This window comes from Hemicordylus capensis, chromosome 1 (assembly GCF_027244095.1).
Source record: "Hemicordylus capensis ecotype Gifberg chromosome 1, rHemCap1.1.pri, whole genome shotgun sequence".
Lineage (NCBI taxonomy): Eukaryota > Metazoa > Chordata > Lepidosauria > Squamata > Cordylidae > Hemicordylus > Hemicordylus capensis.
In genome coordinates, this window is record NC_069657.1 from 125677325 (window position 1) to 125749413 (window position 72089).

The following is a 72089-nucleotide window of genomic DNA, read 5'->3' on the forward strand; positions in this document are numbered from 1 at the left end:
AATTAGATTGGACTAGTACAACAGTTTTCACCATGCCAGTACCAAACACAATAGCCAGAACTGGAAGAGCTCTTTAAGGTCATAGAATTTACATAAACTAGCCCAGGCAGAATTTTTTATTTTATATTAACAGCTGATCCCATCAAACCACATTTGAAACCCCCTACAGTTTCAAAAGCTGCCTGCAATGTGGCATAAGGTAGGCTCTGCTGTTCATTAAAAATAATAAATCAAAAGCTGCTTGATTGATAACTAGTTTTGAGGTTCTCTAGATCTTGGATGCTATTAACTAAAAATTGCTACCATTGAGCAAAAAACAAAACAAAACAAAACATAAAAACCCTTCCTGCCCTTAAACAGAATATAGAAAAGAGAGTTTAATGCAAATGTTTGTTTTTATCAAATTCAGTTTAAAATCTGAGGTTCTTTTGCCCCCACAGTGTGGTTTAGGGAAGCTATTCCAGAATACCTATTAGGACCATGATCTATCTAGCTTGCTCTGTGCATGCCAGGGACTTCTGATTCTGAAATTCCCTTTTGTGCATCTATCACTAGCCACTTCTCTTTCTGGTTTGTAATTATTCTTTCCAGTAATGCCTTATACAGACTGATATGCTGCTGAAGTTTAACACACTTGTAGTGAACTTAGTCAATTTTAGACTTGTATATATTAGCTATAAGTGATCAGGAACTATATCCTAGTGAATCAATTAAAACTTTTATATTGGAGCCATTCATTCATGACTCAATAGTTTGATCTCTTAAGTGATATGAATATATCCTAAGTACAGTTTGTAATACAGCAAACTCAAGCAGCTTCTGCATAGCTCAGATATTTAATATAGAATAACTCTTGCTCAGAAATAAAAATAAGGGTCAAATATGCTGCAAGGGCTCTGGCAGAAAAGGGCACTATGACATTTAGAATGGCCTACAAATTAAAGCAAACCAGTGGAAAATTTAATACAATGTTTAATATCTTGTAATTATATACATAACTTGCTTCAGACTGCACCCTGAATGTGCAAAAGTACATTCTGACAGCACCAGAAAACAGTTATGCTTTATATTTTTCCCTGATTTGTCACATTGCGTTAAACACAATGAGTTTCACAAGAACAAAACATGGACTCTAGAAGCATCCTCAGTTGTATGCTAACGATTTTATCACTCTGATTCAACAAAATAGAAATTCAACAGTCATCACAATTTATTCACCAGTCTCTTCAAAAATGTATTTTCTTTCCAGTGTGTTTTGGTCTCCTGCTATATATGTAGAAATACATTTCAATTATAGGAAAACTAAGGTTACAGAAACAAAATCCAAATAAAAACTAGTTATGCTGAACAAAAATGAGGGGGTTATATAAAAATAAGGCTTTACACATTTTTTAAAACAGACTTCCTGTAAACTACAGATTATTTATTGAATAGGGCCTCTGTGATACACACTGCCCTGGCCTCATATATACTGATGCAAAAAGTGAGTACAGCCTTAACAAAATATATAGAAGGTAATTTCAAAACGTCTTAGTTAAATACAAAGTGCCCTTAAGTGTCACTTAATATCAGAATATGCTAATTACTTTAGTTGTGCAAAGAAACACCTGAAAGGGTTTTATGAAAACTACCTTATTTCACAAAATCAAGTTTAAATAGAGCATCTTTGATAGCAGAATTAACCCTTTATCTTTTATTCCTACATTCATGGAAATATTTAAATATGTAAAAAAGGCACATTTTCAAACTATTGGACAGAGTCTGAAATCCAAGTTAGTGTTTGTTAATACAATCTGTGAAGTCACCAGTCTAGCATAATGCCCAATACACAAAAAAATAAAACATTTTATCTTCACCTTTTGCACTAATATTTTATGCAGAAATAATTAAGATGAAGGAAAAAGGTATTTTCTTATTGGACACAAAATGCAAACAAATACATGTTAATATAAGGTAAACAGCACATCTGAAAAGAGAATACAGTTATGAGAGACTACTTCTGGAATGCAAGAATATGCTGGTTAATCATGGCAAATTATATGAAATGTAAATTTTAATGATTAAAGAATGAGGGTGGAGAAGACTGGCAGTAAAGATTATGTTCCAGTTATATTCCACAAGACAAGTAACACTGAAGTGCTTCAGAATACAGTCTTGAATTTATCTTGCAAGTAGTAGTTAAAACATGCATGCGAGTTAAAGACTCATGAGAATTCTGGACTGTGCACAATTCTGGTATTAAAAAATTATTCACCAATTTCAAGCCTTGCTGAAGATATTTGGGCAGATTTCTCCCAATAGTATAATTATAAAATGAACAGCAACTAGGTCATATTTCCAACAGTCATCATCTTGAATGAACATACAAACATACAAATTGATACATCTGCTGCTCTAGTATGCATATAAGCTAATACACCAAGACAACGTATTGTTTGTGGTGATGAAGTACAAAATTGGAGTGGGGGGTGGGGAGAGAGAGAACAGCAATCACTGTAAACTTTTGAATGAAGAGTTCCTGTTAAGTAACATGGTAACTGTAGCAATCACCCAAATATTTTATTTCAGAAAAGTATTGCAGAGGGAAATGCCACTGCTATAGAAATTTATGTTATTTTTTAAAGGCCAAATGATTTCATAAATGAAACTTATTATCTCCATTTACCTCGCATTAATTGAACTCCACTTCTTCCCATTTTGATGCTCAAATTAGAAAGCTGGATTCTTCTTTCCCAATATTTACATTTTATATTAACATTCGAACTCTGACACAATAGCCGGCATCTAGACTAGTGCTGTGCTGGTGCTACGAGGAAAGGGTGATTTTCACCAATCTCATCTTCCCTCAAATGCCCAATGGGCCTCCTGGAAATACATCCTTGAGGGTTATACAGCACTCAGGGACAATTCTGAGAGGCATGGGCATTATTTGGATGTCAGCCCATGAGTCTTTATTCTTTGCCAAACACTCCATGTTAGGTTACTATGCCCAACCTTCTAGCCTTAATTTCCATTCTTTGTAGTATGGCTGCTTGAGGCAGTTTTGAGCAACTGTAATGATTTTTTTTTGCTCTGACACTGTCAGACATGTGAAGAATAAAATGTATGAGACATAGGGCTGAAATCTCAGTGCACAATTCTGCAGAACAGAATGGACCTGGCTCCTCATTGCAACACAAACACATTTACTATGGGCAAAGTTAATTCTGTAGTGCACAGCTTGAAGTCAGTGTACAACCAAAGTTTCAAAGACAGACAAAAGTAACCTTCCACAAACTATAAAGATTTGTTTGCTGGAAATCTAATCAGCAGCTTTATTAAGCAAGTATTCACAGTAGCTAAAAAGATGCCTGTAACTAGAATAATATAGATGGAATCATCATGTATGCTGGAGAATGCCTAGTACCAGTTGGCAGGTTTTGGAACTGCTATGCAATATGCACATAGTCTAAAATTGCATACTGAAAAATTGGGGTAAAATATATGTATTTTAGAGTACTGTATTACTAAAACATACTTAAGCCAAAGCCGTAGAAATGATATATGGGACACTGAAAGTTCATATGTTCTAGGATAAACGTTTGCCTCAATATTGTTGGCAATGAAATTTCAGTCCTAAGGGGCAACCCAAACTTTTGGTCCCATTTCTTATTGAAATAATTTCTGAATTACATTAATAGCCCAATTCTGTCTTCTGCACTCTAAGTGCCAGCTCAAGAGAGATTTCAACTCAATGCACATGGGAACAGAAACCCAGCTTTCCAAGGCACCAAGTACCATATGAAAAGTGTAACAGAAACTGCCCTGTACTGCTACCATCAGCAAACAAACATAGTAAGGAGACAGGAGGGATTTACACTGGGAAGTGTGTGGGCGCCAGCACTGACCCTTTGCCACATACTGGATGCTGCTGCCTATTTACTACTCAGCAGATGCTGCAGGAGAGAGGATCGGGCGACACATCTGTGAAGTGAAAGCTGTCAATTTTCACTATCATGTTACTCTTCAGTTGATCTGTTCTCTAAACAGGAATCACAGTACAGGTTACTATTGCTTTCAATGTCAATAACCAACAGCTAAGTTTTAAAATCTGTGCTTTAGCTGAACAGAAAAAGTGGTATTTTAAGAATCTTGTCTCAGGACATAATTTTCTTTTCAAAGAGAAGATAACGTGAACATTCTTCATTTCTGAAGTAAAATGAAGAATGCATACTGGCGTACTGGGCTATGGGTCCACTTGTTGCAAGCCAATGCATAGTCAGCAGTCTGCTGGAATCCTTTGACTTGTTTAGGCAGTAGTAACATTCATTTCCATTATTCCATCTAATCTTCTCCATTAGTGCATTATTTTTGTACAAAAACCATGGTGAGTTTTAAAAATAAGTATTTGGGGGCAACTAAACAAATCATATTTTTGCAGTTCCTTTTTCTACACAGTTTATTACCCTTGCATATGCAAAATAAAACTAAAGCTGAAATTTGGATCAAGCAGAAGACTGAGGGGAAAGAAATGGAAGAGTAACAGAAAACCAGAGCTATGGCAACCAGAACAGCAGCAAATTAACGTGTTCTCAGCTTCTTGGCCTGCCTCTTGCGTTTTAATTCCTCTTCTTCACGTCTAAGCTCTTCTAGATCTTCTTGCATCCCAAGTCTCAAGCTGCAGAACAGACGTTTAGTCACAGTTTAATTCCAACGATATTAAAACCAAAATGCAAATCCACAAAGAACACCAAATAGAATGAAATCCAAATTAATACAACCCACCTCTGTTACCCAACTGCTTGCAGGATTCTGAACCAGGCTTCGACCATATTTATGAAAGAAGCCATCTTAGGAAATGCCTCAAGTTTCCACAGACTGAGCAGCACCAGAATGTAAAACAGTCCATAGGAACATTAAGATAAAGAAGATGGTTTCCATGATGGCAGCTCTTATAACATACCTGGCATGTTCTTTAACAAATCACAAATTTGCCCAGTGCTAAAAGCATGTTATCAAATCTTTCTTAGGAATATGATAACTGAATTGTAGTTGAGACAGGAACAATGCAGGACATAAATACAGTGGGTTTGGCTAACAGAAAATTGTATTCAGATGATGCTTTGAAGATGCTGTGGCCACCTCCAGAGTATCACTTCCCTGTGCCCAGCCAGAGAGGTTGAGTTCTGGAAACTCAACCAACTGCACAGACATTATTTTTTTTAATAAACTCATAGTACCTAACTCTCACCATTCTACTTCCACCCTTCCCATCTTAGGAAACACTCCCTTAAACAAACTACCTTCAAGCTACTAGAAGAACCCAGAGAAAGGTTTCACAGTGCTCCCAAAAAATAATCAAGGCTTAAACTGTGGCAAACCAAAAGAGATAGCACCTGCAATCTAAAGAGCTATTCAAGCTCACACAAGGTGCTTGTGCTATGCCAGTGGAATTTTTGACTATTCTTCTTTGAAAACGTGACCCCCACCCGCATGCCGAAAAAGTGGTTTTGAAATGCTCCTCAAACAGCTAGCCATGCAGTTACAGTTGGAGGAAAAACAAGTCTAGTGTCCCCTCAGGCACACACAACTAGTTCTATAGTTCCTTTGATCCTGGCCAAGAATTTTACAACCATAGAGCAACAATTAAGCACATCTCATCCTCTCTTCATACATTGTCATCTCACACATGCAGAGGCAAATTATTAAGCATTCACCTAACAGGGAGCCTCAGCCAATTACATCTCCCTAATGCACGTACCTATATAAAACAAATGTATCACATTCACACTCTTCATTTTTGGGTGTCCACTTGACATTTATGTGAACACCTAAAAACATCATGTATGAAATGGCCTATAGACTTAGTGCACAGATGGCACAGAAGACAGCATTGTTAGGACTGTTTCACAGATGCATATTTAATCACCTGGTTTCATCAATTACTTGCACTTGAATGTATTAATTGGATCCACTGAATAGCACTGAACGTGAAGTATGGAAGTTCTACCTGTGGTGCTTAATCTACAGTGGCTGTTTCATACATCCAGAGAGTGATGAATATGCATGCACAAATCATTATTTAGTTGATCTGAGGCATCATGATAGGATATAAACAGGTTGCTTACCTGTAACAGGTGATCTGGAAGTGATCTGTTGCATTCGTAAGAGTGGGTTCTGCGCCTGTGCAGGACCATTCAGGCACAATTTGTTAGCTCCTCGATGCACCTAGCCCCACCCCTTGCACATGGTGCTTTTCCATTGGTTTTGGCGGTTAGATGCTTCTCTCAGTTGCTTGAAGTCTGTCTATGATTTTCAGTTGCCATTTCGTAAGGTAATTTTTATTTTATTTTCGACACTACATATTTGCAAACTGTAACGGGGCCGGTGGGAGGGTCGTATAAATGCAATGGATCACATCCAGATCACCTGTTACAGGTAAGCAACCTGTTTATCTGGATCGTGATCCATTGCACTTAAACGAGTGGGTGACTAACTAGCCATCAGTCTGGTGGTGGGTGTAGTATGCTAAGGTAATACCCTCCTTCAGCACACTCCTGCCAATGTTGGCATGAGCTGCAGAGCAATGAGCTAAAGCATAGTGCTTTATGAAGGTATGTTCTGAGGACCATGCTTCTGCCAAGCAAATGTCCTTTAGAGTAATGCCAGCCATGTGTGCAGCTGATTCTGCATATGCTCTGGTAGCATGAGCACAGTTTTGCCAAGACTCTGTTCAGCAGTGGGTAAGGGGAAAATATATAGAGATACCCCTGACTCCAGTTGAACTGGAATGCATCCTCCCTTGAGTCGCAGCCAATGTCCACTCTTGAGCAATACCTCTTACATTTTCTGTTCTGTGATGTTGCAAACAGATCCAAATCCAGGGTTCCCCATGCTTGGAACAGCATTTTGAAGTATGTTGGCTTGAGTTCCCATCCGTGGTGCTTCTGAAAAAGCTGTGTCCTGCTCAGAAGACCCACATGCATGTTGTCTGTGCCCTTTATGTGTATCGCCTGCAAGGTCATCCCTTGAACTATGCTCCAGTTCCATATCTGCAGGCTCAGCTGGCACAGAGGACAAGACACCGTTCCACCCTGGTGATTTATGTATGCTATAGCGGTGGTATTGTCCAGTTGTATTTGGACCACCCTGGCCTTTAAAGTCAGTTGAAATGACTTCAGGGCATAGAGGACTGCTAGTAGCTCTAAGTGTATCATCTGCTGCTGTGGGGACCACAGCCCCTCAGCTCTCAGCTATCCACAATGTGCCCCCCAGCCTCTCAGAGATGCATCGATTGTGACCCAAGCTGTCGGCTGTAGCACTTTGAAAGCTATGCCTGACAACAAATTGGCCGGCCTTGTCCACCACCGTAGGGAGATAAGAGAATACGGTATCATCAACTGCATGTGTGCATTATTCACATTCTGCCTGAACATGGACAGAAACAAGAGTTGCAATTTTATGAGTTTTATTTTCACAAAATGTACGGTTGACGTGCATGACGCCATGAGTCCTAGGAGCCTCTGGACATCCTTTGCAGTTTGCACTGGGTGATTTGTGAAAGCCATCACCTCCCTGATGCGTTGGTAACATGAGTGGGGCAGAAACACTTTCTGCTTCTCTGCATCAATCAGTGCTCCTATGCAGTTTATTTGTTTGACAGGTTCCAGATGTGACTTGCCCCAGTTGACCTGGATGCCCAGATCCACTAGAAGATGGAGTACCATTGAGATATGCGAAGCTAACTTGTTTTTTTCCTCTTCCCACCATGAGCCAGCTGTCCAAATATAAGAATAATGTTACACCTTGTGAACACAGGCAAGCCACTGTTTTGCCATGCATTTGGTAAATACCCACGGTGCTGTTGCCAATCCAAATGGGAGAATGCTGTATTGGTACACTCTGCTCCTTAATGTGAATCTCAAGTACTTCCTGTAGCTGTTCTGGATGCCAATGAGGAAATACGCATCTTTCAGATCCAACGTTGCAAACCATTCCTCCCCACGTTGGAGAGGAAAGATGCCTTGCAACATTATCATGCAAAGTTTGCACACATCTATGTAAAGATTCATCCATTGCAAAGCCATTATTGGTCGAATGTCCCCATCCTGCTTGGGTATCTAGAAATAGTGGGAGTAGAAGCCCATTCATTGATCTGTCCATCAGTTGAAAAGAGTCTTGACCTCTTCCTCCAGCACTGGAGTTGCTGGTGTGTATTTTATGCTGCTGAATAACAGCAGATCTCAAACTCGATCACATATCCCATATGAACTATGTGAAGCACCCAGTGATCCAATGTTATGTTGCGCCATGCAAAGGCATGACTTGCCAGCTTGATGGTGGAAGCAGCTAAGATCGAATGACCTTGTGTCTGGATGGAATTGCCGCTGAGACAAGGTTTGTTGGTGGACTGACAGTGCATTCAAAGGTGCTGCTTGTTGGCTTCCATAGCCTTTGCACATGCACCTTGTCCCATCTTGGATTTCTGGTTGTACGGTCTCCTATTGAAGCTTTGGAAACGCTTTCTGTATTCCTTTCATTTAGTCTGTAAGTTCCCTGCCTCTTGTTGAATGAGCAGTACTTGGATGTTGAATATGTTTGTGATGGTGCTGTGAACATTTTTACTGTATATTTTGATTTCTTTAATGACACAATTGTCGAGCAAAACAATCCCTTACTATTCACATGGTAGGTTTTCAATCTCTTTCCTATCCTGTTGTAATGATGCTGATCGTAGCCAAACATGTCTACAAAGTTATTGCAGCTGCAAGTGTCCCTGACTCTTTTTCTGCCAGATGCTTGGCATTACTCAGTTGCTGTCTGGTCAGCAAGTTTACTTTTGTGTGTATGTCATTAAATTTTCCCAGGAATTCTTCCGGTGAAAGATTTGCCTGTTCTTCTGAAAGGGTTTCCCAAAGGGAATGAGAGTACTGGGCAAAGCATTCCGTGTAGTTAGCTATCTTTAGGGCAAGGCATGCTGTGGAATACATCTTCCGACCAATCACATCCAGTTTGCGGCCTTCCTTATCACCCAGTATTGTATGTCTTCTTCCTGTCTTAGAAGTTGAGGCACAATCACTAGTGAGTTGGGTATAAAATGCTTCACTAGGTAATCATTGTACTCCTCTTGGATCCTATGTAAGTTTTCAAGCTGCTTTGAGGTCGGAGTTGAAGTTTGAAGAACTTCCCATGCGGCTTTGCTACCTTGGATATTACTGGAAGCATGGGTAAATTTATTGGTTGGGTTGTGGACATAGTATTTAGAAAATTATATATTGGATCATCCAGGACTTGGGTCTGTTTCTTCGGTTCTAAGCCCAGAAGATGGCAACAGAAGAATAATTCTGTTGCCATCTCACCAATCTGTTGATTGTACGATCACATTTCTTCGTTTGGTGATATATTTGTTACAGGTATTATCTTTGTTGGTGGATCCTCAGCGTTAGCTGAAGATTCCAAGCTGGCTGTTGAAGAATCAGAGTTGTAGTCATCTGTTAGAACGACCATTCTAGGATGCGAGGCAGTGGACATGTTTGTTTTCAGTAATGGTTGAGTTTGCGTAGTCGTAGTGGAGGTACGTTATGGTACCTCTTGGGCAGTCTGAGTCTGCACAGATACAGTAGATGTAAGCTCCACAGCCCGCAGTGCAGTTTGTGTAGTCGTGGAAGCTGTACTTTGGACGGCTGTCTGCGTTAGTTGACTGTGGACCAATGGCCGATTCAGTAACTCCTCTGAGAGGCTGCAGAAACGCCTACCGTAGTATGCATCATCATTCCTTGTTGGTATGGAGCTGGTTCAGTTTTAGGAGGTGTGACTTGTGTCAACATTGGTACCATCACCAAAGGCACCTGGCATCTTCCCTTCCAAACTCTATACTCATTGTAATCATATGGAAGACCTGGGGACCGTTGGTGTGCCGGAGGTGTATCACCCCAACCACCAGTGTAGCAGGCTTTGAGTCAATGTGAATTATCTTGGAGATCTCCAGGAAGCGCAGTACAGAGTCCTGTGTTGTTGAAGCCCATACGGTGGACATATGTACTTGAGGCTGAAAGGCAGATGTAGTTGGAATCACTGAAATCTGTGTTCTGGGTGAAGTACCTGGTGTCTTCTGTATTATAAAGCCCTCGATATTATCACCATCACCACCCAGCCCCTGGCTAAGAAAGCCATGGAAAGTGAACGCAGAAGGAGTGCTTTCTGTGGAATCTAACAAACACATTAGCCACTGGGCATTGCTCAATCCTCGACCGGTGTCGATATGTCCTCTTCCTCCAGCTTGAACGTGAATGGGGATCACACTAACCACAATCCCTGTTGAGTGGACAACATCGCTGGAGAGGGGGATTGTGCTGGTGTTCGAGCAGGAGACAAGGACTAGTCCCAGCGTTGACGCCAAGCCCAAGGTCGATTCTGGATGCTCTTGCATCCACGCTGTGACTTCAACCTTCATGAGTTCTGGCATCTCTGGATTTCGAGGCGATTCTTCAGTTCGACTGGAGCCCTGTTGGAGATGGAGTTGCTCGTGAGCCCAACTCCAGTTGAACTTGCTTCGGCTTTCCACTCTTATCCCAATGCTTCTTCAGGGACAGTCCCTGTTCGAGATCAGAATCCTTATGTTTAGATCTGTGACATTTCTGATGAGCACACTTTGATGGAGGGCTTTTCTCTTTTTCTTCAGAAAATGTTCCGTAATCAAGGAGCCACAAAGCCGAGGTGCCGACACAATGGCAGTCAGAAAGAAACTGAGGAGAGAAGCGCCCAACTGCCAAAACCAACAGAAAAGCACCACATGCAAGGGGCGAGGCTAGGCACATCAAGGAACTAACGAATTCAGCCTGAATAGTCCTGAATAGGTGCAGAACCCACTCTTATGAGTGCAACAGATCAAAATCCAGATCAGACAGAAACTGGGCTCTTCAAACATTTAAAGTTTTAATCAATGTGAACAGAAAGGTATATATTAATTTTGTAGCCATCTTGAATCCAGAATTTGCTCAGACCAAAGGTTCAGCTTTCTACGGTGCTATTCTTTAATTCTGAAGTGTATAATGAAACATCACACCTATTTTGGACTTTCCACTTGCTGGTTTTTGCTGCCAAATGTTTTTTGGTGGAAATTGACAATGCTAATGAGTTTTAGGATAAATTTCCTTCCCTTTCAGCCCTCAATATTTAATAACCTAATTTTCATTTAAAATATTAGAGACAGTTCAGACTAGATTGTGAAGTCACGACCTCAAAAAGCTCCTTTTCTTGGTAAGGAATAGGTTTGTTCTAACAGAGGGTCAACACTCCTGTTTTGTGCAGATGTCCAAGTTTGCATAGAACGAGACTCAAGAGACCGCCTTTTTTTTAAAAAAAGCTTGGTTATCTTATGAGTATTTTATGTAACTTAAAAAACAAATACACAAGGGGAGCAGGGCCATTTTGGAAGTAATTATCAATATATTGTATAACTGCTCCATCCTAAGAGCTCAGGATGGGTAACAGTATAATAATTATTCTACCCTATCTCTTGCCACCAATGGCCAGTTTTAATAAAAAATTCTTAAATTCTTTCTGGAAAAATTAAGTGGACGTGGCTGTCTGAATCACATTACTCTTGATATAACTAAAGGAGATGAGATGTGGAAATAATTTTAAATTAAACCAGAAAAGGATGCAAACAACATCAGCTGACTGATTTCGGATCTCCAGAAATCTCTACTGGTATGGATACATGAGAAAGGAGTTGAATGGGGGCAGCTGCCCAAGATGGGCATCTGTGTGAAATGTAGTTTTCTTAATCAAACCTGTGAGTGTTTCAGTCATCCTAGTGCAAGTCAGCGGTGACATTTCTCTATATAACACAATCTATGTTGAACCAGGATTGAAGATCCAGGATTCAACTGCAGCTTGGTCTGGGAAAATTCCTTGTTAATCAACTGTAAAAAGAGAAATAACCAAGCACCACACATAGCTGTTGATGACTGCTAAGGCACTATAGAAATATTATATAAATACTACAATAAATTTATTAAAGAGATGTGGGAAGTGCTAGAAACAACCTGATCTGTTTTTAGAATCACATTAAGCATTCCTTTTTACTCCTTCAGAGTAAGCTCAATAAATTTTATGTTAATGCTTACCTCTTGGCTTCCTCTTTTTGTTGCTCTTTCCAACTGCTTTCCATGTAACGCAAGGCATAATCACTTTCATCTTTATACCTGAAAGCAAAAAGTTAAATATATTCAAAATTGCAAAAATATAAATGCATGTTTCAGAAAATTTACATATATTTTAAAACACAATTTTAAGTAATGTTATAAAGACAGGGTTAAGCCAAGCCACTATTATTTACGGGAGAAAAACTTTTTAGAAATTATAATATTTTAATATTTTATGCTTTGACAAATACTATCAAATTAATGTCCTGTATCTTCGAAAAGTACTACATGAACCCTTTGCTTGCCAACAAAAGTAATTCAAGCTACTGTATGTAACATTTCTACAACAGCTTGACAAGCCATATTCAGGCATTATGTAACTATGTACATCGTACAGTTACAACAGCCCCTGCAGCATGCTAGCAAGCCCTATTCCCTGTGTCAGCAAGCTCTGTAGCCTTGCCCACACTGACCATGACTACAGCTTTTGCCTGCATAAATGCTGTATCTGGAGAGCAAGTACCTCCTCATGATCAGGAATGCTGGATGCCTCAGTGATTCCAATCAGGGGCAAGATCTCTCCCTGGGTACAGTATTTGTTGCTGCAAACAAAAGCTATATTTATGGTTGGTCAGTAAGGAGGAAGGGTTAGGACACAGGTCTGTTCAGGCTTCCTGCTAGAGTCTAGGGGTGCTGTAATCATGTTAAGTGTACATAGTTACAGAACGTCTGAATAGAACTTACTGAATAGAACTACATTTCTTGGGACTAAAAGGCGCCAACTCTGCTTCAAGATTATCACAAACCTGTCAATCTGGACAGAAACAAGAATGTTTTGAGAACATCAAAAGGGAAACAACTCCATCTGATTCAGTAAACAAGTGTCAGATATGAACCCCAAGAATGGTAGACTCCTTCACCAAATATGGTAAGAGAGTTCCGGGGGGAGTTCTGGAGCTGCTGATATCAGACTGGAGACACAGAGAGAAAGGATATGACTGTTTCTGATATGAGATATGGATAACGGGCCTGGAAAAGGTATAAAGAGGACCGACGGACGGACACACACATGACTGGACAGGTAGGAAGAGACGAAGTAGTCGTCTCTCCCCCCAACCCACCTGCCAACACCTGGTAAGGGAGAACAAGAGAAGGCATGCTCTCACTCCATGGGAGGAGCAGCATGTAGCCCCTATCATGTGAAGGCAACTCATGCCTAACAGATTACTGAAGTTGCTCTGGTCTCTAAGATTGAAGGGACTTCCTTTCCTGCATATCCGATTACTCTGCCAAGCCACCTGGACAGGTGGAAGCCTCTCTGCACATTCAAGATCTCCATTCCTGAATCTCATCGCCAACGCTGGCCTACAGGATCCAGTAAATATACTTGCAGACATTGCCTTCAACCCAGAATCTTTTAAACTAACATCCCTGCCCAACTTCTCCCCACCTTGTCCTATGGATCTCATTCTCTCCCCCTTCTGCTTCCCAGAAAAATCTCTGTCTCTTAGCCTGTGCCTGTCAGCTTTCAGTGAGTCAGCTTACTCACTTCAGCCCACTATCCCCCATCCCTCCTCCCCTTTCTCTGTTCTCAGCTCATTCACTCTGGGCTGCCGGCCTGAGGCCAGAATGAACACCTCCTCCATTCTCTGGTCTTTCCTCCTTACTCATTTCCCCCCTCCCTTTTCTCACACCTGGATTTTTGCTCTCTTTTCTCCCTCTCTGCTTAAGATCGAAACTGTAAATGTTGTGTCTTAGCTAAAAAAGGAGCTGCAAGATATCACACTCACAGGGTTCAATGCTAGTGTGAGAGAAAATGATTTCAACTGCTATTCATTTCTAGTGAGGGAAAATGATTTTAACTGCTATTGAAAACACTACAGTACATTTGGGAAGAAAACCATTTTTTTTGCTTCTGTGCTTAATTGCTTAGATGTAACCATTTGCCTTAATAAAATTTATAAAACTACAATTGTGTGTGACGTGTCTTCTCCTCACTCCTGATTGCTCATTGGCCTCATAGCCGAACCAGGGGTAGCCTCTGTTGGCTAACCTGGGAGGGGCTGTGTGCTCCCTCTCTCCCTTGCAGGGAGGGCGTTGCAGCCTGCTTGCAACACCATTGACTATTGTCTTCTCCCACTCAGATTCTGAACTTGCAGACACGGACAGTGATATGGACATCTATCCATGTCAGGCCATACCAGGAGGACACAATAGTGTAGCTGCTAATGCCATAACCAACTCCCAGGTACCAACAACCAGGAGTATAACTCCATGTGCCTCTCGTTGGGCACCAACCCAAGTGCCAAGGCTACAATTCCTCCTAGACAAAGGAGGAAACTCTCAGTTCATTTTTGCAACTCTGACTCAAAGGCCGTTGACAACAAAAAAAGACATCACCAGGGCTCTCCCCTCAATGCCAGTCAACTCAAGGAGTGGGGCTACACCAAAGCTTGACCAGTCACAGCTTATAACACCTCTATGTACATCTCTTCTTGATGCTGATGAGCCCCAGGTCATCATTAAACAGACACAGCAATCCCAAAGCAAGGGGCTCCGATATTACCAACACCATCCCAAGAGCTGCAGCTACCACATGCAATTCCCAAGGAGTAATATGTATCAGAAACATCCCATATTGAACTCACAGCAAAACTAAATAATGGGGATGAATGCCCATCATCACTCTCATTGTTACAAGAGCAGCAGCGGCGCAATGCTTCCCATGGAGCCAATTGCATCAGAAACTATTTAAGAGACTTCTTACTTTGACCCTGTGGCTTTGTGCACTCAACTCACCAATTCCCAGGGAACCTCTACACTTGCCCCTGCCAATAAAATACAGACTGATGAGAAGACGACCAGCATAAGGTCTTCCTTCTGACCAGGAATGCGGCAGGTTGGCATTCCAGCTGAAGGAATGCCTCCTTCATAGACTCCATCTCTAGATACAATACCATAATGATGCAGGAAACCCGGACAGCTGAAGATCTAGTACTCAACGGTTTCAGCTCATACTCACTGAGAACAGAAAATAGTGCGAGAAGGGGCAGACCTAAAGATGGACTGGGAGTGTTAGTCTCCACTACTGTCTGTGATGTTAGTAAGAACATAAGAACAGCCCTGCTGGATCAGGCCCAAGGTCCATCTAGTCCAGCATCCTGTTTTGCACAGTGGCCTACCAGATGCCGCTGAAAGCCACGGGCATGCCCTCTCTACTGCTGTTACTCCCCTGCAACTAGTACTCAGAGGCTGGATGGCTTTGAGGCTGGAGGTGGCCCACAGCCCTCCGACTAGAAGCCGTTGATAGACCTCTCCTCCATGAAGTTATCCAAACCCTTATTAAAGCCATCCAGGTTGTTGACTGTCACCAAATCTTGTGGCAGAGAATTCCACAAGTGGATTATGCGTTGCGTGAAAAAGTACTTCCGTGTGTTGGTCCTAGATTTCCTGGCAATCAATTTCATGGGATGACCCCTGGTTCTAGTGTTATGTGAGAGGGAGAAAAATTTCTCTCTATCCACTTTCTCCACACCATGAATGATTTTATAGACCTCTATCATGTCTCCCCACAGTCATATTTTTTCTAAACTAAAAAGCCCCAGGTGTTGTAGTCTTGCCTCATAAGAAAGGTGCTCTAGGCCCATGATCATCTTGGTTGCCCGCTTCTGCACCTTTCCCAGTTCTACAATGTCCTTTTTTAGATGTGGTGACCAGAATTGTACACAGTACTCCAAGTGTGGTCGCACCATAGTTTTGTATAAGGACATTATAATATTAGCTGTTTTATTTTCAATCCCCTTCCTAATGATCCCTAGCATGGAATTGGCCTTTTTCACAGCTGCCGCACATTGAGTCGACACTTTCAATGAGCTGTCCACCATGACCCCAAGATCCCTCTCCTGGTCAGTCACCGACAGCTCAGATTCCATCAGCGTATACTTGAAGTTGGGGTTTTTCGTTCCAATGTGCATCACTTTACACATGCCAACACTGAACTGCATTTGCCACTTTGTTGCCCACTCCCCCAGTTTGGAGAGATCCTTTTGGAGCTCCTCACAATCCGTTTTGGATTTCACTACCTGGAAGAGTTTGGTATCATCTGCAAATTTGGCCACCTCACTGCTTACTCCTGCTTCTAGATCATTTATGAATAAATTAAAAAGCACCATTCCCAGTACAGATCCCTGGGCGACCACACTTCTTACTTCCCTCCATTGTGAAAACTCTCCATTTATACCTACCCTCTGTTTCTTGACTTTCAACCAGTTACCAATCCACACATGTACTTGTCCCCTTATCCCATGACTGCTAAGTTTTCTCAGGAGTCTTTGATGAGAAACTCTGTCGAAAGCTTTTTGGAAGTCCAGGTATACTATGTCAACTGGATCACCTTGATCCACACACTTGTTGACACTCTCAAAGAACTCCAAAAGGTTGGTGAGGCAATTTCCCTTTGCGGAAGCCATGCTCGTTCTCTCCCAGCAGGGCCTGTTCTTCTATGTGCTTTACAATTTTATTCTTGAGGATGCTTTCCATCAATTTGCCTGGAACGGACATTAAGCTAACCGGCCTGTAATTTCCCAGATCGCCCCTGGATCCCTTTTTGAAAATTGGTGTTGCATTTGCTACTCTCCAATCCTCTGGTACAGAGCCCGATTTCAGGGATAAGTCATATATTTTAGCAAGGAGGTCGGCAATTTCACATTTGTGTTCTTTGAGGACTCTTGGATGGATGCCATCCGGCCCTGGTGATTTGTTAGTTTTCAGTTTTTCCTGACAGTTTAGAACATCGTCTCTTGTCACTTCTATCTGACTCAGTTCTTTAGCTGCCATCCCTGAAAAGCCTGGTTCAGGAACAGGTATATGCTCAGTATCCTGTGCTGTGAAGACGGACGCAAAGAACTCATTTAGCTTCTCTGCAACCTCCATATCCTCCTTAACAATCCCTTTCACACCCTCATTGTCTAATGGTCCAACCACCTCTCTGGCAAGTTTCCTGCTTCTGATGTGTTTAAAGAAGTTTTTGTTATTCTCCTTGATACTTTTGGCTAAATGTTCCTCAAACTCTCTTTTTGCCTCCCTTATTGTCACCTTGCATTTCTTTTGCCAGAGTTTGTGTTCCTTTCTGTTCTCTTCATTTGGACAGGCCTTCCAATTTTGGAAGGAAGTCTTCTTCCTTTTTATGGCTTCCTTGACGGTACCCATTAGCCATGCTGGCATCCTCTTGGACTTAGTGGTACCTTTCCTCCTTTTGGGTATACAATCTAACTGGGCTTCTAGTATTGTGGTTTTGAGTAAACTCCATGCACTCTGGAGCAAAGTGAGTCTCCTGATTTTCCCTTCCAGCTTTCTTTTCACCATACTCCTCATTTTGGAGAAGTTTCCTCTTCTGAAATTCAAAATGTCTGTGTTAGAACTCCTTGGTGATTCTCTCCCTGCATGTATGCTGAATTTGATGGCACTATGGTCACTGTTCCCTAAAGGGTTGATGACACTGACATCACGCACCAGGTCCTGGGTGCCACTCAGAATTAAGTCCAAGGTCGCCTTCTCTCAGGTTGGTTCCAAGACCAACTGTTCTAGGGCACAGTCATTTAGTGTATCTAGAAATCTGACCTCTTTGTTATGACCTGACTGTGAATTTACCCAGTCTATTTGTGGGTAATTGAAGTCACTCATTATTACAGCCCTGCCTCTCCTTGAAGCCTCCCTGATTTCCTGCTGCAACTCCCAGTCACTGTCAGTGTTTTGATCCGGAGGGCGATAGCATATCCCCAGTAGCACGTTCCCTTTCAGGCCTTGTATTGTCACCCACAGGGTTTCTGTGGAGGACTCCAGTCCAGCTAGGTTTTCTACCTTGTTAGATTCTATGCCTTCTTCAATATACAGTGCTACTCCACCTCCAAGGTGCCCCTCCCTGTACTTTCTATAGAGTTTATATCCAGAGATAACAGTGTCCCACTGGTTCTCATGGTTCCACCATGTTTCTGTTATACAATCAGTCTTATAGTAAGACTTCACCCATTTAAGCTACATGCTATGGTCCTGACAATCCACTTCAGACACTGTACCCTAGTAGTACAAATTGGACAAAGCAACAATAGAACAATTTACCTCAGAACACTTCCAACAAATCTGCCTCTCCCTCCTCTCAGCAGAGTCCCCTAAACTCAATTCTAGAGAGCTGTAGCAACCTAGTGCAGGAATTACAAAAGCACCCAACCCATAAAAATACTGCTCACCTTAAAGAGCACCTGTACCATTCCGAATAATGGTTTTACTCGAAATGCAATGAAGCAAAAAACAAAAACAACTCATCGCCAACTACAATGCTTATAAAGCCAATATAAGACCAATGTCTGTGCAGGATCTCCTTAAGCAGAAGATACAAACAATTACCCAAACACAAGAAAAGAGACACTATGAAAGTCACCTGGTCATATCTCATCCAGGTAGTCAGAACCAACGATTCAGCCCTATTTTGAAGTATTACTGTGGATCATCCCAGTAATGGCCTGATGCACTTGGATAGTATTACTCCATCGGAGGTCTGGGAAAGGCATTTTAGTGAACTGTACAGAGATGAAGAAGTGGACCATGGATGCCCCTGGCATGATGTAGAGGACCTGCCTGCTTGGCCACTGGTGATGCCTGCTGAGGCTATGGATTTGATTTCTCAATTAAGACCTGGGAAGGTTTCTGGTGATGATTTAATCTCCCCTGAATTAATAAATAACTCAGCATGGTGGGCTCCCATTCTGGTCTCGCTGATTACATTCATCGACAAACATAGTTTTATCCCCAGGGATTGGGGCCTAGCAGTTATTGTTCCCATCGTCAAAAAAGGCAGGAGGGATGACCCAGCAAACTACATACCCATCAGCCTGCTCAACACAATCAGCAAGCTTTATGCCAAACACTTATACTGGAAACTAAGGAAAGCTGGGACAAGAAAGTCCCTATACACGGCCTTCATAGATCCCAAGTCTGCATTTGATTCCATCTTCCAAGTGAAACTGTGGGAAAAACTGGAAGCCTCTTCAATCAACCAGCACTTGCTATCTCTCATTCGCACCCTCCATGATGGCATGTCCTTGAAAGTCAGATGCAATCCTCAAGGTCACTTATCAAATGTTGTCCCAACCCGCAAGGGCGTCAAACAAGGCTGCACATTTGCCCCACTCCTGTTTAATTTTTATATAAACAACATGGTGGGCCACCTAAATAATTTGGACTTTCACCTCGCTAAGTTGTTAGAGAAACACATCTCCATTTTGCTCTACGCAGATGACACGGCAATTCTTTCAAGGAGAGCATTTCAAGAAGAGCATTGAGGGGCCTTTCCCAGTATTGTAAGGAGGCTCAACGGGAAATAAATTACCATAAAACTAAGATCATGGTCTTTGCTAAGAGACCAAATGTATACTGCTAGCATATAAATGGGAATACAATCGAAGGTCTCATTCTTTGAATACCTGGGAGTGGTCTTTCAAGCTTCCAGTACTAGAAAGACTCATCGCACTATGTTGCCCAAAATGCTCAGAGGAGCACTGCTGCCATCCTAAAATTCTTTTGAACAAGGAGGCTGCCAATATATTCATGCAGCCCTTAAACTACTTCTCTACAGTGCTCAGCTGGACCCTTTTCCCAACTTTGACCCTCTGGAGCTCTTCCAGTCCAAATTTCTTAAGAGCAGCATTCCAGGTACCCCACTGTGTCTCTAATGCTGATCTTCAATTAGTAGCAGGCCTGGTGAAAGTGGAGGCCAGAGTATGGCTGACTATACTCAACGACAGGCTAAGACTATCCCTCACAGCCTAACCCCACCTAACGGTGGAGGATGGCCATCAAACTACTTGAATGCAAACCCCCTGGTGAAACTATCATTAATTTGGACTCTCCCCTTCCTGATTACTTTCCCTGGGCTATGAGCTTATTATAGCTTATAGTTTTTCTAATTTTATAGCTTTTTGTAGATTTTCAGAGATTCAAGTTTTAGGGCAATTTTATAGTTCTTATGCTACCGCCATTTAACTTTAAAGTTATTTCCACAGCCTTAGGTATAGATTGTACTGTTACTAATATCATAGTAGTAAACTTTATAGCTTCCCTATGTTCCTTCTAACGCGTATATATATATATATATATAAATAAAAAAATTTGTACAACACCCCAAACTTTTGTCTCTGGGCAATTAACAATAGCATAAAACAAGTTTTAAAAAAATTAAAAAAAATTAACAATTTAAAAATAAACCAGAGATTAAAACCTAAAAAAATTTAGGAAGCTGAGAAAGCTTGGGCGAAAAGATGGGTTTTCAGGTGTTTTTTGAAAATTGCCAGAGATGGGGAGGAGCGCATCTCAGCAGGGAGTGCATTCCACAATCTCGGGACAGTGACCAAGAAGGCCCTTCTATGTGTAGCCACCCAACGAGTTGGTGGCAACTGGAAATGGACCTCCTCAGATGACCTCAATGGGCAGTGGGGCTCGTAGTGAAGAAGATGCTCTCTTAAATACCCAGGGCCTAAGCCGTTTAGGGCTTTATAAGTTATAACTAGCACTTTGTATTTTGTCCAGAAACCTATTGACAGCCAGTGTAGCTCCATCAGTAAAGGAGTAACATGGTCTCTCCGAGATGACCCAGAGACCAACCTGGCTGCTACATTCTGAACCAGCTGAAATTTCCCGACTATGTACAAAGGCAGCCCCATGTAGAGCACATTACAGAAGTCGAGTCTGGAGGTAACCAACAGATATACCACTGTTTTGAGGTCATTGATCTCAGGAAACAGGCGCAGCTGGCTATCAACAGGAGCTGACAGAAAGCACCCCGGCCACCGCCTCAACCTGAGAAACCAGGGAGAGGTGTGAATCTAGAAATATTCCCAGACTGCAAACCTGTTCCTTTTGGGGAAGTGTGACCCCATCTAGAACAGGTAGATCAAAATTGTCTCTAGAGTTCTGAGCCCACACAATAAGTACCTCTGTCTTATCTGGATTCAGCTTCAGTTTATTGTCCCTCACCCAGCCCATTACTGCTTCTAGGCAGGCATTTAGGGAAGATATGCCAGCTCCTGAAGACGTTGACATGGAGAAGTAGATCAGCGTACTGGTAACACCCCGCTCCAAATCCCCTGATGATCTCTCCCAGCAGTTTCATGTAGATGTTAAAAAGCATTGGAGAAAGTACAGAGCCTTGAGGGACACCATACTAAAGCTCAGATTTCAAAGAGCAACAATCTCCAATTGACACAATCTGGAATTTGTCTGAGAGGTCAGAGCGGAACCACTGTAAAACCTCCCACCCCCAACCCCCTCAGACGTTCCAGAAGGATACTATGGTTGATAGTATTGAAAGCCGCTGAGAGATCCAAAAGGACCAACAGAGTCACACTTCCTCTGTCAATTCCCAATTGGAGATCATCCATCAGGCTGACCAAGGCAGTCTGCACCCCATAGCCTGCCCGAAAACCAGGTTGAAATAGGTCTAGATAATCAGTTTCCTCCAAGACTGCCTGGAGCTGAGAGGCCACCACCATCTCAATTACCTTGCCCAGCCATGGGAGGTTGGAAACAGGCCTATAATTGCTCAACTGAGGGATCTAATGCAGGCTTCTTTAGAAGAGGTCTTATGATTGCCTCCTTAAGACAAGGAGGCATCCTGCCCTCCCTCAGAGAAGCATTTATGATTTCCACCAGGCTGTCTACAATAGCCTCCCTGCTAGATAGAACAAGCCATGTTGGACAAGGATCAAGAGAACAAGTGGTAGGCCTCACCTCTCCAAGCAGCTTGTCCACATCCTCAGGAGTCACAAACTGAAACCGATCCAGTCGAATAACATAAGAGGAGTTGTTGGGCACCTCCAGTTGAGACATCAAATTAACTGTGTGGTCTCCATCTAGGTTGGCCTGAATCCGAGAGATTTTATCAGTTTATCTGCGAAAAACTCTTTAAACACATCACAGGGGGTAACTGATGACTCCAAATTGTGGTTCAACGGAGGGGGAGCAGATACTAGTCCCCTCACAACCCTGAACAACCCCGCTGGATGTGAACTCACAGAGGCAATACGGGCAGAAAAGAACCACCTCTTTGCCGCATGTATTGCCCAAGCATAGATCTTTAGATGTGCTCTATGTCACAATCTGTCGGATTCGAGTCTAGTCTTTCTCCACTTGCGCTCTAGTCGCCTACCTTGCTTGCCGCTTGAGCCCCTGTAGATCTTCCGTATACCAAGGGGCCAATTTTGAAGTGGGTCAGAGGGAACACTTGGGAGCAATCATTCTACTGCCCTGGTGAGCAAGTTGTTCCAATTCTCAACCAGGGCATCAACAGGATCACCAGCAAAGCCAACACTGAATTCCTCCAGGACTTCTTGGAATCTTACTGGATCCAATAACCTCTTCGGGGGGACCATTCTAATAGGTCCCTCGCCCCTGTGGAGGTGGGAAGTGGCTGTAAGTCCAACCTTAACCAGATGGTGGTCTGTCCATGACAATGGGGAAATCACGGGGTCCCCACCAGGGTGGATTTGATTTAAATCAAACTGATTTAAATCACGATTTAAATCACGATTTAAATCACGATTTAAATCACTAGCAGGGTGGATTAAAAAAAAATCCGATTTAAATTTAAAAAATCGGATTTCTTTTATTTAAATCGGATTTCTTTTATTTAAATCGGATTTCTTTTATTTAAATCGGATTTCTTTTATTTAAATCGGATTTCTTTTATTTAAATCGGATTTCTGATTTAAATCGGATTTCTGATTTAAATCGGATTTTTTTGATTTTTATCCACCCTGCTAATGATTTAAATCGTGATTTAAATCGTGATTTAAATCAGTTTGATTTAAATCAAATCCACCCTGGTCCCCACCCATGGAACACCACCCTTATCAGAGTAAAAGACCAAATCAAGCGTGTGACCTGCAATATGTATCAGTCCAGAGACCACTTGAGATAAGCCCATAGTTGTCATGGCCGCTATGAACTCCTGAGCTACCCCGGACAGATTGGTCCCAAAATGAACACTGAAGTCCCCCAGCACCAAGAGTCTGGGAGACTCCAACACAAGTTCCGCAACCAAGTCCGTTAGCTCAGTAAGGGATTCCGTTGGGCATCGGGGTGATCGGTACACCAACAGAAGTCCCAATCTATCCCTGGTCCCCATACTCAAGTACACACATTCAATATGGTCTGATACCCTAACAAAAACCGTGGCTGTACCTCCTGACTTCAAAGGCTCTAGGTGGTTCACAAATAGAAACACACAAGAAAAATTAAAACAAGCTGTTAATATAATTTAAAAACAAAGATTACTAAAAGCCTGGCTTAAATTAACGTTTCTTACGGGCTCTTTTAAAAGTGGGTAAAAATGTTAAACTATGAACATCTATAGGGAGAGCATTCCACAGCCCAGGAGTGACTACAGAGAAGACCCGTTCCCGTGTCACTGCCAGATAAGCTGGCAGCATATAGAGACGGACCTCTCTTGTTGACCTTAATGTGTGGTGGGGATCATTCCTTCTAACCTAAGCTGGAAACAGAATTCCTGGGAGACTCTCACACACAAGTGAGAGAGGAGTATCCACTTCTAAGGCTTTCCAATGTCATGTGGAACCAGGCTTTAACCACAGTATGAAAATGATGTTAATTCTTGTTTTCCTTACCTATTCCGATCATATCCAAATATTTCTTTAATATGTTTAGAGATTTCTTCTTGGGGCTCCCCTTCATCATCAATGAAGTCATCCATTTCAGAATCATATTCGTCATCTTCATATTGCCTTTTATAAGTAATAGGTGGGAGATTTGGTCTTGGAAAACCTAAGGAGGAAGATTCAGAAGTGTAAAAAACATCTGCAAACTACTTGCCACCAAACTTAGTGCGGCACTAATTTTTCATTAGATAAATTGGCTTTTATGAGGCGTCACATGGGCAACTTGTGTATAGGAAAGGTCATAAAATAGTCAAACAGCAAAAGAGTATGTCACTGTAAAGGCCTTAACAAGAATAAATGTTTTTCAATCCAAGTGTTAAAAAATGGAACTATTGTATCACTACTACTGCAAGGAAATACAAATTAGATTTCTTCCGATTTGTTTCCAAAACCCACCCATAATAAGCATAGCAAATGAGGTGCATGTGTCATATTGTGCCTAAAGTATTATTTATGAACTATCAGATACAGTTCTCATACGCTCACAAATCCATTCTGCATTTAACTCCATCTTACTGACAAGTTACACTGTGGAATGCCAGACATATGAAGATTGCTTTGTACTTAAGAGGAAATGTATCTTTGTGCACCTACAGTAGACCCACAAAAGACGGGGCACCACAAAGGCAAAAGATGCAAAAACAAGTCCCTATGCATTTCGAGGAATATTCTTTTTCAGGGAATAGTCTCTATCCTGGAGAGTACAAAACGTATTTCTTACCAGACTTGTTTTTCATCAATAAACAGTTCTGCACCACTTGTTTTTGCATCTTCCACCTGCAGTAGTCCACCATCTGCTTTCTCTCCAAGATGCTGAGCATCCCTTCCTCTCAGAAGGGCACAGAGAATGGAGTTAAAGTCAATCCAGAGGATAAGTTTTTGCAACTGGATATTAAGGGCCCACCATGTCCCTGCTGATCATTGAAAAAAGTAAAGATGAAACCCTGTCTGTCTTGGGGTTGCAAAAGCCAAAGATTTCTCCAATATCTTCTCCCCACAACTGAACTGATTCTTATAGTTTAGACCAGTGGTTCCCAAAGGGGATCCTATTAACCCTAGGGATACTTGAAGAGTACCTGGGGAGGGGTGGTGGTACTCAGAGCCCTCCTGCTTCCCCATGCTGCAGTCAAACTATTTTCTCCCCATCTGAGGACCAACAGTTTGAAGCTGATGCACTCTCAGCAATGTGTCCACTGCAGGGGGTGGTGGTGGAGATCCTTCTCTGCTCCTGATTGGCTGGCTATGTGCTGAAGTCCTCCCCTCTGCCTGAATGACAGGCTTCAGAAAATTAGCACTGAGTACTCATGAAATTAATGGAATAAGTAAACTTATTCCACGAGTTTAAGTGGGAGTACTCATGAGCAACTTCATCTGGATGTAAACCTGTGTGTGGAGTAGCCTGTCTCATAACTAACATTTGAGTGAGAGAATGAATGAGGGGGAGGGAGGGAGAGAGAGTGTATACATACACACACACACACACACACACACACATACACACACACACACACACACACACACACACAGAGTTCTATGGGGTACGTGAGCTGAAAGTTTGTTATAGAAGGGGTACACTTGGCCTCTGACTGAAATCATCAGTCAGGGAATGATTTTTCAACTACCTAGTACTCTTTGTTATAGCCCCCTTGGTGTTCTCACATGGTGTGTTATAGCCCCCTTGGTGTTCTCCAATGTATGGGTACTATATAACTTGTAAGTGAACCTGCAATTCTATTAACACAAGCATAACTTGCCAAGATCTCACAAAAATGGTTTTCTACTTTACACCATGTTTGTGAAAACCATCACATTAACAGCAGAATAAGGATCTTTGCTTTCTATCCTTCCTTTACAAGCTTAGTGAACTCAGTGGAACTTGCTTCCAAATAAGCCTGCATTGATCAGGCTCCCCAGTGAGTGAGTGAGAGAGAGAGAGAGAGAGAGAGAGAGAGAGCGCGCGTGAAGGAAATTTGTGTTTGACAATACTGTGCAACTGTACATCTGAGAATACAAGTTCAAGAAGTTGCATGAGACAACTAGAGATGTGCAAATCATTTCAACTGGAAATGGGCCATTTTGAGTGTTTCAAGCTCAAAACCAAACACAAAAGCCATTTCATGCACATCCCTAGAAACAACAAATGTATGAACAAAACATGGATAACACAATGCAGACGACAAAGATACCTTGTGAGGGGAATCCAGATCTTTGAGGTGGAAATGGTCTCATTCCATTCATCTGGCCACTAGCTTGTCTTGGAACTAGATTTTTAGATGAGATTGTTTCAGATACAACAGTGCACTTTGGTTTCAGAGTTCCAACTGAAGTGCTGCTCGGCCGGCCTGGTCCAGATCCAGAGCTGCTACCTCTTCCCAGTCCAGTGTTTAGGCTGCTATTAGGCCGGCCAGGTCCTACGCTTTGACTACTATTACGCATTGGTCCTGAACTGCTGCCTGGCCGACCAGGTCCCACGCTTAAGCTGCTGCTTCGTTGTCCTGATCCTAAGCTGCTTCCTGATCGCCCAGGTCCCTTGCCTGTAGTAACTTGCAACCCATGTCCAGTATGGGAACTGCTGCCTGGCCGCCCTGGTCCTATACTCAAGCTATTCTTTGCTCGTGGAAGAGGCCCTCCTGTGCTTGAACTGCTGCTTGCTTGCCTGCTGGAATTTTTAACACTTTCATGCTGAGCAGTTGGTTTCGAATGACTAGTAGCTTTTTTCAGATTAAGTTCTTTAGTAGGTGCCTGTTTCTGAATCCCATTAGAAGCTGTCTTCAAGATTGGGGTATGAGAGCTTGACCCAGATTTTCCTCCTCCATTGACTGGATGTTTAATATGATTACTGCTTGATGTACTTTTTAAAGGTCCTTTGTGTACAGGTTTTGCTTTTTCAGAGTGATTGGGTTTGCTGGAAGATAACAGTCTTGGTGGCTTTTCACTTAATGCTGGCCCTTTGTGTTTCTTCTCAATACCACTTTGTAAGGAAAGGTTTCCTTTTGAGATGGAATGCTTATCTGTTGAATGCTTGCTGAGTTTAGTATTTATGAATTCCTTCTGTGAATGTTTTTTGGAAGAATTTGATGCTGTTACAGGTTTCATTTCTTTTTCCACTTTCTTCTCTTTTAGTATGATCCCTTTTCTATTTTTCCGTTCCAAGTATTCTCGCTCTTTCAGTTCTTCTGCTGTCAGGGGTCTTTCTTCTGTCTTTTTGACAACTTTTATCTCAACTGGTTCATATTGTTTCTTTTCAGCCAGCTTTAGAAGATCTGTAAAATTCAGTGGTGGAGGTGCACCTTTAGGAGTTGCCTTTGGTTTCACTGATGTTTTGGATGGCCTTTCTTCATACTCTTCAGACTCATGCTCGGATTCTGTCTGACTATATTCAAATTGCTCTGATTCATCACCTGATGTGCATTTCTCTCCTTCTGTGATTCTGTCAGAGCTGCTTGCACGACCTCGCCTCTTTTTAGGTTTCTCTTCAATAGGAATGCCATTATAACCACGGAAGTTGTCCTTTGTCCGGGAAGCCATAGCTCTTGCTTTTCGGTCATGTTTCAGTTCCACACGCTTAGCTAAAAGATCTTCTTTTCTTCTTTTTTCCTCAAGAACTGTAAAAAGAAATGAATTTGTTTAAAAATGGCTCTTTTATACTTGAAAAATATTATTTTGAAAAATATAAATTCTGTAAGAGATAGTGAATACCAAAATGATGACACAAGTTTACACTCTGACTGTTTGTTACTTAAGAAATAAAAAAGCAGATTACGTTTACACGTTACATTTGGGAACATCACACAACAGAATTTTAATTAAAAGACGTTCAGAACTCTAAGGACAGGATCCAGAGAATGACAGAACTAAGAAATTGAATAAATGAATGAATAAATAAATAAATTCAATATGCCCAAAGGAGCCATGAGCTAGTTTTAGCTCAAGCAAGAATTACCATTCCACATGGAGAAAGCTTTTGAAACTGAGGCCACTTTCAAAGAGTAGTTTTGCTGCTCGAAGGCAAAAAGGCAAAATATGCACTGGGAACAGCTATGTGCCTTTTGGTGCATCTAAAGTAGCTCTCTGCAATGTGGTCAGAAATAGTGGCTTTAGGAATAAAAACAAATATAGCTTTTTAAAAAGCGTAAAAGTTGTCAGAACTGTTCAGTCTCTGTGAGGCTCAGGTTTCTAACCAGTTGCATAGTGAACATAGAACTGAGACTACCAAAACAAAACTGCCAATACAGTTTTGTCACAGCTTTCATATGATTCTAGAAGCCCAAGCATATGTAAATAGCAAAATGTCATCTCAAAGAATAACCAATAATGATCTTCAAGGAGAAAGAACAATACCTTTTTTTCTACGTTCCTCCTCTTGCCTCTTGAGGAAAGCTTGCACTGCTGCTGAGTGGACACCCTTAACTTTTGGATCCTTTTTAGGAGGGCCTACTGCCAAACTATATCTTTTCTGCAACAAGAAGACAAACCTCAGGTAAATATTAACCCTAATAGTGATCTATTTTTACATTTATATCCCACTCTTCCTCCAAGGAGCCCAGAGTGATGTACATGATTTTTATCTTCACAACAATCCTGTGAGGGAGGGTTAGGCTGAGAGTTAAGTGATTGGCCCAGAGTCACCCAGTGAGTTCCATAACTGAATGAGGATTTGAAATCATGTCTCCCCAGTCCTACAAATCCCAGGCGCCCAGGAGTCATGGCACCTAGAAATAGGGTTATTATTTAATAAAACCTTTATATGCCGCAGGCAGCCCTGTTTCTGTTCTAAGTATGTTACTTGTAAAGAGGATAAAGAGAAGCCCATTTTCTCTCCACCTCCACGATGACCGTCACTTAGTCTGGTAATTTAGCCAAGAATCCACTGTCTGGCTCCTAAATCCATAGAAAAGTTGTCAAGGTCTGCCCTAATACATAAATGAAAGCTTTATTACGCAAATTATTTTTGTGGAAATCAAGGTGCCTAAGCACTGTGCAGGAAGTTCTATTATGTGCAAAAGAAACATTGGTAGACTTACCGTGAAGGGTTCTTTTTCTGGGTATGGGGAGGACATCCTAACGTGACGGGTTATCAAGCTCTGCATGCTCCGAGACAGGACCAATCAAAATTCAGGTCAATCATATCTATCCAGGCAGCTGTAACTTATCCCCAGTTCCAGGACTGTAGAGCATAGAAAAACAGAGAACAAGAAGGAAATAAGAGACCACAAAGGCTCAAGAGGAGAGGTAAGCAAGTGAAAGCTGGAACTAAACAACCCTGGGAGTCGCCCCACCTCCCTGAAAAAACATCCTAAACATTCGCGGGAGGGCCAGATGCCCTCCCCATACCCAGAAAAAGAACCCTTCACGGTAAGTCTACCAATGTTTCTTTTTCCTTGGTATGGGGAGGGCATCCTAACGTGACGGGACGTACAAAAGCAATCCCAAGGGTGGGAGCGGATGATTAGACAACTTGTTGCAAGACCGTCCTTCCTATAGCTGCTTGAGCAGCGTGAAAGGATGGAATCTTATAATGTCTGATAAAAGGAGACACTGAAGCCCATGTCGCTGCCTTGCAAATCTCTTCTAAGGGGGCATGAGCAGAAAAGGCTGCAGAAGTGGAAGCACTTCTCGTTGAATGGGCGGTAATGGCCCAAGGAATAGGCAGATGAAGAGACTCATAAGCCAATGTGATGGCCACTCTGATCCATCTACTTAAGGAGACTTTGGACGCCTTAGCCCCTAAGGACATAGGCTGGAAAGATACAAACAGTGAGTCAGTCTTCCTAAAGGTCTTGGAACGCTTAATGTAGAGTTTAAGAGCTCTGCAAACATCAAGGGTATGCCAAGACCGCTCCTTCGGATGAGCCGGACTAGGACAGAAGGAGGGTAACACCAAATCCTGACTCCTATGAAAAATGGAATTAATCTTAGGCAAAAAGGTAGGATCTAATGTTAAAACAACACAGTCCTTTTGAACAATGCACAACTCATCACGCACTGAGAGGGCAGCTAGTTCAGATACCCTCCACGCAGAAGTAATAGCCACTAAAAACAATACTTTAAAAGACAAGATCCTCAAAGGAGCTAAACGCAGCAGCTCAAACAGAGCTTTAGTAAGTGCATTTAAAACTAGGTTTAAATCCCAAGAGGGAAACCTATGAACAGGAGGAGGAGCCAAGTTGGTGGCTCCCCTCAGGAAACATCTGATATGGGGATGCAGGGCAGAAGAACCTGGCATCACTAAGTCCAGTACTGAAGATAAGGCAGAAGTCTGTCTTCTCAGAGTGTTAGGGCGAAGACCCTTGCCGAGGCCTGCTTGGAGAAATCCCAGTACTTCTGGAACCCCTGCCACAGAAGGAACGAAATTTTGCTTTCACCCCCAGGTACAGAAGGCCAACCAGGTGACCTGATAAATGCGAGAAGTGGACAACCGTCTTGAGGCCAAAATGGTGTCTTGCACCTGGCGGAAATATCCCTTGGATATTAGCTTCTCACGCTCAACCTCCAGGCGTGGAGGCGCAACCAGGCGAGCTCCGGATGATAGAGAGGACCTTGTGACAGAAGATCCCTCCTTAAGGGAAGAGACCATGGCGGTCGAACTGAGAGACTCAGGAGGTCGGAAAACCAAGGCCTCCGAAGCCAATAAGGAGCTATCAAGATGACATCCGCTTCCTCTAGTAAAAACTTCCTCAGAAAGGAGCCTAAAATCGGAGTCAGGGAAAATGCATATAGTAACCCCCGTGGCCAAGGAGATGTAAGAGCATCCACGTCCTCCGCATGAGGAGTGAGATATCTGGCGAAAAACCTCAGCAGCTGCGTGTTCTCCTGCGAGGCGAAAAGATCCAGCTGTGGACGACCCCACGTGCCTGCAATTTCCTTGAAGACTGCAGGATGTAGGCTCCACTCTGCCGGATCCACCCACTGGCGACTCAGCCAATCTGCCTGAAGATTCTCTGTGCCACTCAGATGCTCCGCTGTCACAGAACCCAGGTAAATCTCCACCCATGCGAATAGTAAGTTCGATTCCTGCATGAGGGCCCTTGACCTTGTTCCGCCCTGACGATTTACATCAGCCTTGGCGGTCATATTGTCCGTCCTTATCAGAACATGTCTCCCCTTCAAAAGATCGCAGAATTGAAGAAGAGCCAACCGAATGGCTTTTAACTCTAGCCAATTGATGTCGTTCTCCAGATCCTTCTGGTTCCACAATCCCTGCGCATGCCGTGTAAGACAGTGGGCCCCCCAACTGGAGAGACTGGCATCCGTTGTCACCACGATCTTCTGGGGAGTTTCCAGAGGTATTCCCTTCTCTAACGCTGGAGAAAGTCACCACAGCAGGGATTTCTTGACCTTCCATGGGAGGCGAAGTTTCATTTGTTTTTTCTCCATAATGGCCACTTGATGAGGAAGTAGGAACCATTGGAGTGTTCTTGAATGCCACCTGGTCCAGGGAGTACAGTCCAGGCAGGCGATCATGGAGCCCATGAGTTGGGCCAGAGACATGAGAGAATCCCGCCTTCTGGACATCCATGGTCTGATGTGTTCGACAATTTTCCGTTGCCGGTCTGGTGGGAAGGAAACTGTCCCCGATCTTGTGTTGAAAACCACTCCCAAGTGTTGGAGCATATATGATGGTACTAGGTGACTCTTGGAACGGTTTATAACGAATCCGTGAATCTCTAGTATCTGAACTACCTGAGCTATGTCCCTTGACGCTTGATGGAACGAGAGGGACCGGACCAGTAGGTCGTCCAATACGGGTACACGTGAAGTCCCTGCAGGCGCATGTGGGCAATCACTGCCACCATCAGCTTGGTGAATACCCAAGGGGCAGATGACAAGCCGAAGGGAAGGGCCCTGTATTGAAACTGCCTGTGATTGTAGACAAACCTCAGGTATTTGCGAGAGGTAGGATGAATGGGCACATGTAGATACGCTTCTGATAAGTCGATTGATGAAAGCAAATTGCCCGGGTGTACAGCAGCCTTTATCAATCTTAAGGACTCCATCCAAAATGTGCGTTTCCGCACAAATCGATTCAATCTTTTCAGATCCAGGATTGCTCGCCAGGAGTCGTCCTTTTTTGGCACCAAAAAGAGAAGAGAACACACGCCTGCACCTAACTCCATCAACGGAACTGGTTCTATCGCTTGTATGTCTAACAAATGTTGTATGCTTTTCTTTTGGATCTCAGCTTGGAAACAGGCGTTATGAAAAGAAAATCGGGAGGAGTTCTATAACGTACCCCTGACGCACTGTGCTCAACACCCATTGATCTGTGGTGCTGTGTACCCAGGCCTCTGCAAACTCCAGAAGCCTGCCCCCCACTGGTATTACGCCATTGCTTACGGTTTTGATTATTGGTATAGCCTCCGGCACGTGCTCTACCTGATCCTCTGCCCTTGTTGTTCCAAGGCTGTCGCCAGGTGGCTCTGAAGGAAGATCCACGATCATCTCTCCCTCTGTAGCTGTCTCTAAAGCCTGTGTTGGCAGACCTATTGAAACTTCTGAAGGGACGAAAGGAATTCTGAAAGGCGTTATTACCCCTGAAATTCCTCCTTGAATCCCCACGCCCAACAGGCATGGCTTTCTTTTTGTCTTTTGTGTCCTCTAAAATTGGATCTAAAGCTTCGCCAAATAACTTACCCCGCAGAAAGGGAGAAGCAGCCAAGGTGACCTTGGACTTGGCATCTACCTGCCAATTTTTTAACCATAAACCTCTGCGGAGTGAAACCCCAGCTGCCATGGCACGAGAGGCATGCTGGATGCAGTCCAGGCCTGAGTCTGCCATAAGGGCAGACGCTCTGGCCAACTTATTCAAACCCTGGCGGAGTTTAAGATTATCTGGAGGTATCAGTTTAACAAGCTCCTTAATCCACAAAATGGAGGCTCTTGCAAAGATAGAATTTGTGGCAGCTGCCCTAATGACAGTTGCAGAAGCCTCATGGGCCTTGCGTAGCAGGTGATCCGCTTTTTCCCCCTCTGGTGTTTTGAGGAAATCATCTCCCTCCTTATTCATCAGAGCCCCAGTGACCAGTTGGGCCACAGACCCATCCACCACGGGAACAGCCAGGAGAACCATAATGTCAGAGGGTAAGGCGTACAATTTTCTAGGAAAGGATAAGACAGGCTTGGTAGCCACCAGTACGCCCCATTCTGCCAGCATAACATCTTTAAACAATGAAGGAAAAGGTACAGTGGCTGCTGAAATGGAAGTGGATGGGGAAACTTCCTGATCTAAGCCAGAGACCAGGGGAGTGCCAGTCTCCAGTGAGACATCCTTGATGGCCCTTTTGGCCTTGGCTAGCAAAACCTCAAATTTGGCTACCGAGAAAAGAAGAGCGGAATTGGGCTTTTCTATAGGAGTCTGTTCATCAGAAAGTTCCCCTTCCTCCTTTTCAGACTCTGAAGTCTGAGTATCATCAGAGGGAATCACTGGATGTGGTAACACCGTCTGGAAATGCCCTGGATTAAGTAAAGCCCCTTGAATATTCTGGGATCCCTGTGCAGGAATAAGAGAAACATTAGGCTGAAATGTCAAAGGGGCAGATGGAATGCTAGGAGCGGCACGCCTGGGGTTCTAGCCCCCTCCTCAGATGAAGAAGGCGGCTTGTAAACAGTCTTCCTCTTCCTATGTCATCGCCTAGTGGGCTCAATTGCATTGAGGCGCTCCACCTGCGGAATAGCCCATCTGGCCAGGCTTGAGTCTGGTGAGGAAGAGAAGGAAGGGCGCCTAGCTCTGCGGGACACATCCAATCTAACCTGTGCCTGAGTACTGGCTGGTACCATGACCGATTCAATGGTCCCAGACCCCAAACTGTTCTTCTGTAGGGCCAGAGGATTCGTGGCAGCAGGAGAATCAAGCTGACCTGACTGACCAACCAGGGGAGAAACCAATGCCAGAAAGTGCCTCTTGACAAATTCCCCCAACCAAAGCAACTCACCCAGAGACGGCTGATCACCATCTGGTAGGGGGAACATACCGGACAGGTCTAATCCTGCCCTGTCCATCGTAACGGCAGACTTCAGAGCAACAGCTGCCAGCATACTAGGACCCTGAGGAGGGTCGAGGGCGGTTTGGGCGGTCAGCGCTCTAAACGGACCCTGAGGAGGGTTGTGGGCGGTATGCGCCATTGGTGCGATAAACGGACCCTGAGGAGGGTCGGAAGCCAAAAATGCTGCCAGTGCGCTAATCGGACCCCGCGGGGGGTCGTTGGTAGACAAGGAACCCGAGAAGGGTTTGTAACTTGGCGCCATTCCTGACAGAAGCGGCGGAGCGAGAAAGGAGCGCTAAAATGGTCGCCGCTCCCTCAGCAGTTAGATCGGGCAGGAAGGCAGAAGATTGCTGCGTCCGAACTGCCTTCAGTTGTAGCCTTTCACTCAGCGGCGTGCTGCCTGGGGAAGGTTTTGCCTTTTTCTTTTTTAAAACGCCCTTTTCTTTAAGATGCTTCGTCTTTTTTGTTGATTTTTTGGGCGGCGGAATGGGCAAGACAGAAGCCTCCTGAATCTCAGTAGGCTCTTTGCCCTTCGTTTCAGCCGACAGGCTTAAGCTGGCAGTCCCTTCCCCTGAGGGAACAATTGCAGCTCCTGTGAAGGGGCTCTCCGAAAGGGAACCCTTCAACATATCCCCCATATGAGCAGGCTCCATTCTCAATCTAACAACCCTCAAGCAAAGGAGGTCAGTCAGACCAAATCAGAATTTCCAATAAAATAAAATAAAATAAAAAATAAAATAAAATAAAATAAGATGCGCTCAAATGGCGACTCCCTTCCCACCCTGGCACACAGAAGAAAGGAAGGGAGAAAACTAGCCTGAGAGGCAGGTTGAGAAGTTAGATGATTCAATTAGAAGCTGTGAGTTTTCCTCACAGTAACAAGAAGCTGTGTCTGCGGAGCAAGACAGGACTGGAACTGGGGATGAGTGACAGCTGCCTGGATAGACATGAGTGACCTGAATTTTGATTGGTCCTGTCTCGGAGCATGCAGAGCTTGATAACCCGTCACGTTAGGATGCCTTCCCCATACCAAGGAAAAATTAAGTTACATCAGAAAAACTACAGTGAAATTTCTTTTGGGCTATGTGCCCACAGACACATAGATAAGTTGGGCAGCAAATCATATCAACTTCCTTATCCCCACACCTTCTTGTAGGGACGGACACTGGAAGGCTTTCAAAGAGAAAAAGTGGTAAACAACAAAAAAGACCAAATCAGAAACATGAAGGTCTATTTGCAATGCAATGAAAGATGAGATGCAATTGACTCACACACACCATGTCCCCACGTTCTAGGGTCTTGCCAAGAGAGGAAAGAAACACAGTACATTTTCTCCATGTTTCTTTCTTCAGGCAAGTCTCCAACATGTGGGGAGAAGCAGCACAAGTTATTTATGTTTCCTCTTCCACAGTGTCTTATGACTGTTTGAAGCAGCATATGTAGGAAAAAAGACAACCTTTTAGAGAATGAAAAACAGAAGATCTGAATGGATAACATATAGTACAACTTCTGCTGAAGAATTGTTTCAAGATTTGAACCTCTCTAGGCTCTACTTCAAAAGCTTCCCCCCACCCCGACTATCCACAGCAGATACACTATCCAGACAATGCGTGAACTTAGAGACTCTTCTATTGCTCTCTGGGATTAACAACTCTGGTTCTAACAAAATATTATTTCATAATTTTAAAATAGTATTAGTATAAACATTTAAAGAATATTTAAATATACATGTTCATTTCCTATCATGCCACATGGTAACACACAGCACTGGAGTGGAGTACAGTTCTTGGAAGCGGACAGGGCATCACATCTAAAGTTTTAGGCTGCAATCCAGTGCACATTTATCTAGGAACAATACACTGGAGCTAACTTCCAGATAAATATTCATGGTATTGTGCTATTTATTTGTGCAAACTGGATGCTTAAAATACATTGTTGAAACACATTGATACAAAGATACAAATTTGAAACTCTACCTGATATATGGGTGTGAACGCAGGCTATTATATTTTACTTGGTGTATCCATATCAGAATTTATGAAATGAGAGCTTTTGTCATTAGCTTTTCCCCATACCACTAAAAAAAGCTCATCACAATTAAATGTGGCAACTACCAAACACACCCCAAATTACAAGGTATCTAATGCAAAGTTATGGATAATTATTTAGGTTTACTGAACTTTGACTGATATTCCTACTCTAGGAACGGAGGAACACTAGAATGAAGACTAGACATTTAGTCTTAATACAACATACAACTTGTATGAGGGGAAAAACTCTACTGTGGTTGCCCTCTTACATGACATGCCAGCTATTTGGACGCTAACAGAACAGGCCAGATAAGCATGAACATTTCATTCCCTATCTGAGAGAACACTAGCACCGGCCTTACATATCCAAACATTCGCCCCTCAGTGGTGAAAAGCACAGGTCAAGCGTCCCTAGCAAACACTGTAAACACTCTTTGAGCTGTACCAGATGGCAACTCTGTTGCTGAACTGTGCAAGCTGACATGGCTGTTATCACAAAGCACAGAACCTTTAAATGATAAGCACTGGGTGAAACAACACAAAGGCCCTCTGTTTTTTAACTAGATTACATACCATATGCCTTCACTGGCAAAAATCAGTCCTCCAATTAAGTATCCTCTACAGTTAGTTTTATTCTCTTCCTTACAAAAGGTGTTTTTTTTACTTCACACAGAGTGAAAACAGCACCTGGCTTTGTCTCTCTCATAAGTTACTGAACCGTTTTAACTACATTGAAGAAATCTCTCATCTTGACCAAACTAGGATCATATTCAAAATAATCCACCACACCAGGAGGTACGAGGTTCAAAAAACCCTGCAATACAAGTGTATCTTTAGTATAAAGCCCGAGGCTATTATTTAAACTATTGCTTAAGAGAATAAAAGCAAATATGAATGCTGTAAATTATAAACATTTTGCTTTTTATCTTACACACCACATTGTTTTGCTGGTTTCAATGAGACAAACACTATGTGTTTGTAACAATAATTAATTTTTAAATATAGTTAGTAGAGATCTCTTTATCTGGGTCAGATCCTGCAGGCATCTGCAATAACTTAACAAGTAGCAAACGCATTACTAACCTGTGAGTGGCTTCACATTGAAAACAACTAATTATTTCTTAGCATGGTTTTCCTCAGGGAGATGAACCAATAGGTCTATAATTTGAGCAGGACATGATGCAACGCGATTGCTGCTTTTATTTTTCACCAGACTTTAAGAAAAAAGCAAATAAGATTACGTAAATGATTCAAAATGTGTCTTGTCTGAAATTATCTCCAGGACAATACAAAACACGTTTACAGCCCAAACCTAACCATATTTACTCAGAAGAAAGATTCACTGAAAGTAAGCTAAGAGTTGACACCAACTTGACTGCATGTAATCAATCAAGTATTGCTTGGGATTGCAGCCTCTGGAAAAGCAAATACGCACTAACTTTACCATCTGTAAGAGAATATCTCAAAGTCACATAAAATTCCAGTGGGTGTCCTGCATTTTATTTAACAGATATTCCCGATGAGCTCCTCTTCTGAGCAAACCAGTTTTAATGAATTTAATTAATGAATATCCTCTCTAATAAAACGCTTGGTGTCCGTCCGTGGACGGACACCAAGCGTGTGTCCGTGCCTCCCTGGCCTGATCTGCGCATGCACGGAGCGCATGCGCAGGACCGCCGAGGCAGAACGGAGACAGACAAAAGCCAGCCATGTTTTTGACTCTGTCCGGCGGCGGCGGGACCAGATCACCCGCAGGCAGCGAGGACAGATGCGGCTTTGGCAGCCGCTTCAAGACAAAGGCGGCGGCGGGACCCAAACACCCGTTGGCGGCATTCCCAAAATGAACAGCGGAGCAGCCAAGCAGCCGCCACGAAGCCAGAGAAGAGACGGCGGGGGAAATGGCCGAGGCGGCGGCAGAGCCGCCGCCTCAGCAAGAGGAGACGCAGACCGGCCGGGGAGACGGAGGCCGGGACTGGGGGCCGAGCGGAGACCGTAAAAAGCACTTTTTTAAAAAACAACAACCGTCGCCGCCGTTGCCGCCGACCTCCCACCCTCCCTCCCAACTTCCAAACCCACCTTACCCCGGCCCGTGACAGTTGGGCGAGAAAACTCCATAACTAAAGAGGAAGAGAGGAGCTCGCAAACAGAGCTCCTCTCTGAGCAAAGGCTCTGCCCAAAGTGACACTATGGACGCGAAGGACCCAATAGGTGTCCTTCGCGCCCAAAGCGCCAGTTCAGGAAGAGGCTTTGCGGAGACAGGAGCTCTGCTTGCGAGCTCCTCTCTCCCTCTTCAATTAAGGACTTTTCTTCGCCCAACTGACACGGGCCGGGGTAAGGTGGTCTCGGAAGTTGGGAAGGAGGGTGGGAGTTCGGCAACATCGGCGGTGGAAGCTTTTTCTTTTTAAGATTCCTATGGCCTCCACTCGGCCCCCGGTCCCAGCCTCCGTCTCCGCAGAGGAAGATGCGGCTGCGACAGCCGCAGGAAAGCAGAAGCAGCGGGGCCACCAAAGCGCATAGAGACACAGGGACAAGAGAGAGGGGGGGGGGGAACCTCGGAGGACAACAAAGACAAAGAGCAAGTGAGAAACAAACAGAGAGAGAGACACAGACAGAGAGATTTTAAAAAAAAAAACCACACAAACACACACACACACACACACACAAAGGGGTGGGGGGAAGGCTAGCACCCGTTATTATAACGGGCTTAAAAATACTAGTACTGCTATATTGTGATGGTGATTTTTTCACACACACCCTCCATTCCTTAAAGCCCTTTCCTCCTGAAGAGATCATGCTCACCACACATCAAGAATACCTGTTTAATAAAATGTTATTTACTAACTTGAGTTTTGGGCAATATACAAATGTGTTAAATTAAACAACACCTTCTTCAGAAGATAGGGAATCACCTTTTACAAACACACAACCTTCTCGCTACTGAGCCTTGCAGCTATCTATCCAACATATGTTGAAACCTATCTTGTGTCCCAGAAGGACTCCTAGGCAAATTCCTGAGTTCAATTTTCTCTTTATTCTAAACTTGTAGGACAACCTAGCTTCTACTGCTAGGAGGTCCAATACCAACAAAGAAGCCTCACAATAGAGAGCTGAGAATTAACTATTTAAAGGAATGGAATTAGGATCTTATACCCCCAAAGACTTGAAAGTATCTATGGGAGCAATAACTAATTGCAAAAATGGTTGTGGATTATAAACCATCACCACTATGGCGCAACATACTGTGAAATCCGAAGAGCATGTATCAATTTGAATGGGTCTTGTTGGGATATGCAAAGCTCTTAGAGAAGACTTTTTACACAAGTAGGCCATGTCTACAACCTTTGGAGCATCTATGCAAAGGCTGCTTCTGTGATTCTATGAATTTCTATACACTAGAGGGCCCAGGCACAGAGCATCTGTGCCTCTAGCTGGTCTGCCGTGGCCGGGCCCGGCCCGCCGCCTCACCTCCGCGAGGTTCCAATTCTAGACAGGAATGCATCTCTCTGCCTTTGCAAGCAGCGAGGGGTACTCCCAGCCACGCTGCAAATGCAGCTCTGGCCAAAGTTTGCAAATGTGGCCACACCCCCTGCATCTGATGTCAGACACAGGGGGCATGCCTGAGGCACAAGACCCAGCTCCTGGGCATGGCGGCCTGGGCTCTTTGAAACCCCACCCCCGCACAATGGTGGCTCTGCCCCGGCACGAAGTCCTGTTTCTTCCCTCCCAATGCCACAGTCACTTTGCCAGTCTGTTAATGGGGAATGGAGGACTGTGCATACCTCCTATCCTTGCCTACCCTTCCTTCTTCACTTGGTCAAGGAAGGGATATATGGGAGTCTGGACAGAGATATGGGCTCCTCATTCCCTGAAAAAGCTTTGCATAGTGACTGCTCCCTGTACGCATGAGAGGATCAGGTCTCAAATGCCCTATGGGTTTCCCTCCGCTAGTGCTGTGTCCACAACAGACTAGCTCAAGGCCAATGTATTTTATGTTATAACTGTCTGACTGGATTGATGCTTGGTAATTTTTTTATACATTGAGAAAATTAAAGCAAGTTCCTCTTACCAGAAGGAAGATAAGAACACTTTACTAAAGGTTAATAAAAAATTCTTCTATTTTAAAAAATTGAATAGTAAATTTAGAAATACAAGTTGTTCTAGTAAGAACTAATCTTACTACTTTCCTTTAAATATCCCTACACCTGTAGCAAATTTGGTCCAAATTGGCTAGGCAGTTCACAAGTTAGTCCACTTGTGCTTCAAATGTTCATGTGTCCGATATCATCATACACTATGCCATCTGAGGCGTCCCTCTGTGTTCCTACAGCTGTAGTAAATTTGGTTCAAATCAAGTTAGGTGGTTCACAAGTTAGCCCTCTTGTGCCTCAAAAGTCCATGTGTCCGCCATCTTGAATGGGGGTAGATTACATCATCACAAACTATGCCACTGAGGTGTCCCTACAACTGTGTCCGATTTGGTTCAGGCATTGTGAAGTTGATAGCGGGGGACACATACACGGAAAGACAGACAGACAGACAGACACAGAGACAGACAGACAGACACAGAGACAGACAGACAGACACAGAGACAGACACACACACACACACACACACAGAATGCTGGGTGATTTCATAAGCCTACTGGAAAGTAGGCTAAAAAAGGTAGCCCACATCTCAGGAGATTTTACCTGAAATGATTGATAAATGAGAATGTCAAAAGTGCTACCGTACAATCCAAAAGATCAGACTCTCTCTCCAAAAATAATACTACATTTCATTTCTATAATGGCTGAAGCACCTTTGGAAAATTAACTTAGCTTTATTAGTCCCTCAACACTAACACCAAAAGAATTTAAAGAATATATTGCAGCTAGACATAGTCTACACTTTAAAAAACAGACTGGAGGAATAGTTTTATTCTAATGTCAATTAAGTTGCTGGGGAATGAAAGGTCCCCAGAACAGTTCCCATTACCTTTAACTTGTCCCCTTTCTAAAGATATAGGGTAGCATCCACAGTTATCCTTAGTTGGGACTCTGGATTCTTGTTCCAGTCTAAGGACAGCTGTGGATGCTTACCCAATGAGATTAGGTGTTCTTCAAGAACATTTGTTGGGAGTAAAGAGTTAAGCCAAAGTAGGTTTGAAGAGAGAGGAAGCAACACACAGATGTTCTGGGAGGAAGCATGCTGTTCATACTGTACTTTTTTCCATAGTTACTTTAAATATGCAACCATCACCACACTTCTGAAACCAGTTTAACTTGGAAGAAAGACCCATTCATTTCAAATGAACTGCCACAAGAGTACTTCTAACTAATTCAAAGGTAAACATACATCTCTATTTATATCTTGTTCCAGCCATAAGCCAAATTCAGGTCAGTTAATTATAAAACCCACATCTTGATTACCATTTGCTATAATATGTCACTGAGTTTCAGAATTAGCTTGCACCTGTTATCTTACAGCTATCATACATTATGCCCTTAGTATAAAAGGATAAATTCATATTGTATTTTTAAAACAAGTAACTTTTAGACATAAAAAGCAGCTGCAACAACACTATATTCATACATACACTCATGATACCTGGACATAAAATGCATTAAATGAGACACACACAGAGCACAGAAAATAGCAAATGGCCAGTGCATAGACATGGCTGAGGCACAATTAAGGCTTCAAGAGACCTTTTCTTGTGGCTGATCCTATTACTATGCTTTATATCCTTTTTATCCACCTTCCACACAAAAGCCTAAACTCTCCTCCTATTGACAAAGCACATGGCAATATGAAGAGTAAATGCTACAACCATTTCTGCTGTAGGGGTGTGTCCGAACCGGTCCGGAGGCCATTGTAAAGGCCTCCGGACTGTCCAGACCGGTTCGGATCTGGCTGGTTCGGGTCCGGGTGGGTGGGTTCCTTTAAGGGCGGGGAGGGTTTACTTACCCCCCCGCCGCTTGCCCCCGTCCAGCGCGCGTATTTAATGTAATAATTGGGGCAGCAGGATACTTCCCTGCTGCCCCTTGTCCCTCTGCAATGCCGCCAGCCGCTTTGACTCACAGTTTTGAAAAGTTATTACTGCTGCCCAGTGCCAATAATGAAGTCGAAGAAGCCAGCCTCTCCGCCTGGCGGCTCCCCCAGGAGCCGCCGCCGCCTCCCAGCAGCCACTGAGAACGGCTCTGCCATGGAGGACGCGCCGACACGCCGCGGCAACCCTCACTTCCGGCTACCATGCGACTTTCCCCCACATACAGAGTGGCTGCATTCTGCCACTCTGTATGCGGGGGGGAAGTCGCATGGAATCGCTACCATGCGACTTTCCCCCACATACAGAGTGGCTGCATTCTGCCACTCTGTATGCGGGGGGGAAGTCGCATGGAATCCGGAAGTGAGGGTTGCATCACTTCCGGATTCCATGAGACTTCCCCCCGCATACAGAGTGGCAGAATGCAGCCACTCTGTATGTGGGGGAAAGTCGCATGGTAGCCGAAAGTGAGGGTTGCCGCGGCGCGTCGGCGCGTCCTCCATGGCAGAGCTGTTCTCAGTGGCTGCTGGGAGGCGGCGGCGGAGAGGCCGGCTTCTTCGACTTCATTATTGGCACTGGGCAGCAGTAATAACTTTTCAAAACTGTGAGTCAAAGCGGCTGGCGGCATTGCAGAGGGACAAGGGGCAGCAGGGAAGTATCCTGCTGCCCCAATTATTACATTAAATACGCACGCTGGACAGGGGCAAGCGGCGGGGGGGTAAGTAAACCCTCCCCGCCCTTAAAGGAACCCACCCCACAGTGCCGGACCGCAGCTCTGCGGTTCCGTGCACACCCCTATTCTGCTGTACATCTTCAGAACTTTGTGTCATCCATACCCAAGGCTAGAGAGACCCCCTCCTAGTTTACACGTAAGTCTATTGTTGTAATCACAGATCATAATGCATATATTAAAGCATAATAAAACATAAAACATAATAGCTAATACATCATGCTTTAAAAAAACAGATAAAACATAAGACTGTAAAAATATAACAACTAGTTCAACTATATGCATGAAAATTAAAAAAGACATAATCCTAAATACCTAACTTTACAACTCTTTTACAACTCTGATGGGTTACAACTCTGATGGGTACAACTTGAATAAGAGAGAGTGTCCTGGAACTACAACTTAGCCAGATGTGTAGCAGAGCTAGCAGATACAGTTCTCTTCCTAATTTTAAAAGATAAAGCAAAAATGGTCACTTGATAACTAGTACAAGGAAACCCATCCACAAGTAATTAAAACATTATGTTTCAGAACCCATGGATTTATCAATAATCTGACCCAATATTTTTCCTTTTTTTGTCCCATAAGACCACCAGTGTAAGGTATAATGTTGAATATCCTCCACTTTCGCCTTGCCACAGGGGCAGAGGCACTGTTCTACGGGAACACTGCGAAATCTACCCTCAAGATATGCTAAGGGCATGGTTTGAAAACGTAAACTGGTAAATGCCTTCCTTAATGGTGCACCGGTGCACTTCCTTAGTGGTGCACTGGTGAGGTTGAGCAGGTACTACGAACTGGGTCTGTTTTTCTTGAAGAGAGTATTCCATAAGGAGAACTTTGAAAGCTGGACCAAATCAGCATCTCGGCTGGCATCTGGCTCAAGGAGCCAACCACAGATTTCCCCCTACCCTAGAACTAAAGTTCCTCTAGTGAAGGAAGAGAGTACATTTGCAGAATATGGGATAGCATAACTGCCCACTGATTCCCTTCTTGGTAGTGCCAATAGCATAATTTAACTAGAAGTTCTTCCGGAAGGTTTTCAAATTTCTCAATACTTTTGCAGTATCAGATGGACTCATAACAGAGACTGAGGGCATTCTTAGATGTGCAACAGGGGTGCCTGGGGGATGAACCAGAATTTTCCTCAAGAAATTATTCTGGACTATTTCTAATTTCTCACTCACTTTCACATTCCTTTCCTAAATCTCTGCCCCATACAAAAGCTGCAATGTTACTTTGTCCTGAAATATTTTGAGTGCAGGACCTATTAACTGACCCCACTGCTGGAAAAGAAGATTTTTTAAATGATCCCCACTGTACACTGTGTAGTTAATAAAGGTAAAGTGTGCCAGCGAGTCAGTTTTGACTCCTGGCAACCACAGAACCCTGTGGTTGTATTTGGTAGAACACAGGAGGGAATTACCACTGCCTCCTCCCACACAGTTTGAGATGATGTCTTTCAGCATCTTCCAGTTAATAGGGCTGCATTAAGATGACTGACCAAGACAAAGGTTTCTGAAAGGAAACACCCAAATATTTAAAGGAGGGGCATTGGTCTATTTGTTGAGTGTTAATTGTCCATCTTTGTTTGATTCTACTGGTACCAAAAACTACAACTTTTGTTTGATCATAGTTGATCCTCAACTTCTCCTCCTTGCAGTTATCGGCCAATCTGACAAGCATTCTTCTATGCCTGATCTTGACATGAGATATAAGTGCCATATCATCAGCATACATTAAGATCTAGACTTTGCACCCATTAAGTGAGGGGGGAAATAATTTCTGAGACTCAATGGCCTGTACATTATTGATATAAAAAATAAAAAGGAGAACCAATAGACAGCCCTGTTTGACTCCTATGTTTAATAAAATGGGGTCAGATGGCAACCCTTGTAGGCCTACTCTCACCTGGGCTGTGAGATTAGAGTGCAGTTCAATCAATAACCTGAGAAGCCGTCTGCCAATGTCAGTCCTCTAAAGCTTTCCCCACAATCTAGGTCTATCAATAGAGTAAAAAACTGCCAAAAGGTCAATAAACACAACAAAAAGGTGTTTTCTTAATGACTGTTAGCATATTTCTGGATCAAGGCCTTCAAGGTGATACAGTGATCCATTGTGCTGTGACCCCTATGGAAGCCTGCCTGCTCTGGGTGAATTTTTTTTGTCCTATCTGCCCAATCCTGCAACTTATTGAAAAGGTGTTAAGTGTATAATTTGGAGGATATATCCAGGAGGCTGACTGGACAGTAATTAGAAGCCTCCTGCCTATTTTGTATATCTGATAAATACTTTGTTTCCAGTTTGGGAGGATCACAGAGGTGTTACCAATTTTGGAGAAAAACCTCACTAAACTGGGACTCCACCAGTGCGCATTTAAACCTCAGGAAGCGCCATGTTTTCTCCAGGTGTTTTCCCCCAGGGTCAAGGCACCAATCAACTGCTTACACTCTAGCACTGTGATTGCAGGCCACTCTGGAAGGGGGTCAGATTCAGGAACTGGATATTCATATGTTGTCTCATTCTGAGTTCTACCATAGATGGCAGAGAAGTACTGAAACCATGTCTGAGCCAGGATATGTTCATCTGGGATGGAATTAGACTGAATACCAGTTGCTACCAATTCCCAGAATTTCCTATCATTTTTCTGGATTATACAGAGACCCAGCTCTCTCCATTGATCTTTACAATAGGAGAGTTCCTTAACTTTCAAAAACTGCTTGTAGTGAAAGCAGAACTGTATTAATGACTGAATCTGATTGGATTGAGGGAAACTTTGAGTTTATCTCACTTAGCAGCTCCTCAGCCCCTTAGATGGATTTGGTTCAGCTAGTTGAATGAGATAATATTAACCTTCCAGTAGCAAGTGTCGAAGGGCTGGAAAACCTGGTACAATGAAACTCCCCACTTCTCTCAACTCCTGAAGCTAGGCTACCAATGTGTCCTGATGTAGAAAGAGGCACTTGCATGGAAGACCCCAACTTGCTAGCAGTTTCAAACCCTACTAAACTGACTGTCAAAAGATCCTGGCTCCATAAAAGTGGTCTCTTGGAATATTGCTGGGTGGCAGAATAAGTTTGTGGAGAATAATTTTGAACAATATCTAAAAAATTGTGTCAACTTTTTGCAGCAGACATGGTTCCAAGATACTTCTTTATAATATTTGCAGGGGTTCTGCAGGGGTTCTGCAGTTTTGCTCTACCAGCCATCAAACAGGGTCCCTATGGGAGAGCAAGTAGAAAGCTGTTAACATTAATCTCAGTGAAGCCTGAGGGAGATGTTAACCAAAGGGATTGGTCTGATTGTGAGTATATACAATAGCTAGCAAATATCTGGGATCCATTTTTTTGCATTAATGTATATCTCCCTGCAGGTAGGAATTCTAATTTATGGTTCCAGGTCTAGTCCTCCTTACAAACGTTGTTGGAGAAAGTTGAGCAACTGCTGCCAGATACTAATATTCTATTAGTTGGGGATTTCAGTGCTAGAGTTGGCTAGAATATAAATAGCTTGATTTAAAATATAGACTAGATAACTTGTGGTATCTCACCTGGACTGCCTTAGATAAGGTGCTGAATAAATACAGCATTTCCCTCCTGAATCTGGCTTCCTGATTTTGATTTTACAGTCTTCACAACACTAACCATGATTACTTGCATGGGTTGCATCTTTTTAAGTGCTATCGGTGCCAGTGTCATAGATTACATTTTGGTATCTCTGTCATTCCTTTAACAGGTTCATTATTTTGACATACATAAATAGATCAGAGAGTGACCATCAGTGGTCATGACCTTTTCTGCATGTACTGTGCCCCCTCTGTAACATGCTATAAATTTGAGGGCCTTACCCAAGGTAAACAATGCCTTAAATGGAGTAAAGGTAAAGTGTGCCGTCAAGTCGATTTTGGCTTCTGGTGCCCAGAGTCCTGTACACTTAATGAGACAACTTTGACACAGAGGCAACTTTAAATACTATCCAGCTCAGTCATTTACAATATTTTTTTCTGAAATTATTTCTATAATGAACCCCCATTTGACCACAGCAGGTCAAACTCTGAGGGTCATAATACAAATACAAGTACTTGCTTTAATTTTTTTTTTAAAAATTAAAACCTGTTGCTTGACCAATCTTGTTCTATGGAAGGCTTTATTTATATGGAAATTAAATTCTACTACAACAAAGAAAGCTTCCTGAATCTGAAACCATCCCTGTACTGCATTAATCTCTCAATATTTCTAAACTCAAATGGGGGGGGAAATTAAAAAAACAAAAACAGATATCTTGACAAACAGGCTCTTCGTTAGATGTCAGCAGAAGGGTGAACAGATCACTACCCTGAGACAAACCAGGGCAACTGTGCTCAGCAGTTCCTGCGCGATAATCAAAGCGAGAGAAAACGATGGAGGATAAAGAATCCTTTACCTTCTTCACAAAACCTACTTAGGGGAGCGGGCAGCCGCCCAGAAAAGACTAGACGGGCAACAGCTGCTTCCTCGTCAACCCCAGTCCTCCTCAGCTCCCTTGAGCCGCACTCGACGCCTCCCCGCCCTCGCCCTCTTCTCCCCTTCGCTTCACTCTTACCGGCGCAGCGCTATGTCCCTGTTGTTCCGACGCTACCATAAGGATGTTATGGAACTCCATGCTGGGCTCTCCAACCCTTTCCCCGCCAGGGGCCCGGACTCAGGCGACAAAGAGAGCGCCCCTTCTTCACTCTTCCTCCGAGCCTTTCCTTGCTCAGCTGACGAGAAAGTTCCTCACGAACAATCCCCCACCCACCCCTCCCCACACTCACAGCGTTCTCACTTCCGGCCCCCCGGCTTCTTTCCACCCCTTATATCTCCTCGTAGTCGTCGCCCGAGTTTTTTAGGCGGACGTCACTTCCGTCATTCACGCCATACGCAAACGCGCGCGCAAGTCTCTTCTCTTCTCAGGAGGCTACGTGTCCATAAATGTCACGTGACTAAACGCAAGCACGTGTGGAGGGCGGAGCTTAGTTTTGTACACAGAATGCTGAGTTGGCTCCACCCTCTGGGGGAGGGCTTGAATTTGTTTCGATCTTTATTCCTTCTTCCCTCTCGGGGGTCTCGCTGCGCGTAGAAAGGAGCTGGTTGAGTTCGCGTGCGTGCTTTTGTCGAGCTGTTTCTTTCACGTTTTTCTTTTCCGTTGACTCTTTCTAAAGTGCTGGTAAATGTATTTCTCCCAGTTCTGTCTGTTGTTTGCCTTTGCCATTAGTTTACTTAATCGTTCTTCTCTACGATAGCCCTGTAGTGTGCAAGGAGATATGTGTACCTGGGACTGTATATGGGTGTTTAAGAGCATTTTAAATACAGCGTCTTCTTCGCTGTGAACCTGGCCGCCCATTGAAATCTTCAGGAGAGGTTCGTCTATAGTTGCCACCGGCTGTCTGGTGGTTTACTCGGGGATGGGCCTTCTCCATTGCTGCCCTGAGACTTTGGAAGCGCACCCTGCTGAAACTAGAGTTTCCACATCTCTTAGAATGCTTAAAAACAGGGGCGTAACTACTAACAGCCTTGTTACGCCTCTGCTTAAAAAGGCAAGGAAGACACGTTTGTTATTTACTTAACTAACATTTTTATACTGTCCAAAACTTGTGTCTCTTAATTAGATACTGTTTTAATAGTTTGATTATTTTTAATAGCTTTAACGCTGTTTTAAGTTTGAAATTCTTGTAATGTTTTAATCTTTTTACTTGCTTTTATTGTTTTGTTGTAACCTGCCCAGAGACTTGCATTTTGGGCAGTATACAAATATGTTAATAAATATGGAGGCCCTTGACTCATGTATGTACAACTTCTTGCACATCATGATCTTGCAACACTATCACATGTGCTACTGGCTTCTATAGCATGTTTGCACCGACTTGTAACTGTTTTATTGGGAAGTCCCATTTTTTTGAATAGGCCTTCCTTTCTATAGCTAGGATTGGTGCCTGGGTGTGTGTGTATCTTCCCGAGCAGCCCTTATGTAGAGTACATTATGTTAATCCAATGTGGAGAACAACTCCTCTCATATTAAGAACCCATTTGCCTCCCTTTCCCCCCTTTGGTGGTTTATTATCTTCTATCTCTCTATCTACTATCTATTTAATTATCCAAGGCATACCTGTGGCTAATCTCCTGCCTGGCAGCTATTGTGAGAGTTCGGGAGCAGAAGCACCTGACTGGGCAGTGGGAATTCCATATGCAGATAGGAGGGAGGAGCCTGTGGCACCATGGTGATTGGGCAGGGGGATTCCATATGCAGATAGATACAGTAGGAGGAACCTGTGATGGTTAAGGTCAGTTGGAATGCAACTGTTACTGGTCAGAAGACGTTCTTGATTGTAGAGGAGAGGAATATATATTTATTATTTTATTGACTTAAAATATTTCACAACAATAAGATAGACACAAGATACAATAAAAGTAATAAAATTAACTAAATTAAACAAAAAAGGGGAAAGTTGTCAGATTAAAAATCACAATCATTAGGTTCAAATTAAAACTAAAAATGATAAGAAACTAAAGAACCTACCAGATATAACAAAAAATAATAGCATTATTATTATTAAGGAGCATTAAAAAGCCTCCTTTTAAAAGGTGTGTTTTAAGATGTTTTTTAAAAACACTGTGGGAGGGAGCATGGCAAAACTCTTCAGGGAGGGAGTTCCAAGGCCTGGGGGCCACAACCAAAAAGGCCATGTCTCTAGTCCCCGCCAAGTTGTGTGTGTATATATGGATAGTGGGCAGGGGTCTGCAAAGAGAGGGGTCGTGAGGGAGGAAAGAGCCCCTTCAGGAAAAGAAGGCTATTGTGTGAATTAGATGAGGAAACAAGATGAACAAGATCTGATAACTCAGGAAGGGAGAGAGAGAAAAAGAAGGGAGGGGAAGAAAGACAGTGGGGAAGAGCGAGTGGAGGAGAGAGCAAGAGAGAAAGAAGGAAAGGTGATGGGCAGGCCCAAGCCTGTCAGTGACCGGAGGAGAATGAGCAGCCATGGCTACTGAGGCCATTGGTGCAGGCAGGCAGGCAAGGGACGGGCCTAGGCCTGTCAGAGGCCTGAGGGGAACGAGCACCACTGCAGTGGCGGCAGTGAGGAAGGGCCCAGTCAACCACTGCTGCTCCTGTGGGGAGCAGGAGCAGGACTCAGGTGAGTATGGGGAGGTCTCGGTATAGGAGGGTGCAACTTGGCCAGTAGGTACCAGGAACGCTGCAGCTGCGACCAGGAGGGGTGGGGTGGGTGGAGTAAAGGGATGGAGGAGTGACCAAGAGGGGTGAGGGGGATGGAAGCAACTGGATGGAGGAGGACGAGCAGGAGTGTGACTCAGGAGAGGGTGGAGAGATCTCTGAGGTGAGGGGGGCTCTGGGGTGACGGGAGCAATCGTACTAGTGCTCAGATGCTCTGCGCGGTTTAAACTAGTTAGTATTATTGACTCCAGAGAAATATATAACTTTTCATTAGAAGACATAACCATGTTTGTTTTTTAAAATTAAGCTTACAAAGGGAAATTATTTTGCACCACTGAGTAGGCTTGAGCCCGAAATGTTTTGGAGACCATTATAAAGGCCTCCGAAACGTTTTGGCGGGGGGGGGGGGGGTTGGTGCCAGCGGGGGTGGTTTTTTAAGGGTGTGGGAGGGTGCACTCATTCCTCCTGCCGGTGCTCCATTATTTCCAAGCCCCTCAGGTCAGCAGCGTTCCTCCCTGCTCCCCCATTGCCCTCATCGGCTGGAAGTGGCTCCAGCCGATGAGGGCAACGGGGTGGCAGGGAGGAACACTGCCACCCCATGGGGCTTGGAAATAATGGAGCGCCGGCGGGGGAAATGCGGTGGGAGGGGTGAGTGCACCCTCCCACCCCCTTAAAGAACCACCCCCACCATCACCAAAGCACCTTTGGGCTCATCCATACCACTAAGGTGATTTGGGTGGGAAAGGAATTGACTCTCTATTAAATTTAAATGTTTTAACAACTTGGGGATAATTAATTGAAGGGGAATTAGTTGATTTGGAATCGGAGCTTATCCCCTTTCACCCCACACCTTGCCTGGAGAAGATATCAACTGAGTGTGTGTCGTATCTTTAACATAATGTCTACAATAGTTGCCTTTGAGAGAAGGTACTATTTTGAAGGGAAAGCAGCCCATCCATGAGGAGAGGGACTATCGAACAGTAGATCAAAGATCCCCAATCTCTAGGCACACTTGAAATTTGAGGAATTACCATGGGCACTACTTTAAAATGGCTGCAATTGGAGCGGGGGGCAGGGTGGCTAGTCACAAAGAACAAGCAACTTGCTCAATATACTGAACAAGGCAGATATTCAGTTTGCACCCATGAAGCACAACAAAACAGTTTCATAGAAGAAAAACTTGAGACAGCAAACAGATGAGTACATCTAAAGTTAGTGTATTCACCCACTTGGTTGTGGAAAAATTGACTGTCATGTGAGTGTGTGTGTGCTCACATGCATGAATGGGCAAATAACAGCCCACTTGGTTGTGGAAAAATTGACTCTGGTGTGAGTGTGCGTGTGCTCACATGCATGAATGGGCAAATAAAGATATAAGTGCTCTTGATGTATGCATAAGAACAGTCCTGCTGGATCAGGCCCAAGGCCCATCTAGTTTAGCATCCTGTTTCGCACAGTGGCCCACCAGATGCCGCTGGAAGCCTACAGGCAGGAGTTGAGGGCATGCCCTCTCTCCTGCTGTTACTCCCCTGCAACAGGTACTCAGAGACATGCTGCCTTTGAGGGTGGCCCACAGCCCTCCGACTAGTAGCCGTTGATAGACATCTTCTCCATGAAGTTATCTAAACCCCTCTTAAAGCCTTCCAGGTTGTTGGCTGTCACCATATCTTATGACAGAGCATTCCACATCAATTTAATGGGATATATGAGATGACTACAGGAAAATTTTATATATATCTGAGATATCTATATCTATCTCAGTTTTTCTGAGTAAGGGAATGTGTGTGCATGCACATAGTGTGTGAAAGTTTTTATTTTTTTAAATTTATTTTTACATTTCTATACCGCCTTTCGTTAAAAACACAACCCCAAGGCGGTTTACAAAAATTAAAACATACAATAAAAAAGCAATAAAAAACATCAAGCTAAAAACATATAAAAACAGCCATGAAAACAATACAACAGATAAAAACACACAGAAGCCGCAGTAAAATTATGTAAAAGCCTGGGTAAAAAGCCAAGTCTTTAAAAGCTTTCTAAAAGCCATGATGGAGTCTGAGGAACGAATGGCCACAGGGAGAGCATTCCAGAGTCTAGGAGCAGCAACAGAGAAGGCCCTGTCCCGAGTGCACGACAGCCGGGCCTCCCTCATTGTCGGCACCCGGAGCAGGGCCCCCTCAGATGTCCTCGTCAGGTGGGCAGCAACCCTTGGGAGCAGGCGATCCCTCAAATACCCCGGGCCCAAACCGTTTAGGGCTTTAAAGGTCAAAACCAGCACCTTGAATTGGACCCGGAAACGAACCGCCAGCCAGTGCAGTTCTTTCAAAATGGGGGTTATATGTTCCCAATAGGCAGCTCCGGATAAAACCCTCGCTGCCGCGTTTTGCACTAGCTGCAGTTTCCGGATATTCTTCAAGGGCAGCCTCACGTAGAGCGCATTACAGTAATCCAGCCGCGACGTGACTAAGGCGTGGGTAACCGTGGCCAGATCTGCCTTCTCGAGAAAGGGACGCAGCTGGCACACCAGCCGAAGCCGTGCAAAGGCACCCCTGGCTACCACCTCCACCTGAGTTTCCAAAAGCAGAGCCAGATCCAGTAGTACCCCCAAGCTGCGTACTTGCTCCTTCTAGGGGAGTGCAACCCCATCCAGAACCGGTAGAATCGTCTCATCCCGATTGGCTCTCCTACTGACCAACAGTACCTCCGTCTTATCTGGATTCAATTTCAGTTTATTAGCCCACATCCAGCCCATCACGGCCTCCAGCCTCCGATTCAGGACATCCACTGCCTCCCTTGGATCAGATGACAAGGAGAGATAGAGCTGAGTGTCATCTGCATATTGCTGACAACTCAGTCCAAATCCCCGGATGACCTCTCCCAGCGGCTTCATGTAAATGTTAAACAGCATGGGGGACAAGACCAATCCCTGCGGGAGCCCACAGGCCAACGGCCACGGGACCGAGCAGTAGTCCCCCAGCACCACCTTCTGGACCCTCCCCCCAAGAAAGGACCGGAACCACTGCAACGCAGTGCCTCCAATTCCCATACTCGAGAGGCGGCCCAGAAGGATACCATGGTCGATGGTATCGAACGCCGCCGAGAGGTCCAGCAGAACCAACAGGGACGCACTCTCCCTGTCTAGTTCCCGGCATAGGTCATCCCCTAGAGCAACCAAGGCAGTCTCAGTCCCATATCCGGGGCAGAAGCCAGATTGAAAAGGGTCCAGATAATCCGTATCATCCAAGACCCTCTGCAGCTGGGACGCCACCACACGCTCCATCACCTTGCCCAGAAAGGGAAGGTTAGACACAGGTCTATAGTTGTCCAGGTTGGAGGAATCAAGGGAGGGCTTTTTTTATAGTGGTCTTACCACCGCCTCCTTGAGGCACGATGGCATCCTGCCCTCCCTTAATGAAGCATTAATGATCACCTCCAACCATCTGCCCGTTCCCTCCCTGGCAGCTTTTATTAGCCATGAAGGGCAAGGGTCAAGAGCGCACGAAGTCGACCGCACACTGCCCAGGATCTTGTCTACATCCTCAGGCCGCACCAACTGAAAAGAATCCAACACAACGGGACCAGATGGTACCAGAGGCACGTCTGCCGGAACTGCCAAAACTCTGGAGTCCAGGTCAGCACGGATGCTAGCGACTTTATCTGCAAAGCGACAGGCAAACCCATCACAAAGAGCTGTAGATGACTCCTCCCCCATTGTCTGGGGGGATGTGTGGAGCAAGGTTTTTACCACACAAAACAGCTCTGTTTTTCTGCACTGAGCAGACGCAATGGAGGCGGAGAAAAAGCATTTCTTCGCCACCCCCACCACCACGGCATAGTCCCTAAAATGGGCTCTAGCCCGTGTTCGGTCGGATTCGTGGCGACTCTTCCTCCAGCGTCGTTCTAGCCGTTGTATGTGTGAGGAGTGTGTAATGTTTTACATAGGAATGAAAGAGAGGCTTTTTCAAGTTTTATTTTCTACCATGCTCTTACAGTTCTTCTGCAGCGAAGAGAGGGGCAGGGGAGGCAAAGAATGGGGCGAGGAGCCCCTACATCACTTCTTGTCCCAGGGCTTGCTGCAGCCGTGTGATTTTCTTGAACCTCAGAGGCACCCTGGGGAAAGGAAGATGGCAGGAGTCCCTGCTGGAGTTGTGCTTAGCAGCTCACTCAGTCTCATGGCTCTGTATCTTTAAAAAAAAGGGGGTGGGAGATAGCCTGTCAACCCAGGCTTAAGACTGTTTGGGGACAAAGCTGAGTGCCACAGTATATGTCTATATGACACCCCTCCCCCCATTTCTCCCCCTCAGAATAGGGGTGTGCATAGAACCAGTTTTGCCACTTCAAATTCAAACTGGACCCAGTCTGGTTTGATCAGCAGACCGGTTCGCGGGCCTACTGGTAAAGGGGCAAGGGGGCTTCCGTAGGCCTAGAGGAGGCAGGAGGGGAGTCCATAGTACTCACAAAAAGCAACAGTGTCTCCCCCCACCCACTCTGGCCTCCACCAGGGTATCCTGGACTGCCGGCAACCCAATTCTGGCATTCTCTGGCACAGTTCGGATCTCTGCACCATGCACAGAGGTCATTTTAGTGACATCTGTACATGCTCTGTGGCCATTTGTGTAACCACGCAATTTGCATAGGCGGAGGTCACTGCGGCCCCCCTGTTGCAGCAGCCACCACTTTTTGTGAGTACAGCTGACTCCCCTCCTGCTTCCTAAAGCCTAGGGAAGCCCGCCTGCCCCTTTACTAGTAAAGGAGAATCTTCACCAGATTTGCCTCTACCAGTAGACTCCTGAACTGGTTTGGTTTGAACTGTGGCTGGTCCAGTTCGAACTCAGACCGACCGGACTGGTTTGATTTGAACCGTGGTTTGAATAAAGTTGGCTCGCACATCCCTACCTCAGAAATGGATATCAAAGCACACACTAGATGAAAAAGAAACATCATTGAAGAAAACAAGAAATGAAGAACAACAAAGCATGAGCTGCTGTTCAGGTTCAACACCAACAGCTGAATGCCATTTACACAGTTAGGGGGCTAGTGCTGAGCCTAATGATATTGGACTGTATCTGAATTAATCTGTAACTCTAACAGATGATATCTGGCATGATCTTAGGCCCATGCTGTTTAACATCTACATGAAATCGCTGGGAGAGGTCATCCAGGGACTTGGACTGAGTTGTCAGCAACCCCCTACTAACTTGGCAAAGAGGCACCTTTTACCGTGGTGATTCTCTTTATTCAGCAGGGGGAGAGTAACTGGCCCCATCCACCTCCAGCACAGTACCTCCAGTGACTGTTGCTGGTGTCTATCCTATGTTTCTTTTTAGATTGTGAGCCCTTTGGGGACAGGGATACATCTTATATATGTATTATTTCTCTATAAACTGCCCTGAGCCATTTTTGGAAGGGCGGTATAGAAATCAAATTAATAATAATAATAATAATAATAATAATAATAATAATAATAATTAATACAAGGACAGTGAAGAAGATGCACTGAAAATGGTCAATAACGCGAAACTATTCAACACCAATGAAACAAAGCAGGCCTACAAGAAAGAACAAGTCAAGAACCGAGCAGAAAAATGGAAAAAGAAGCCACTGCATGGTCAATATTTGCACAATATAAGTGGAAAATCAGACATCACCAAGACCTGGCAATGGCTTAAGAATGGCAACTTGAAGAAAGAAACAGAGGGTTTAATACTGGCTGCACAAGAACACGCACTAAGAACAAATGCAATAAGAGCAAAAGTAGAAAAATCCACCACAAACAGCAAGTGTAAAGAAGCAGATGAAACCGTGGACCACCTAATCAGCTGGTGTAAAAAGATCGCACAGACTGACTACAAACAAAGGCATGACAAGGTAGCAGAAATGATACACTGGAACATCTGCAAAAAATACAAGCTACCTGTAGCCAAAAATTGGTGGGACCATAAAATTGAAAAGGTTGAAGAAAATGAAGATGTAAAAATATTCTGGGACTTCCGACTACAAACAGACAAACATCTGCCACACAATACACCAGATATAACTGTAGTCGAGAAGAAAGAAAAACAAGTCAAAATAATCAACACAGCAATACCAGGGGATAGCAGAATAGAAGACAAAGAAATAGAAAAAATCACCAAATACAAAGATCTACAAATTGAATTTGAAAGGCTGTGGCAGAAAAAGACCAAAATAATCCCAGTGGTAATTGGCACCCTGGGTGCAGTTCCAAAAGACCTTGAAGAGCACCTCAAAACCATAGGGGCCACAGAAATCACCATCAGCCAATTACAAAAAGCAGCTTTACTGGGAACAGCGTATATTCTGCGATGATATCTATAACAACAGCAACAACATTGACAATAAAATTCTGGCATCCCAGGTCCTTGGGAAGGACTCGATGTCTGGATAAAACAAACCAGTCAATAACACCTGTCTGACTGTGTAAAATAATAATAATAATTAATATGCGGATGACATTCAGCTCTATTTCTCCTTGTCATCTGATCCTAGGGAGGTGATGGATGTCCTGAATCGGGGGCTGGAGGCCGTGATGGGTTGGATGTGGGCTAATAAACTGAAATTGAATCCAGATGACAGAGTTACTGTGGGTCAGTAGGAGAGCCAATCGAGATGAGGAGATTTTACCAGTTCTGGATGGGGTTGCATTCCCCTTGAAGGAGCAAGTACGCAGCTTGGGGGTACTACTGGACCCGGCTCTGCTTTTGGAAGCTCAAGTGGAGCTGGTGGCCAGGGGTGCCTTTGCATGGCTTTAGCTAGTGCGTCAGCTGCGTCCCTTTCTCGAGAAGGCAGATCTGGCCACAGTTACCCATGCCTTAGTCACTTCACGGCTGGATTACTGTAATGCGCTCTACGTGGGGCTGGCCTTGAAGAATATCTGGAAACTGCAGCTAGTGCAAAACATGGCAGCTAGGGTTTTATCTGGAACTGCCCGGTGGGAGCACACCCATTCTGAAAGTGTTGCACTGGCTGGCGGTTCGTTTCCGGGTCCAATTCAAGGTGCTGGTTTTGTCCTTTAAAGCCCTTAATGGTTTGGGCCCGGGATACTTGAGGGACTGCCTGCTCTCAAGGGTTTCCGCCCTCTTGACGAGGTCATCTGAGGGGGCTCTGCTCTGGGTGCCGACTATGAGGGAGGCTAGGTTCATGCACTCGGGACGGGGCCTTTTCTGTTGCTGCCCCCAGACTCTGGAATGCTGCCCCCAGACTCTGGAATCCGCTCCTCAGTCTCCATTACAGTTTTTAGAAAGCATGTCAAATCATGGCATTTTACCCAGGCTTTTATTTGATTGTCTCCACTGCTGCTTCTTGTATTTTGTACTGTTTTTATGTAATAATTAAATAAAACAATCTGCTTATTAAAATTTGCACATCTGCAACAAATTATGATTTCAGGCAAGATGAAAAGTGGTCATGCTGTTTCCGTCATCAGTGGTTAAGCCAATTTCACCATGGCTTAGTTACTCCTTATATCTGAAAGGAACAATTTGTAAATATTGCACAATTTTCCCATGGCCTCTTCATTTTGGGAAACAGGGTGACTTCATCACTGCAGCATTCATAAAGTACAAAGATTCTCATGAAAGTGTAAGAAATCATATTTCAAGTACTTGGCAAAGAAATGCACATATGGATGCAATTAACTACTTAACCATCAGAATCAAACCTGAAACAAGTATTGTGTGTCCGACTGACAGTGCTAGTAGAGGAAAATTGGAAGACATTATATCCCATAGTGTCAATATTGTATTCTGTGGCACATGTGACATTGCTTTACATGAAAAAAGAAGCACAATGGGAAATATTTGTATTTATTTATTTGTATACCACCCTTCCTAAAATGGCTCGGTGGTTTACATCAAAATAAAACCAATTAAAATCAATTAATTAAAATCAAAACTAAATCAATTGAACAGTTAAAATCATTTAAAACCAACATTAAAAATTTAAAACCATAAATCTAATTAAAAGCCAGGGTGAACAAATGTGTCTTCAGTGCCTTTTTAAAAGTTGCCAGAGATGGGGAGACTTTTATTTCAACAGGGAACACATTCCAAAGTTTAGGGGCAACAGAGAAGGCCAGTTCCCAAGTAGCCATCAAACGAGTTGGCAGCAACAGCAGACGAACCTCTCCTGATGATCTCAATGGGTGGTGGGGTTCATGACGAAGAAGACGCCCTCTTAAATACCCAGGACCTAAACTGTTTAGGGCTTTGTAGGTAATAACCAGCACCTTGTATTTCGTCCAGAAATTTATTGGCAGCCAATGTAGTTCGTTCAATGCAGGAGTAATATGGTCTCCTACATGACCCAGAGACCAACCTGGCCACAGCATTCTGGACCAACTGCAGTTTCCAGACTACATACAAAGGCAGCCCCAGCCTAGAGGTTACCAACATATGTACTACTGTTTTGAGGTCATTCATCTCAAGAAACAGATGCAGCTGGCATATCAGCTGAAGCTGATAAAAAGCACCTCTGGCCACCACCTCAACCTTGGACACCAGGGAGAGGTTTGGATACAGAAGCACCCCCAGACTGTGTACCTGTTCCTTCTAGGGGAGCGTGACCCCCATCCAGAACTGGCAGATAAAAATTGTTTCCTGAGTTCTGACCCCACACAATAAATACTTCCATCTTATCTGGATTCAGTCTCAGTTTGTTATCCCTCATCTAGCCCAGTACTGCCTCCAGGCAGGCATTTAGGGAGGTTATGCCTTCTTCCAATGATGCTGAGGTGTCAACAGCATACTGATAACACCCTGCACCAAATCTCCTGATGATGATATATAAAGTGTCTTTGAGTTTCTCATTGAAACCGTGATGAGACACTAGGGAATCATTTGGAAAATACTCCAGTTAATACTGGAGTCCATGTGCAAAATGAACTGATTAAGCTGTGTGAGGATGCAATAAGAGAAGACGTTTCTTCAGCCAACATCTCAACTAGTGGATTTTCAATCATTGTTGATGAAAGTGCTGACATATCTGGAAAGGAACAATTATCTCTTGGTATATGTTTCATTGACACAACTGGCACTGTTATCTGAGAGGAGTGCCTTGATTTTGCAACACTAAATGAATTGGATGCTACCTCCATTGCTAATACAATTATTGGCGAGTGCACAAAATTTGGCTTAAATCCTGAAAAATTACATGGCCAAAGATATGGTAGTTGCTCTACAATGGCAGGAAAGGAAAGTGTTGTGCGAGCTAAAATAAAGAGTAGATATCCCAAAGCTGCTTTTGTTCATTGTGCAGCACATAAACTCAATATGGTTATGGATTATTTGAATGCTGTACCTGAGATACGGAATTCAATTGATACAGTCAAAGCTATCATCAGTTTTTTCTGTGAGAGTACAAAGAGAAAATGTCTTATTCCATTACTGTGCAAAACACATTACACTGAAAAATACAAAAGTATCAGTTTTATTACCAATAACCTTGAAAATATGCTTGATCATAGGAACATAGGAAACTGCCATATACTGAGTCAGACCATTGGTCTATCCAGCTCAGTATTGTCTTCACAGACTGGCAGCGGCTTCTCCAAGGTTGCAGGCAGGAATCTCTCTCAGCCCTGTCTTGAAGAAGCCAGGGAGGGAACTTGAAACCTTCTGCTCTTCCCAGAGCAGCTTCATCCCCTGAGGGGAATATCTTGCAGTGCTCACACATCAAGTCTCCCATTCATATGCAACCAGGGCAGACCCTGCTTAGCTATGGGGACAAGTCATGCTTGCTACCACAAGACCAGCTCTCCTCTCCTAAGACCAGCTCTCCTCTCCTAAATTTGTTTCATTTAAGCATATTGGACACTACAGCTTCAGGTAAAAAGTGTCAGGATGCACATCAATTATAATTTGCTTCAAGCACACCAACTTACCTCTTCTGCCTTATTATAATTTCAACCTATTCAGCAAAGCTGGAATCCATGACAAGCTTTGCAAGCTATTCAGCTTGACATTATGAAAGTGTATGATCATTTCCAGGAGCTTTTAAATGTGTTTTGTGGCCACAGGGAAAAAAAGCAGAAGAGCATTGCAAGGAAATTGTTTCTGAAGTTCAAGAACTAGCGGACAAGTTGGATAATTGACGTGTTCATTCCCAGACCGTGCGACTGGCAGAAGTTCCACTCAAGTTTTGGTGGTTCCACAACTGTAGAAGAATACTTCTGTCAGTCAATCTATGTACCCTACTTGGATTCAGTAATCTCATCACTAGAAAGCTGATTTCCTGCAGAAAACAAGCCAGTTTTTAGCATTTTCTCACTTCATCCAGTAGAAATGGCACAGATTGGATGTAAATGGCACAGACTGGATGTAAAGAACTCAAAACCAAGATTGCAAAAATCAATGAAATGTACAAAATTGACAATTGATTTTCCAAAATTGATTTGAAAGCTGAAGCATTCATCTGGTTTGAAATGTAGTCAAAGAAAGAGAAACAAATTCTTCAAACATTTGAAAAGGGACTTGTGGATTTACTAATGTACACTGATCTATTTCTTTCTGTTGAGCAAACAATTCATATTGCACTGACATCCAGAGGCGTAACAATAGGGGGGCGGGGGGGCACGTGCCCCGGGCGCCATCTTTTCGGGTCACATGGGGGGCGCCGCCATGACCCCCGCCGATCCAATTTTTTTAAAAAAAATAAAATAAAAATTTTTATAATACAAATTTCTCCGGCTCAGCAGCAGCGCTGCAGCAGTCAAGGGAGCGCGTCGGCGCCCCCTCCACGAGCGATCCCTCCCACGCCCGCACCCCCCCATTGCTGGCCAGTGGTCTGGCTTGGCGGCGGGCGCCTTTCATGCTCACTGCTTGTGCCTTGGCTGAGGCTTGCTCTGGAAGTTATCAGGCAGGCAAGCCAGAAAGAGGCCCTCTAGTGACTTGCCAGCCAGAGGGTCTCTAGTCACGCACGCAGACGCGACTCGGCCAGTGTGCCGAGTCGCGCTGCGCATGCGTGCGGTGCGTCCGTCCTCCCAGCTCGGTTCACCTGGTGGAGCGGGGGCATAGGAAAGCGTCGTTGCTGGGGCTGGGGCTGCAGCAGGTACGCAGGCAGGACGAGGACACACACGGACACCCGGCACGGACAAGAAAGGATTCAGCGGGCGGGTGGAACCAGACCTGAAGTGTCAGGGTGGGAATGAGTTGCAGTGCATGTGTTAGCTTTAACAAGTGCCTGTGGTATCCTGCTAAAGACACAAAGTTTGGCAAGAAAAATGGGGGAGGGGGTTACATGCCAGGACATTTGGAGATTGTCTCTGCTGGCATACTTTTTCCTCAGTTAATTGTTGGGGAGGGGGCACAATGTCTCAGGCATCAACTAGTTAGATTTCTGGATGCTCAAAGGAACACACAAACATTAAACATTACCCATTATATAGACAAGCAACTCAAGATTCCTAGTAGCCCAGCTTCAAAACTGAAGATCTTGCTGGAGGTAAGGACTGTGTGGGCAGTCTTTGTTAATATCTTTGCATGTTGAGAGGAAGGGACCAAAAAACCCACAAACAAACCCCACAGCAGTTGGAATGATGAGAATTTTGCCGGAGAAAGAAATCAAGAAATGCTGAGTAAGGGGATCTGGCTTTTTATATTTTGTCTTTGTTTCTGAATATTATGGATGCCTTATGTTCCAAAGAGATTGATCTAGGCTTGCTGTATATATGTATATGGGGAATTTTTTTTAAAAGATCCTAAGGAATATATGGTTCTGAGTTAGAAATATTTTATTTCCTCTGTGAATGCTTGAATTTGTTTTTAGTGAATTCTAAATAGCCTCTATATTTAACCCCAAAATGGATATATGTATTTCTGTCTTCAAGGATTATGTTATATGGTTGGTTTTTAAAACCTGTGGTAGTCTCTGAATGTGTGGTGTGCACCTTCATGTTGTGTATGGTGTGTATACATATTGATGGAAGCATGTATTTAATCTTAGATTTACATACCCACATTTAGCCATGGAAGTTTTGTTTACAAGTTGTGTTAAACATCAGAGTAAACAAATTGTCTTGCAGTTTTTACTTTTCTCTAAACTCAACAATAACAGCCATTATTGCTAGCTTGATGAACTGTGAATACTAATAAAATTATATCTGCTTTAATGGAATTACAATTAGTACATGGATTAAAAAGGATGGCATGAGGTGGACCAGAATGGGTAAAAAATTGTCAATTTGGAGTTCAATTAGACATTTCTTTTTAAAAAAGAGATACGCAAATGCAGAATTACTAATGGGCTTTTAGCATCATAATTCTGATGTTTGAGATACAAGCCAACTCCACAGAGTTGTTGTGAGGAAAAACCTAAGTATAATGTAGTATGTATCATCATTGCATCATAATTCTGATGTTTGAGATACAAGCCAACTTCACAGGGTTGTTGTGAGGAAAAAACACATGTGTGTCAGTCAGATGTATGTTGGGGGGGGCGGCCGGGGGGCGCGGCAGGGGGGGCGCAATTTCAGTGCTTGCCCTGGGCGCCGTTTTCCCTAGTTACGTCTCTGCTGACATCATCTAGTACAATGAGAAGAGCGAAAATTTGGTTGAGATCAACAATGGCAAATGACTGTTTATCTGGACTTTGCATGATGAGTGTTCATCACACAAAGATTGAGAGCAAGCAGAAACTAATTGAAAATGTGATTGACAAATTTGTACAAGATCACAGACATTTACAGTTTCTATTTCATAAATAGCTAGTTAGCTATTCTCACTCTTTGTGCTCATAACTGTAATAAATTTGTTAGATTTACTAACAAGAAGGTTGCTGGTTCAATACCCTCTGGTATGTTTCCCAGACTATAGGAAACACTTATATCGGGCAGCAGCAATATAGGAAGATGCTGAAAGGCTTTATTTATTTATTTATTTATTTATTTATTTATTTATTGCATCTGAGATTTAAAAACAAAATAAAATTAAAAAGAGATAGGTTTAAAGGGCAAACGGCTGGAGGAAAAGAAACGTCTTCAATAAGATCTTAAAGGCTGAAAGGGAGGAGGCAGACCGAATCTGGGTCTCATACTGCACAGGAGGAGGCAATGGTAAACCCCTCCTGTATTATCCCAAAGACAACCACAGGGCTCTGTGGTCACCAGGAGTCAACACCGACTCAACAGCACACTTACCTTTTCCTAGCATCATATCTACCAACATGTCCCTATTTTCCCATTCACCTGAATGGGAAAATAGGGACGTGTTGGTAGGTATGAGATAGGTCTTAAACTGATTTTGATCTTCAGTGAGTCTTCTGTGTGAGGATCTTGTGGTAACCTTTTGTAATTTAGGCTTGCAGAAAATCCAGAGAGTTGGCTTTTCTCCTTCAGGTGTTTACATCACTCGCAGAGCAGGGTGTGTGTGTGTTTGTATGTACTTGGCCTTTGCTGATCAACCTCCTGCTAATTTCTTGGGGCCTCTGGCAGGCCAAGATGATCGTCTCTTTTTATGCCTTTGAATGCCAAGTTCTAAGTATGCTGCCTTCTATCATGTTTAGCATTTCTCCTGCAAGCACTGGAAATACAGAGGATAAAGATAAATGTTCAGATTTTTGAAAAATCAACATAAAGAGATGTAAGTCAAAGCAGCTGGAGCTGGCACCTTTTTCTCACCTCACTATTCTGGGTGCAAATGAAAGGTGTTTCTTGTGTGCATGAGGTTTTCCAGGCACTTACCTCTCCACTCCTCCAGTTCTCCCTACCAGCTGTCACCGTATGGTTGTGTTGCAGCTGTAACTGTGAATGACACTCTGAAAGCCTACCATAAAATCCTATGAAATTAATTACTATTTCAGTAGACCTTGGGTTAGATACCAAGATACAAACTTAATTTTTTGTCTTCTGTTTATAGCTTCACAGCAGCTCCATTCTTCTACACCAATAGTCCAGAAATAGAAGGTGCTGTCATTCTTACTGGGGCAATAGTTATTAGAACTATAGTTTGTAATGTTACACAAGAGTACATTGCAATCTGCATTTTGGAACTTTGTTTTGGGTCAGTCTGACCATATTGGTTGTTCAGTACTTTAAAATAGATTTCTGAACCTGGCCTTCTACCAGCAGCCAACCTTCAAAACATGCTTTGCCTATAGAGCCTTCTGAGAAAAAATCTTTTCTCAACCAGTCTCATTACCAATCTCATGAGCGGTAGTTTGCCATCTCAAGTGTACCCTTATGCTGTAGCTAGAGCTTTTAACATTGTAGCATGAAATATAAATCTCTAAGAATATAGGGAGAGCTCTGCTGGATCAGACCAAAGGTGGATCTAGTCCTGCATCCTGGTTCCTGCTGTGGCCAACCAGATGTTTAGGGGAAGCTCCCAACCAGGACTTGAAGGCAATAGCCCTGTCTTCCCCTATCCCTATTCCCAGCAACTTGCATTCAGTAGCATGCTGCCTTTAAATTGAGGCTCCATATAAAACTATCAAAAACCAGTAATCCAAGGAGTAGTTTACAGTCATCAGAATCAAACAGTAAGAGGCTCTTCTCACGATCCGTGAGAAGAGCCTCTAGGGGTTTGCGGGGCCCGCTCTCCCCGCACACGAGCAGCAGTTTGCTCTGGGCGGTCATAGTGGCCGCCCACACAACTGCCGGCTCTGTCATGGAGCCAGCGGGGGCTGGGGAGTTCAGGCCCCCGGAGGCTCCAGCATGCCCTGCGTGAGTGCGCAGGGCATGCTGGAGAGACCCCCAGGCCGGGAGGCTGCTTTTCAGCCTCCCAGTCAGGGGTCTACTTGTGAGTTGCCGCGGCATGGAGCCACACCGTGGCAACTCGGGTTAACGGAGCGCTCACTCTGCTAACCCGGGCTTAGGGGAGGGCTACTTAAGCGGGTGACCCGCTTTGACTGAACCGGGCTCAGCTACGAGCCGGGTGAGTCTGACGATCGTGGGGAGTGGGCTAAGCACCCTCAGCCTGCTTTCCTCTGATCGTCAGAATAGCTTCTAGCTATGGGATTATGCATCAATTTCGAAAGTCTCAGCTTACAAGAAGGGTCTCTCTTCTGAATCATTTATGTCTGTTTGGGAGCCTTTTATAAATTACAACATTCAAGAAGGTCTCTCTTTGTTCCCAGTGTCGGGATTTGATTTATGATCTTCTGTGTACACAAGGTAAACATGGCATAAAATATTGCAGAAAGAGGTGTTTTGCTGTTTGTTAACTCGGGTTTGTTATAGAAATGACTCTTTTTTACTCAATAGAATTGGGTTTTTAAAAAATCATTCTTATCTGTAATTCTGGAATGTTAGGTTGCTTTTTTATTCAGTTTTATGTTCTTTTGTGTACACAAGGTAAACATGGCATAAAACATTGCAGAAAAGGGTGTTACTCTGTTCGTTAACTTGGCATTTTTAAAGAAATGATTTTTATATAAAAATGATTAAATGATTTTTATAGAAATGATTTTTTTTTACTCAATAGAATTGGCTTTTTATCATTCTTATCTGTAATTATGAAATGTTAGATTGTTTATTTAGTTATCAAACTATGGGCGGTGAAAAGAGGTTGCTGTTTCTTTTCCTTTTTCATAATTTGTATTGCTTGATATTTTCGAACACTTTTGTTGTATCTCTCCTTTATCTACTTTTTATTTTGAAAATTAAAATTCTATTTTAAAAAAAGAATAGCTTCTAAGTCTTTTTCACATTAGGCTGCATATTGGAGAGAAAAGATTGCATTTGTGAATGTTCCATCTCAGATCAGAGATGTGGGGTAGAAGATATTCTGGCACACATTCTCTTTCTTTATTTTTCTGTGGAAAATTTCCTAATACTGAAAATCCATTGGCCAACATCTAGAGTAGCAATGTGCATACACAGCAATTACTGCTGTGTATTGCTTGAGTGGTAGAAGGGGCAATTTCCCCTTCCTTCTGAAGTCCACCATGCATCACAAAAATGTTGGTGAAGCATGGTGGGTTACAGAGGGAAGAGGGGACTGGTGAAAGCCATCCCTTCCACTGCTTAAGCATCAGCAGTAGTTTGGAAGTTGCACCATTGCATGCATGTATGCATTGCTAGTCAGTCATTGTTTCATAGAATTCATTAATAACCATTAATGGATGCCAATGCAATATTTGGCAGCAGTCATGGAGTGGCATGCCGCTGATTATTCCACATGCATGGAAGGAGCCAAACCATGCATAACCTGCCTGATCCAAGGATGCTACCGTGTTTTCTACTGCATGAGCTATTACAGGCAGAGACAGGCAGCAAAAGGCTGGAAACAGAACTGACAAGGCTGCAACCCAAGGGGTTTGAATTGCCTTTACTGCTGTCACATACACATGCACACTGCTAATAATTAGCTTTATGCCACACCACATAAAAGGAAGGAGATAACTCCCTTGGGAGGGACAGACATGTGCAACAAAGACACAGAGAAAGAATTCTCCCCAGAGTAAGAATTAAGTTTCCCTGGTATGGGGAATAATTATGTTCTGTTTGACTTATGTCACCCCTGGTGTAACGTCAGATACTTGGGAGCACATCCAGCAAAGCACCTTTTTGCCAAGGAGCACAGTGGCTGGACAAGTCAGAAGGGGAGCCCAAGCTGCACACTTAAGGGAAAATGCTAACAGAAGAGGCCATACAGATGGCAAAGAAGATCTTGTTCATTGGCTTTGAATATGAGTTCATATGATGAATTTTGTTTTGTGCTAAAGCCCCATAGACTGAAGAGCTACAAATCTATACTATTATATAACAGTATACGGTATATATAAAGTAAAGTGTGCTGTCGGTGTTGACTCATGGCATCCACAGAGCCCAGTGGTTTTCTTTGATAGAATACAGGAGGGGTTTACCATTGCCATCTCCTGTGCAGTATGAGATGATGCTTTTCAGCATCTTCCTGTATCACTGCTGCCTGATACAGGTGTTTCAGTGGGGATTTGAAGTGGCAACCTCTGGCAACCTCTGGCTTGCTAGTCAAGTCACTCCCCCCACTGTGCCATTAGATGGCTTACAGTATATATACTATTATAAATATATACAGTGGCAGTGGCCAGGAGCACTTTTTATCAGCTTTGGATGATACGTCGGCTACGCCCATTTCTGGAGGTAAATGACCATAAAACAGTGGTGCATATGCAGGTAACCTCCAGGCTTGACTCCTGTAATGCACCCTACATGAGGCTGCCTTTGTACATAGTCCCGAAACTACAATTAGTACAGAATGCAGCATCCTGACTGGTCTCTGGGACAACCTGAAGGAACCATATAACACCAGTTTTGAAAGAATTGCACTGGCTGCCAATATGTTTCTGACCAAAATAGAAAGTCCTGGTTGTTGCCTATAAAGCCCTCAATGGCTTTAATAATCAGGAGAGCCCAGTTATGGTTGCCCAGCGCTTTGGAATATGCTTCCTGTCACCTAATGATGCAGCAGGGAAGTAACTTGCCTAGAGAGCAAAAAGTTCTTGGTTCAAATCCCCGCTGGTATGTTTCCCAGACTATGGGAAACACCTATATCGAGCAGCAGTGATATATGGAGATGCTGAAAGGCATCATCTCATATTGCGTGGGAGAGGGCAATGGTAAACCCCTCCTGTATTCTACCAAAGACAACCACAGGGCTCTGTGGGCACCAGGAGTCGACACCATCTCAACGGCAAAATAACAACAAAGTAAGAGCATCTCCTTATCTGTTTGCTTTTAGGAAGACCCTCAAGATGCACCTGTTTTCTCAGGCTTTTAACTGAATTTAATTTTAATTGTGTTGGTTTAATTGTTTTTATATGCCTTGTTTTAATTGTTTTTATATGCCTTGAGATTGTTTTAACTTTTTATTCTGTGAAATTGTTTTAATTGCCTTTACTCTGTTCTATGTTTGCTGTGTTTTAAATTGTGTACACCACCTAGAGATGCACATATCAGGCGGTACGTAAAAATGACAAATAAATATCCGTGATCTTCAGTATTTTTAAAGCAGGGCTGCTGCTGCCAAGAGGGTTTATGCCGTGAGAAGGGAGAGAGTGAGGGCAGTTGCCCCTGCTGCTGCTGCAGGACGGGGTGGGTGGGTGGGTGGGTAGGGCATGCCTGGCAACAGGAAGAGGAGGGGAGCAAAAGAGAGAGCACTGGTGTGGTGGCGGGGCAAGAGGGAGAGAGCACATACAGCAGCAGGAGGGGATGAGAGAGGAAGAGCGGAGTGAAGACAGAGAGTGAGTGCTGTGGCTGCAGCAGCAGTCTGTAATATGAGTCTGGTGACCAGTGGGTTCTGCATCTGCCACAGCTTGTAGTATTTGTGCACCAAACTCTTTGGTTGTGTGTTTTGAAGAAATAGTGGGAACTACTTTATGCTTCAAAATCCAACAACAAGAAATAAACAAGACTACCAAATTTGCATGCTGTGCCCACTTCCCTATTAGAGATGGGCATAGGCAGTTATTTGAAGATAGACATGAGATTGAATGTAACTATTAATCTATATTGTCTTCTGTAAAATAGCATTTTGTTGAAGAAGATGTGTTAAACAGCTGTTCCTTAGGTTGGCTGGCTTAAAAACAAAAGGCAAATCTGTAGTAACTGATGAATCAGCAGGTGGCACCCTTTCCTCTCAATCCAAACCTGGTGCATCAGAATAAACCTACAGCATGCTATTTTACTTCTGTATCTTTCTGATGGCATAGTCATGATGGCGTATGATTTTGAAAAGAAAATTCAAAGGCCAATCAGAGGGTGTGTTTGTGTGTTCATCAAATTTGTAGACAGCTCCAAACTTCTATCTCTGGGTGTTTTTAGCCTTTATGTCCTTCCAGATTGCAAACTGGATGTAATAAGGAGCTTGAGAATTGTCATTGTGAGCATGGGTTTTCCTTTAACTCGGCAGGAAGTATCATCCCCACAGAACAAGGGCATTGAGAGCCCTTTTACACCTTAAGCAGAATGAAGTGGGAGAGTTCTTTAGACTACACATTGGGGGACTGCATTTTAAAAAACACTTCCACATGTAAAAAAAAGGAGTTCCTGCATGTTATAAATTTTCCTGTTGAAGGGAGAGATGGCAGAAACCCACCCACCCACCCACCCACCCCATGTGCTAGGTTATTACCTGCAAGGCACTTTTTTAATGGGAGGGGAATGCATTAAAAAATATGAACCTCCTCCATCTGCAGTCAAGCACTACCAATACCCTAGAATCCTGCTGTTCCATTCTGTGTAACCTGTAGAATGGCTTGGTATTCTGTGAATTCTCTCTCAAAAGAGAGTCTAGAAATCAAGAATTTCCATCTTTCCTTGTTCTTTCAGGAATCTCTTCAGTCCTTTTGGTCTCAGCTGAGTTTTCTAATTACCTGGGAGCTCTAATAAACTTTCCTGGATCAAGCCAGCCAATTTGGTCCCTCTACTAGACAGTTTGCCCCCTAATAAAAGGTGCCTTGCTGCTTTCACTTCAAGTCATCTTGATCCTGCTTTAATTTTGAGCCTCCTTTGCCTTGCCTTTGCTTTCTGTCATGCAGTTCTTCTTTAGATATTGATTATCTCACCCTGGGCTTAAGTCAGGAGGGTAATTAATGTTTAATATTTATTAATGTTTAGCCAAGTCTATCATGCCCTTATTCTTCCAGGAGCTTAGCACACCTCTTCCTAAATGAAGACATTGGCATGCTACCTGTCAGGAAAGAGTGAACGCACAGCTAGTCTGTAATATATGTTGATATGGCTTCCTTTGTCAGTTGTTTTAAGAAGCACTGTTATGCAGATCTTCAGACTAGAGGGCATATTTAATTCTATTCCAGCCTGTACTGGCAATATCCTTGAAATAGTTGTAATGAATATTTCTTACTGGGAAAGGTAGAAAATCCTAATTTTTCTTTAGTTACATGTTTGTTTGCATTTATATCCTGCTGTTCCTCCAAGGAGCCTAGAGTGGTGTACATGGTTATGTTTATCACTTTATTCATGTATTCACTTTTACATGTATCTAGAATCTGTCGTAATATGCCCAGCATATAGCATCATAATTGCCCCCAGTTTACTGGAGTTTTGTGTAACCTTAAGAGCGATCACAAGAACACTTAATGCAGGCCTTGCAGCTGCCTCAAGCAATTACCTTCTTATTTACTTTTATTGACAATATTGTTACAATAATTAAGCAGCAGTAATAACAATAATTATTCTCTTGAAATGAGCTCAGCAGTATACAAATAATACAGAAGCCCGTTAAAGCAAAGACATTCTTTATCTCTCAACACATTCTAGAGCTGCACTGAACAGCTGTTAAAAGAAAAGGCCTGCAACATTCCAACTCCTGCCTGCAGTGCAAAGCACAGCCTCATAGTTTTTCTTGCAGCCAGTTCCCCTGGCTTCCCACCAACATGCTTAGTTGTGTGGCCCAGCAGCCCCATTCACTATGCTCCAAATCACTCATACATAACAGGTGGCATTCAGATCATCAGTGCAGCTGCCCGTGGAAGCCCTTTTCATTAGGAGAGTTCCACTCAAGCAGGGGGTTCTTGTGCCAGTGGAACTCTCTGCTCACAAAAGGAGCTTTTGTTGATGGTGTGTTTTGTGCTGGAGTTCTGGCTGCCACTGGCTTTTGTTGATCCAGCAAGCAAGCTAGAAACAGAGGCGTATCTAGGGTAGAGCAGGCAGGGCACGTGCCCTGGGCGCCACTTGAAGGGGGGCGCAAATTCTTAAAATTATTTTTTTTTAAAAAAAATGGCCACCAAAAACAAAATGGCCACTGCACATGCTCAAATGGCCTCTGTGAGGCCCTAGGCCATGCCAGGCCTCCCAGAGGCCATTTGAGCATGCACAGTGGCCATTTTGTTTTCAGCGGCCATTTAAAAAAAAACACCAATTATTTTTAAAAATGGCCACTGCACATGCTCAAATGGTCTCTGCGAGGCCCTAGAGGCCAGCGGTGGGAGAGGTAACCTTTGCAGACCCCCACTCCCACAGCCTATAGGAAGCCCCCCAAAGAGGCTACAGGTAAAAAATAATAATTTAATATGATATAAGTCACTGTACACATATTCAGTTTGGCAATATGTACAGAGAATCAGGGCTTGTGAATACTGAGCTGAAGCTTTTGAGCTAGGGTTGTATTCATTTGCTCTTACTTTGCTTCTTATGATAAGTTAGTTAAATGTGGTGTCTTAATAATAAGGTTATTAATGGTGAGTTTGTTTTTGAATCAGTGTGAAATCCTTAGTATTATGGCCACTGGGAGTTTCTTGCTCTCTTTCTCTCATTTTAACTGTCTTTCTGAAATACTAGAATATATTCCAAGCAGTGACACAGTTGACTCTGCATATCCTTTAATTCTCCATTTATTTTTAAAACTTATGTAATAGTGATGCTACAATGCCTAGTAGAGAATTAGACAGACACTTCTGTTTAGTTTTCCAAGTACACCTCCACATAGTATTTGGGTATTTCATGAGCCCCAGCCTACTGAAATTTGTAGTTTTCCAGCATTTTTTGGTCTGGCTACGTCCACTGCTAAATAGTTTTTGAAATTTTAAAAGATTAATGAGCTTGACTTATAGTTTCCAGCTGATATTATAGTAAAGTTATCAGAAAGATGGGTGTCAGATGTTTGGACAGGGGGTGCAATTTCAGTGCTTGCCCTAGGCGCTTTTTTCCCTAAATACGCCTCTGGCTAGAAAAGACTGGCACAGGGACTTCAAGACATCAAGACATCCTTCCCAGCTGAGAGTAGGTGCAGCACAGCCTCAAGGTTGCTTCTTAATAGAAAACTGTCTCTTCCTTGCATCAGTTTTTACAAATGAGGGCAACACTAGAAATCTCTCACAGAAATCTCTTTCCTTAGTTCAGGAGTTTTGACTGCACAAATGCAGTTAAACAGCTTTCTGTATTGAGCTGCTGTTCTAATGAAAAGGGGATTCAGGCTTCTGGCTCCACTTGTGAATGTATTCTGGGAGTATACCCCTAGCAATGGAAACTGTTCTTATAGGAAACAATTCTGAGCTCCGCTATTTTATTGAGTCAGCATGATCCATTGCTCCCAAAATAGAATGCAAACACGGAAGCTGCCTTAGGATACATATATTCGCTCCTCGGACTCCATCATGGCTTTTAGAAAGCTTGTTAAAACTTGGCTTTTTACCCAGGCTTTTTACATAATCGTTTTATTGCTGCTTCGGTGTTTTTTTAATTGTATTGTTTTTATACATGTTTTTAATATGTTTTTATATTTTTTAGCTTGATGTTTTTATTGTCTTTTTATTGTATGTTTTTAACTTTTGTAAACCGCCTTGGGGTTGTCTTTTAATGAAAGGCGGTATAGAAATGCAACAATAAAAT

General features: G+C 43.5%; 1 protein-coding gene across 4 annotated transcripts; it reads right to left on the minus strand.

Moving 5' to 3' along the window:
- Window positions 1-954: 954 nt before the first annotated feature.
- Window positions 955-47521, minus strand: SPTY2D1 (SPT2 chromatin protein domain containing 1). 4 transcript variants are annotated; one of them, XM_053255726.1, is made up of 7 exons: window positions 47204-47340; window positions 28879-29021; window positions 28196-28310; window positions 26041-27459; window positions 23804-23960; window positions 12111-12188; window positions 955-4657 (listed from the first exon to the last, which is right to left on the minus strand). In XM_053255726.1, the coding sequence occupies exons 2-7, from the start codon at window positions 28942-28944 to the stop codon at window positions 4561-4563; spliced, it is 1932 nt and encodes a 643-aa protein (XP_053111701.1). In that variant the 5' UTR covers window positions 28945-29021; window positions 47204-47340; the 3' UTR covers window positions 955-4560. The 4 variants fall into 4 exon arrangements, with proteins under 4 accessions (XP_053111701.1, XP_053111723.1, XP_053111733.1 ...); XM_053255748.1 differs by lacking the exon at window positions 28879-29021 and adding an exon at window positions 36951-37081 and having other exon boundaries at window positions 47204-47335; XM_053255758.1 differs by lacking the exons at window positions 28879-29021; window positions 47204-47340 and adding an exon at window positions 47415-47521.
- Between the last annotated feature and the right edge of the window lie 24568 nt (window positions 47522-72089).

Excerpts from the sequence above, each read along its gene's own strand:
- SPTY2D1 (XM_053255726.1), bottom strand. The coding sequence starts at position 28,944 with ATGCAGAGCTTGATAACCCGTCACGTTAGGATGTCCTCCCCATACCCA. Across the intron at positions 27,460-28,195 it reads GGAGGAACGTAGAAAAAAAG|TTCTTGAGGAAAAAAGAAGA; the intron begins GTATTGTTCTTT and ends TTCTTTTTACAG. Across the intron at positions 4,658-12,110 it reads CAAAAAGAGGAAGCCAAGAG|CTTGAGACTTGGGATGCAAG; the intron begins GTAAGCATTAAC and ends TCTGTTCTGCAG.